Consider the following 61,655-nt stretch of genomic DNA (forward strand, 5'->3'; position numbering starts at 1 on the left):
GTCCGGAGGTCTGGGAGTGGGTCGGGGTATTGGACAGTACGTCCGGAGGTCTGGGGAGTGGGTCGGGGGGATTGGACAGAACGTCCGGAGGTCTGTGTAGTGGGTCGGGGGGATTGGACAGTACGTCCGGAGGTCTGGGGAGTGGGTCGGAGGGATTGGACAGTACGTCTGGAGGTCAGGGGAGTGGGTCGGGGTGTATGGACAGTATGTCCGGAGGTCTGGAGTGTCGGTCAGGGCTTTTGGACAGAACGTCCGGAGGTCTGGGGAGTGGGTCGGGGGGATTGGACAGTACGTGCGGAGTTCTGGGGAGTGGGTCGGGGGGATTGGACTGAACGTCCGGAGGTCTGGGGAGTGGGTCGGCGGGATTGGACAGTACGTCCGGAGGTCTGGGGAATGGGTGGGGGGATTGGACAGTACCTCCGGAGGTCTGGGGAGTGTGTCGGGGGGATTGGGCAATTTATCTGGAGGTCTGGGGAGTGGGTCGGGGGGATTGGACTGTCCGTCCGGAGGTCTCGGGAGTGGGTCGGGGGGATTGGACAGTACCTCCGGAGGTCTGGGGAGTGTTTCTGGGTGATTCGATAGTACGTCCGGACGTCTGGGCAGTGGGTCGGGGGGAGTGGACTTTCCGTCCGGATGTCTCGGGAGTGGGTCGGGCGGATTGGGCAATATATCTGGAGGTCTGGGGAGTGGGTCGGGGGGATTGCACAGTAAGTCAGGAGGTCTGGGGAGTGTGACGGGGGGATTGGACTGTCCGTCCAGAGGTCTGGGGAGTGTGTCGGGGGGATTGGACTGTCAGCCGGAGGTCTGGGGAGTGGGTCGGGGGGATTGGACTGTACGTCAGGAGGTCTGGGGGATTGGACAGTACATCCGGAGATCTAGGGAGTGAGTCGGGGGGATTGGACTGACCGTCCGGAGGTCTGGGGAGTGGGTTGGGGGATTGGACAGTACATCCGGAGGTCTGGGGAGTGGGTCGGGGGGATTGGACAGTACATCAGCTGGTCTGGGGAGTGGGTTGGGGGGATTGGACAGTACATCCGGAGGTCTGGGGAGTGGGTCGGCGGGATTGGACAGTACGTCCGGAGGTGTGGGGAATGGGTCGGGGGGATTGGACAGTACATCCGGAGGTCTGGGGAGTGGGTCGGGGGGATTGGACTGAACATCCGGAGGTCTGGGGAGTGGGTCGGGGGGATTGGACAGTACGTCAGCTGGTCTGGGGAGTGGGTTGGGGGGATTGGACAGTACATCCGGAGGTCTGGGGAGTGGGTCGGCGGGATTGGACAGTACGTCCGGAGGTGTGGGGAATGGGTCGGGGGGATTGGACAGAACATCCGGAGGTCAGGGGAGTGGGTCGGGTTGTATAGACAGTATGTCCGGAGGTCTGGAGTGTCGGTCAGGGCTTTTGGACAGAACGTCCGGAGGTCTGGGGAGTTGGTCGGGGGGATTGGACAGTACGTCCGGAGGTCTGCGGAGTGTGTCAGGGGGATTGGACTGACTGTCCGGAGGTCTGGGGAGTGGGTCGGGGGGATTGGACAGTACGTCAGCAGGTCTGGGGAGTGGGTTGGGGGTATTGGACAGTACATCCGGATGTCTGGGGAGTGGGTCGGGGGGATTGGACAGTACGTCCGGAGGTCTGGAGACTGGGTCAGTGTGTCTGGACAGTATGTCCGGAGGTCTGGAGTGTGGGTCAGGGCTTTTGGAGAGAACGTCCGGAGGTCTGGGGAGTGGTTCGGGGGTATTGGTCAGTACGTCCGGAGGTCTGGGGAGTGGGTCGGGGGGACTGTACAGTGCATGCGGAGGTCTGGGGAGTGTGTCGGGGGGATTGGACTGTCCGTCCAGAGTTCTGGGGAGTGTGTCGGGGGGATTGGACTGTCCATCCAGAGGTCTGGGGAGTGTGTTGGGGGGATTGGACAGTACATCCGGAGGTCTGGGGAGTGGGTCGGGTGGATTGGACAGAACGTCCGGAGGTCTGGTGAGTGGGTCGGGGGGATTGGATGAACGTCCGGAGGTCTGGGGAGTGGGTCGGGGGGATTGGACAGAATGTCCGGATGTCTGGGGAGTTGGTCGGGGGATTGGACTGAACGTCCGGAGGTCTGGGGAGTGGTTCGTGGGGATTGCACAGTACGTCCGGAGGTCTGGCGAGTGGGTCGGGGGGATTGGACTGAACGTCCGGACGTCTGGGGAGTGTGTCGGGGGGATTGGACTGACCGTCCGGAGGTCTGGGGAGTGGGTCGGGGGGATTGGACAGTACATCATCTGGTCTGGGGAGTGGGTTGGGGGGATTGGACAGTACATCCGGAGGTCTGGGGAGTGGGTCGGCGGGATTGGACAGTACGTCCGGAGGTGTGGGGAATGGGTCGGGGGGATTGGACAGTATATCCGGAGGTCTGGGGAGTGGGTCGGTGGGATTGGACTGAACATCCGGAGGTCTGGGGAGTGGGTCGGGGGGATTGGACAGTACGTCAGCTGGTCTGGGGAGTGGGTTGGGGGGATTGGACAGTACATCCGGAGGTCTGGGGAGTGGGTCGGCGGGATTGGACAGTACGTCCGGAGGTGTGGGGAATGGGTCGGGGGGATTGGACAGAACATCCGGAGGTCAGGGGAGTGGGTCGGGTTGTATGGACAGTATGTCCGGAGGTCTGGAGTGTGGGTCAGGGCTTTTGGACAGAACGTCCGGAGGTCTGGGGAGTTGGTCGGGGGGATTGGACAGTACGTCCGGAGGTCTGCGGAGTGTGTCAGGGGGATTGGACTGACTGTCTGGAGGTCTGGGGAGTGGGTCGGGGGGATTGGACAGTACGTCAGCAGGTCTGGGGAGTGGGTTGGGGGTATTGGACAGTACATCCGGATGTCTGGGGAGTGGGTCGGGGGGATTGGACAGTACGTCCGGAGGTCTGGAGACTGGGTCAGTGTGTCTGGACAGTATGTCCGGAGGTCTGGAGTGTGGGTCAGGGCTTTTGGAGAGAACGTCCGGAGGTCTGGGGAGTGGTTCGGGGGTATTGGTCAGTACGTCCGGAGGTCTGGGGAGTGGGTCGGGGGGACTGTACAGTGCATGCGGAGGTCTGGGGAGTGTGTCGGGGGGATTGGACTGTCCGTCCAGAGGTCTGGGGAGTGTGTCGGGGGGATTGGACTGTCCATCCAGAGGTCTGGGGAGTGTGTTGGGGGGATTGGACAGTACATCCGGAGGTCTGGGGAGTGGGTCGGGGGGATTGGACAGAACGTCCGGAGGTCTGGTGAGTGGGTCGGGGGGATTGGATGAACGTCCGGAGGTCTGGGGAGTGGGTCGGGGGGATTGGACAGAATGTCCGGATGTCTGGGGAGTTGGTCGGGGGATTGGACTGAACGTCCGGAGGTCTGGGGAGTGGTTCGTGGGGATTGCACAGTACGTCCGGAGGTCTGGCGAGTGGGTCGGGGGGATTGGACTGAACGTCCGGACGTCTGGGGAGTGGGTCGGGTGGATTGGACTATCCGGCCAGAGGTCTTCGGAGTGTGCCGGGGGGATTGGTCTGTACTTCCGGAGGTCTGGTGAGTGGGTCGGGGGGATTGGTCAATACATCCGGCGGTCTGGGGAGTGTGTCGGGGGGATTGGGCAATTTGTCTGGAGGTCTGGGGAGTGGGTCGGGGGGATTGGACTGTCCGTCCGGAGGTCTCGGGAGTGAGTCGGGGGGATTGGACAGTACCTCCGGAGGTCTGGGGAGTGTTTCTGGGTGATTCGATAGTACGTCCGGACGTCTGGGCAGTGGGTCGGGTGGAGTGGACTTTCCGTCCGGATGTCTCGGGAGTGGGTCGGGCGGATTGGGCAATATATCTGGAGGTCTGGGGAGTGGGTCGGGGGGATTGGACAGAATGTCCAGAGGTCTGGAGTGTGGGTCAGGGCTTTTGTCAGAACGTTCGGAGGTCTGGGGAGTGGGTCGGGGGGATTGCACAGTAAGTCAGGAGGTCTGGGGAGTGTGACGGGGGGATTGGACTGTCCGTACAGAGGTCTGGGGAGTGTGTCGGGGGGATTGGACTGTCAGCCGGAGGTCTGGGGAGTGGGTCGGGGGGATTGGACTGTACGTCAGGAGGTCTGGGGGATTGGACAGTACATCCGGAGATCTAGGGAGTGAGTCGGGGGGTTGGACTGACCGTCCGGAGGTCTGGGGAGTGGGTTGGGGGGATTGGACAGTACATCCGGAGGTCTGGGGAGTGGGTCGGGGGGATTGGACAGTACGTCCGGAGGTCTGGGGAGTGTGTCAGGGGGATTGGACTGTCCGTCCAGATGTCTGGGGAGTGTGTCGGGGGGATTGGACTGACCGTCCGGAGGTCTGGGGAGTGGGTCGGGGGTATTGGACAGTACGTCAGCCGGTCTGGGGAGTGGGTTGGGGGGATTGGACAGTACATCCGGAGGTCTGGGGAGTGGGTCGGCGGGATTGGACAGTATGTCCGGAGGTGTGGGGAATGTGTCGGCGGGATTGGACAGTACGTCCGGAGGTCTGGGGAGTGGGTCGGGGGGATTGGACAGTACATCCGGAGGTCTGGGGAGTGGGTCGGGGGGATTGGACTGAACGTCCGGAGGTCTGGGGTGTGGGTCGGGGGGATTGGACAGAACATCCGGAGGTCAGGGGAGTGGGTCGGGTTGTATGGACAGTATGTCCGGAGGTCTGGAGTGTCGGTCAGGGCTTTTGGACAGAACGTCCGGAGGTCTGGGGAGTTGGTCGGGGGGATTGGACAGTACGTCCGGAGGTCTGCGGAGTGTGTCAGGGGGATTGGACTGACTGTCCGGAGGTCTGGGGAGTGGGTCGGGGGGATTGGACAGTACGTCAGCAGGTCTGGGGAGTGGGTCGGGGGGATTGGACAGTACATCCGGATGTCTGGGGAGTGGGTCGGGGGGATTGGACAGTACGTCTGGAGGTCTGGAGACTGGGTCAGGGTGTCTGGACAGTATGTCCGGAGGTCTGGAGTGTGGGTCAGGGCTTTTGGAGAGAACGTCCGGAGGTCTGGGGAGTGGTTCGGGGGTATTGGACAGTACGTCCGGAGGTCTGGGGAGTGGGTCGGGGGGACTGTACAGTGCGTGCGGAGGTCTGGGGAGTGTGTCGGGGGGATTGGACTGTCCGTCCAGAGGTCTGGGGAGCGGGTCGGGTGGATTGGACAGTACGTCCGGAGGTCTGGGGAGTGGGTTGGGGGGATTGGACAGTACATCCGGAGGTCTGGGGAGTGGGTCGGCGGGATTGGACAGTACGTCCGGAGGTGTGGGGAATGTGTCGGCGGGATTGGACAGTACGTCCGGAGGTCTGGGGAGTGGGTCGGGGGGATTGGACAGTACATCCGGAGGTCTGGGGTGTGGGTCGGGGGGATTGGACAGAACATCCGGAGGTCAGGGGAGTGGGTCGGGGGGATTGGACAGAATGTCCGGATGTCTGGGGAGTTGGTCGGGGGATTAGACTGTACGTCAGGAGGTCTGGGGGATTGGACAGTACATCCGGAGATCTAGGGAGTGAGTCGGGGGGATTGGACTGACCGTCCGGAGGTCTGGGGAGTGGGTTGGGGGGATTGGACAGTACATCCGGAGGTCTGGGGAGTGGGTCGGGGGGATTGGACAGTACGTCCGGAGGTCTGGGGAGTGTGTCAGGGGGATTGGACTGTCCGTCCAGATGTCTGGGGAGTGTGTCGGGGGGATTGGACTGACCGTCCGGAGGTCTGGGGAGTGGGTCGGGGGTATTGGACAGTACGTCAGCCGGTCTGGGGAGTGGGTTGGGGGGATTGGACAGTACATCCGGAGGTCTGGGGAGTGGGTCGGCGGGATTGGACAGTATGTCCGGAGGTGTGGGGAATGTGTCGGCGGGATTGGACAGTACGTCCGGAGGTCTGGGGAGTGGGTCGGGGGGATTGGACAGTACATCCGGAGGTCTGGGGAGTGGGTCGGGGGGATTGGACTGAACGTCCGGAGGTCTGGGGTGTGGGTCGGGGGGATTGGACAGAACATCCGGAGGTCAGGGGAGTGGGTCGGGTTGTATGGACAGTATGTCCGGAGGTCTGGAGTGTCGGTCAGGGCTTTTGGACAGAACGTCCGGAGGTCTGGGGAGTTGGTCGGGGGGATTGGACAGTACGTCCGGAGGTCTGCGGAGTGTGTCAGGGGGATTGGACTGACTGTCCGGAGGTCTGGGGAGTGGGTCGGGGGGATTGGACAGTACGTCAGCAGGTCTGGGGAGTGGGTCGGGGGGATTGGACAGTACATCCGGATGTCTGGGGAGTGGGTCGGGGGGATTGGACAGTACGTCTGGAGGTCTGGAGACTGGGTCAGGGTGTCTGGACAGTATGTCCGGAGGTCTGGAGTGTGGGTCAGGGCTTTTGGAGAGAACGTCCGGAGGTCTGGGGAGTGGTTCGGGGGTATTGGACAGTACGTCCGGAGGTCTGGGGAGTGGGTCGGGGGGACTGTACAGTGCGTGCGGAGGTCTGGGGAGTGTGTCGGGGGGATTGGACTGTCCGTCCAGAGGTCTGGGGAGCGGGTCGGGTGGATTGGACAGTACGTCCGGAGGTCTGGGGAGTGGGTTGGGGGGATTGGACAGTACATCCGGAGGTCTGGGGAGTGGGTCGGCGGGATTGGACAGTACGTCCGGAGGTGTGGGGAATGTGTCGGCGGGATTGGACAGTACGTCCGGAGGTCTGGGGAGTGGGTCGGGGGGATTGGACAGTACATCCGGAGGTCTGGGGTGTGGGTCGGGGGGATTGGACAGAACATCCGGAGGTCAGGGGAGTGGGTCGGGGGGATTGGACAGAATGTCCGGATGTCTGGGGAGTTGGTCGGGGGATTGGACTGAACGTCCGGAGGTCTGGGGAGTGGTTCGTGGGGATTGCACAGTACGTCCGGAGGTCTGGCGAGTGGGTCGGGGGGATTGGACTGAACGTCCGGACGTCTGGGGAGTGGGTCGGGTGGATTGGACTATCCGGCCAGAGGTCTTCGGAGTGTGCCGGGGGGATTGGTCTGTACTTCCGGAGGTCTGGTGAGTGGGTCGGGGGGATTGGTCAATACGTCCGGCGGTCTGGGGAGTGTGTCGGGGGGATTGGGCAATTTGTCTGGAGGTCTGGGGAGTGGGTCGGGGGGATTGGACTGTCCGTCCGGAGGTCTCGGGAGTGAGTCGGGGGGATTGGACAGTACCTCCGGAGGTCTGGGGAGTGTTTCTGGGTGATTCGATAGTACGTCCGGACGTCTGGGCAGTGGGTCGGGTGGAGTGGACTTTCCGTCCGGATGTCTCGGGAGTGGGTCGGGCGGATTGGGCAATATATCTGGAGGTCTGGGGAGTGGGTCGGGGGGATTGGACAGAATGTCCAGAGGTCTGGAGTGTGGGTCAGGGCTTTTGTCAGAACGTTCGGAGGTCTGGGGAGTGGGTCGGGGGGATTGCACAGTAAGTCAGGAGGTCTGGGGAGTGTGACGGGGGGATTGGACTGTCCGTACAGAGGTCTGGGGAGTGTGTCGGGGGGATTGGACTGTCAGCCGGAGGTCTGGGGAGTGGGTCGGGGGGATTGGACTGTACGTCAGGAGGTCTGGGGGATTGGACAGTACATCCGGAGATCTAGGGAGTGAGTCGGGGGGATTGGACTGACCGTCCGGAGGTCTGGGGAGTGGGTTGGGGGGATTGGACAGTACATCCGGAGGTCTGGGGAGTGGGTCGGGGGGATTGGACAGTACGTCCGGAGGTCTGGGGAGTGTGTCAGGGGGATTGGACTGTCCGTCCAGATGTCTGGGGAGTGTGTCGGGGGGATTGGACTGACCGTCCGGAGGTCTGGGGAGTGGGTCGGGGGTATTGGACAGTACGTCAGCCGGTCTGGGGAGTGGGTTGGGGGGATTGGACAGTACATCCGGAGGTCTGGGGAGTGGGTCGGCGGGATTGGACAGTATGTCCGGAGGTGTGGGGAATGTGTCGGCGGGATTGGACAGTACGTCCGGAGGTCTGGGGAGTGGGTCGGGGGGATTGGACAGTACATCCGGAGGTCTGGGGAGTGGGTCGGGGGGATTGGACTGAACGTCCGGAGGTCTGGGGTGTGGGTCGGGGGGATTGGACAGAACATCCGGAGGTCAGGGGAGTGGGTCGGGTTGTATGGACAGTATGTCCGGAGGTCTGGAGTGTCGGTCAGGGCTTTTGGACAGAACGTCCGGAGGTCTGGGGAGTTGGTCGGGGGGATTGGACAGTACGTCCGGAGGTCTGCGGAGTGTGTCAGGGGGATTGGACTGACTGTCCGGAGGTCTGGGGAGTGGGTCGGGGGGATTGGACAGTACGTCAGCAGGTCTGGGGAGTGGGTTGGGGGGATTGGACAGTACATCCGGATGTCTGGGGAGTGGGTCGGGGGGATTGGACAGTACGTCCGGAGGTCTGGAGACTGGGTCAGGGTGTCTGGACAGTATGTCCGGAGGTCTGGAGTGTGGGTCAGGGCTTTTGGAGAGAACGTCCGGAGGTCTGGGGAGTGGTTCGGGGGTATTGGACAGTACGTCCGGAGGTCTGGGGAGTGGGTCGGGGGGACTGTACAGTGCGTGCGGAGGTCTGGGGAGTGTGTCGGGGGGATTGGACTGTCCGTCCAGACTTCTGCGGAGTGTGTCGGGGGGATTGGACTGTCCGTCCAGAGGTCTGGGGAGCGGGTCGGGTGGATTGGACAGTACGTCCGGAGGTCTGGGGAGTGGGTTGGGGGGATTGGACAGTACATCCGGAGGTCTGGGGAGTGGGTCGGCGGGATTGGACAGTACGTCCGGAGGTGTGGGGAATGTGTCGGCGGGATTGGACAGTACGTCCGGAGGTCTGGGGAGTGGGTCGGGGGGATTGGACAGTACATCCGGAGGTCTGGGGTGTGGGTCGGGGGGATTGGACAGAACATCCGGAGGTCAGGGGAGTGGGTCGGGGGGATTGGACAGAATGTCCGGATGTCTGGGGAGTTGGTCGGGGGATTGGACTGAACGTCCGGAGGTCTGGGGAGTGGTTCGTGGGGATTGCACAGTACGTCCGGAGGTCTGGCGAGTGGGTCGGGGGGATTGGACTGAACGTCCGGACGTCTGGGGAGTGGGTCGGGTGGATTGGACTATCCGGCCAGAGGTCTTCGGAGTGTGCCGGGGGGATTGGTCTGTACTTCCGGAGGTCTGGTGAGTGGGTCGGGGGGATTGGTCAATACGTCCGGCGGTCTGGGGAGTGTGTCGGGGGGATTGGGCAATTTGTCTGGAGGTCTGGGGAGTGGGTCGGGGGGATTGGACTGTCCGTCCGGAGGTCTCGGGAGTGAGTCGGGGGGATTGGACAGTACCTCCGGAGGTCTGGGGAGTGTTTCTGGGTGATTCGATAGTACGTCCGGACGTCTGGGCAGTGGGTCGGGTGGAGTGGACTTTCCGTCCGGATGTCTCGGGAGTGGGTCGGGCGGATTGGGCAATATATCTGGAGGTCTGGGGAGTGGGTCGGGGGGATTGGACAGAATGTCCAGAGGTCTGGAGTGTGGGTCAGGGCTTTTGTCAGAACGTTCGGAGGTCTGGGGAGTGGGTCGGGGGGATTGCACAGTAAGTCAGGAGGTCTGGGGAGTGTGACGGGGGGATTGGACTGTCCGTACAGAGGTCTGGGGAGTGTGTCGGGGGGATTGGACTGTCAGCCGGAGGTCTGGGGAGTGGGTCGGGGGGATTGGACTGTACGTCAGGAGGTCTGGGGGATTGGACAGTACATCCGGAGATCTAGGGAGTGAGTCGGGGGGATTGGACTGACCGTCCGGAGGTCTGGGGAGTGGGTTGGGGGGATTGGACAGTACATCCGGAGGTCTGGGGAGTGGGTCGGGGGGATTGGACAGTACGTCCGGAGGTCTGGGGAGTGTGTCAGAGGGATTGGACTGTCCGTCCAGATGTCTGGGGAGTGTGTCGGGGGGATTGGACTGACCGTCCGGAGGTCTGGGGAGTGGGTCGGGGGTATTGGACAGTACGTCAGCCGGTCTGGGGAGTGGGTTGGGGGGATTGGACAGTACATCCGGAGGTCTGGGGAGTGGGTCGGCGGGATTGGACAGTATGTCCGGAGGTGTGGGGAATGTGTCGGCGGGATTGGACAGTACGTCCGGAGGTCTGGAGAGTGGGTCGGGGGGATTGGACAGTACATCCGGAGGTCTGGGGAGTGGGTCGGGGGGATTGGACTGAACGTCCGGAGGTCTGGGGTGTGGGTCGGGGGGATTGGACAGAACATCCGGAGGTCAGGGGAGTGGGTCGGGTTGTATGGACAGTATGTCCGGAGGTCTGGAGTGTCGGTCAGGGCTTTTGGACAGAACGTCCGGAGGTCTGGGGAGTTGGTCGGGGGGATTGGACAGTACGTCCGGAGGTCTGCGGAGTGTGTCAGGGGGATTGGACTGACTGTCCGGAGGTCTGGGGAGTGGGTCGGGGGGATTGGACAGTACGTCAGCAGGTCTGGGGAGTGGGTTGGGGGGATTGGACAGTACATCCGGATGTCTGGGGAGTGGGTCGGGGGGATTGGACAGTACGTCCGGAGGTCTGGAGACTGGGTCAGGGTGTCTGGACAGTATGTCCGGAGGTCTGGAGTGTGGGTCAGGGCTTTTGGAGAGAACGTCCGGAGGTCTGGGGAGTGGTTCGGGGGTATTGGACAGTACGTCCGGAGGTCTGGGGAGTGGGTCGGGGGGACTGTACAGTGCGTGCGGAGGTCTGGGGAGTGTGTCGGGGGGATTGGACTGTCCGTCCAGACTTCTGCGGAGTGTGTCGGGGGGATTGGACTGTCCGTCCAGAGGTCTGGGGAGCGGGTCGGGTGGATTGGACAGTACGTCCGGAGGTCTGGGGAGTGGGTTGGGGGGATTGGACAGTACATCCGGAGGTCTGGGGAGTGGGTCGGCGGGATTGGACAGTACGTCCGGAGGTGTGGGGAATGTGTCGGCGGGATTGGACAGTACGTCCGGAGGTCTGGGGAGTGGGTCGGGGGGATTGGACAGTACATCCGGAGGTCTGGGGTGTGGGTCGGGGGGATTGGACAGAACATCCGGAGGTCAGGGGAGTGGGTCGGGGGGATTGGACAGAATGTCCGGATGTCTGGGGAGTTGGTCGGGGGATTGGACTGAACGTCCGGAGGTCTGGGGAGTGGTTCGTGGGGATTGCACAGTACGTCCGGAGGTCTGGCGAGTGGGTCGGGGGGATTGGACTGAACGTCCGGACGTCTGGGGAGTGGGTCGGGTGGATTGGACTATCCGGCCAGAGGTCTTCGGAGTGTGCCGGGGGGATTGGTCTGTACTTCCGGAGGTCTGGTGAGTGGGTCGGGGGGATTGGTCAATACGTCCGGCGGTCTGGGGAGTGTGTCGGGGGGATTGGGCAATTTGTCTGGAGGTCTGGGGAGTGGGTCGGGGGGATTGGACTGTCCGTCCGGAGGTCTCGGGAGTGAGTCGGGGGGATTGGACAGTACCTCCGGAGGTCTGGGGAGTGTTTCTGGGTGATTCGATAGTACGTCCGGACGTCTGGGCAGTGGGTCGGGTGGAGTGGACTTTCCGTCCGGATGTCTCGGGAGTGGGTCGGGCGGATTGGGCAATATATCTGGAGGTCTGGGGAGTGGGTCGGGGGGATTGGACAGAATGTCCAGAGGTCTGGAGTGTGGGTCAGGGCTTTTGTCAGAACGTTCGGAGGTCTGGGGAGTGGGTCGGGGGAATTGCACAGTAAGTCAGGAGGTCTGGGGAGTGTGACGGGGGGATTGGACTGTCCGTACAGAGGTCTGGGGAGTGTGTCGGGGGGATTGGACTGTCAGCCGGAGGTCTGGGGAGTGGGTCGGGGGGATTAGACTGTACGTCAGGAGGTCTGGGGGATTGGACAGTACATCCGGAGATCTAGGGAGTGAGTCGGGGGGATTGGACTGACCGTCCGGAGGTCTGGGGAGTGGGTTGGGGGGATTGGACAGTACATCCGGAGGTCTGGGGAGTGGGTCGGGGGGATTGGACAGTACGTCCGGAGGTCTGGGGAGTGTGTCAGGGGGATTGGACTGTCCGTCCAGATGTCTGGGGAGTGTGTCGGGGGGATTGGACTGACCGTCCGGAGGTCTGGGGAGTGGGTCGGGGGGATTGGACAGTACGTCAGCCGGTCTGGGGAGTGGGTTGGGGGGATTGGACAGTACATCCGGAGGTCTGGGGAGTGGGTCGGCGGGATTGGACAGTACGTCCGGAGGTGTGGGGAATGTGTCGGCGGGATTGGACAGTACGTCCGGAGGTCTGGGGAGTGGGTCGGGGGGATTGGACAGTACATCCGGAGGTCTGGGGAGTGGGTCGGGGGGATTGGACTGAACGTCCGGAGGTCTGGGGTGTGGGTCGGGGGGATTGGACAGAACATCCGGAGGTCAGGGGAGTGGGTCGGGTTGTATGGACAGTATGTCCGGAGGTCTGGAGTGTCGGTCAGGGCTTTTGGACAGAACGTCCGGAGGTCTGGGGAGTTGGTCGGGGGGATTGGACAGTACGTCCGGAGGTCTGCGGAGTGTGTCAGGGGGATTGGACTGACTGTCCGGAGGTCTGGGGAGTGGGTCGGGGGGATTGGGCAGTACGTCAGCAGGTCTGGGGAGTTGGTTGGGGGGATTGGACAGTACATCCGGATGTCTGGGGAGTGGGTCGGGGGGATTGGACAGTACGTCCGGAGGTCTGGAGACTGGGTCAGGGTGTCTGGACAGTATGTCCGGAGGTCTGGAGTGTGGGTCAGGGCTTTTGGAGAGAACGTCCGGAGGTCTGGGGAGTGGTTCGGGGGTATTGGACAGTACGTCCGGAGGTCTGGGGAGTGGGTCGGGGGGACTGTACAGTGCGTGCGGAGGTCTGGGGAGTGTGTCGGGGGGATTGGACTGTCCGTCCAGACTTCTGCGGAGTGTGTCGGGGGGATTGGACTGTCCGTCCAGAGGTCTGGGGTGTGTGTCGGGGGGATTGGACTGACCGTCCGGGAGTCTGGGGAGTGGGTCGGGAGGATTGGACAGTTCGTCAGCAGGTCTGGGGAGCGGTTCCGGGGTATTGGACAGAACGTCCAGAGTTCTGGGGAGTGGGTCATGGGGATTGGACAGTACGTCAGGAAGTCTGGGGAGCGGGTCGGGTGGATTGGACAGTATGTCCGGAGGTCTGGAGTGTCGGTCAGGGCTTTTGGACAGAACGTCCGGAGATCTGGGGAGTGGGTCGGGGGGATTCGACAGTAGGTCCGGAGGTCTGGGGAGTGCGTTGGGGGGATTGGACAGTACGTCAGGAGGACTGGGGAGTGGGTCGGGGGGATTGGACAGTACATCCGGAGGTCTGGGGAGTGGTTCTGGGTGATTGGATAGTACGTCCGGACGTCTGGGGAGTGGGTCGGGTGGAGTGGACTGTCCGTCCGGAGGTCTTGGGAGTGGGTCGGGCTGATTGGGCAATATATCTGGAGGTCTGGGGAGTGGGTCGGGGGGATTGGACGGAATGTCCAGAGGTCTGGAGAGTGGGTCAGGGCTTTTGTCAGAACGTCCGGTGGTCTGGGGAGTGGGTCGGGGGGCTTGGACTGTCCGTCCAGAGGTCTGGGGAGTGTTTCGGGGGTATTGGACTGTCAGCCGGAGGTCTGGGGAGTGGGTCGGGGGGATTGGACAGTACGTCAGGAGGTCTGGGGTATTGGACAGTACATCCGGAAGTCTGGGGAATGGGTCGGCGGGATTGGACAGCACGTCCGGAGGTCTGGGGAGTGGGTCAGTGGGATTGGACTGAACGTCCGGAGGTCTCGTGAGTGGATCGGGGGGATTGGACAGAACGTCTGGTGGTCTGGGGAGTGGGTCAGGGGGATTGGACAGTACGTCCGGAGGTCTGGGGAGTGGGTCGGGGGGTTTGGACTGAACGTCCGGAGGTCTGGGGAGTGTGTCAGGGGGATTGGACAGTACATCCGGAGGTCTGGGGAGTGGGTCGGTGGGATTGGACAGTACATCAGGAGATCTGGGGGATTGGACAGTACATCCGGACGTCTGGGGAATGGGTCGGCGGGATTGGACAGCACGTCCGGAGGTCTCGTGAGTGGGTCGGGGTAATTGGACAGAACGTCCGGAGGTCTGGGGATTGGGTCGGGGGGATTGGACAGTACGTCCGGAGGTCTGGGGAGTGGGTCTGGGGGATTGGACAGTACATCCGGAGGTCTGGGGAGTGGGTCGGGGGGATTGGACAGTACGTCCGGAGGTCTGGAGACTGCATCAGTGTGTCTGGACTGTATGTCCGGAAGTCTGGAGTGTGGGTCAGGGCTTTTGGTGAGAAAGTCCGGAGGTCTGGGGAGTGGGTCGGGGGGATTGGACTGTCCGTCCAGAGGTCTGGGGAGTGGGTCGGGGGGATTGGACAGTACGTCCGGAGGTCTGGGGAGTGGGTCGGGGTGTATGGACAGTATGTCCGGAGGTCTGGAGTGTCGGTCAGAGCTTTTGGACAGAACGTCCGGAGGTCTGGGGAGTGGGTCGTGGGGATTGGACAGTACGTCCGGAGGTCTGGGGAGTGGGTCGGGGGAATTGGACTATACGTACGGAAGTATGGGCAGTGGGTCGGGTTCTGCCCATGCTGCGAAGTGGGTACGGGGGCCAGGTTACCGAGCTTCTCGCGTAGTCTGCCCAGGACTGCTGCGGGTTCTTCCTCTTGCCTCCTTGGGGCTGTTATGAACTCCCCGGGGATGACCAGGGGTGCGACGTACACCAACTCGGCCGACGAGGCATGCAGATCGTCTTTGGGCGCCGTGTGGATGCCGACTAGGACCCAGGGAAGCTCGTCCGCCCAGTTAGCTCCTCTCAGGCGGGCCATGAGGGCCGACTTCAGGTGACGGTGGAAACGCTCCACCAGGCCGTTCGACTGTGGGTGGTAGGCAGTGGTGTGGTGCAGCTGAGTCCCCATACCCAGTTCGCAGCATGGGCAGAACCCGACCTGCGTACCCAAAGACCTGCAGAACTGTAAGTTTCTGTTTGTACGAAGGGGCCATTTACGGTACTCCGGAACAACGGGTCCACGTTCGTGCTGGACGTTGGGGGGAGAGAGGAGGTTTTCACAGTGGACCAAATCAAACCGGCCAATGTGGACCTGACGCAACCGGTCCAGTTTCCGGTACCGCGGCGCAGAGGCCGACCTCCCAAATAGGGTCCGGCCCAGACTGTGGACATTGGGGGGTGTATCGCTGGTTCTGGGGGGGGTTATGTGGCGACCCACTTCCTAGCGCACTCGAACCGGCTCACAAATAGCCAGCACGCCGGCATAACGGCCAGGTCCGCAACAAAGGGAAAAAGCCTGCGGGGGTTTGTGAGTACGTGTCCCTTGGAGCATCCTATCCTCTCTATTCCACGCAGCAACGCTCACAGAGAATGAGTTTTTTCAGCGACATCCTCAGCTTGCAGAAACAAGAGAAGCAGTCTGCAAGTAGACTTGGTCAAAGCAGAGTCCAAATGTGTAACAACTTCTCCAAAGAGTGCCCAGCCAAGGACAAAAACCTCTTGGAGGTGGCAAGGAAAGGGCAGAAATACAGCCAGTCCGTGGTGGGCCCAAGTGGGCTACTTCCTTTAGTTTGTGAAGTAACATAATTTGGGTAGAATATCTGCTCCAGCAAGAGTAAAAATGAATATTCAATTCTCTCAGTTCTTTATTTATACTGTGTGAAATATGCAGAATGATGAATCATTGAACAGGAAAAAGGGCGCTGGGAAATCTCACTGACTAATGATGAAATGGCTAAGTTTTTGCTGGATTTATATAGGGAAAAAAAGTATCATGTTAGAATTTTTATTTAATAAAATAACTGGTGATCATCTGTTTGCATTTGAATACGGTGTAAATGTTTTTGAAACGCAGTGTGTATATATGGTAACCTATGACCATGTAGGCAATGTCCACCTTTTTGGAAAATTGGAAATGCCTACCCTGCACAATGGAAAGGAGCTTGCCAGCTTTGTAAGATTGAGGGTGATATACAACAAAGAATCCAGCACCAATCCCAACGAGCCACAGAGCTCTGGTCCGAGACACAATCAATCTCTGGCTTCTCCCACAAAGCCAATGTCTAACCCAATTTACTACCACATCCTCAACATCAACAGGTAGAAGCTACAGGAGACTTAGGACTCAGAGAAATAGGTTCCAGAGTAGTAAATCTCCAGACCCCCCAACCCACTCCCAAGGTGTCCTGACCCACTCTCCAGAACTCCAGACCAACTCTACAGACACCCCCCAACCCACTCTCCAGACCCAACCCACTTCACAGAATACCACGACCCACTCCCCAGACCTCTGGACGTTCTGTCCAATTCCCCCGACCCATTCCCCACACCTCCGGACGTACTGTCCAATCCTCCCGACCCACTCCCCAGACCTCCGGACGAACAGTCCAATCCCCACGACCCACTCCCCAGACCTCCTGACGTACTGTCCAATCCCCCCGACCCACTCCCCAGACCTCCGGACGTTCTGTCCAATCCCCACGACCCACTCCCCAGACCTCCGGACGTTCTGTCCAATCCCCACGACCCACTCCCCAGACCTCCTGACGTACTGTCCAATCCCCCCGACCCACTCCCCGGACCTCCGGACGTACTGTCCAATCCCCCCGACACACTCCCCAGACCTCCTGACGTACTGTCCAATCCCCCCGACCCACTCCCCAGACCTCCGGACGTACTGTCCAATCCCCCCGACCCACTCCCCAGACCTCCGGACGTTCTGTCCAATCCCCACGACCCACTCCCCAGACCTCCTGACGTACTGTCCAATCCCCCCGACCCACTCCCCGGACCTCCGGACGTACTGTCCAATCCCCCCGACACACTCCCCAGACCTCCTGACGTACTGTCCAATCCCCCCGACCCACTCCCCAGACCTCCAGACGTACTGTCCAATCCCCCCGACCCACTCCCCAGACCTCCGGAGGTACTGTCCAGTTCTGGGTGGGCGTTATGTGGCAACCCACTTCCTAGCGCACTCGAACCGGCTCACAAATAGCCAGGGGCCTCACCTTCTTCAGGTTTGTAAACGAGGCCTCAGATTTACTTAACAGCTTGAGATAATGTTCTTCACTATGGATATTGTCCATCTCAGGAGTATTGATAATTGCCTCCACAATCCCATACTCTTCATATAATTAGGGTGGCCGTGGTGGGTCTCATCAGCAAGAACGACAAGTCAGCTTACAGAGAGGAGGTGCAGCAGCTAACGGACTGGTGCAGAGCCAACAACGTCTCTGAATGTGAACAAAACAAAAGAGATGGTTGTTTACTTCAGGAGGGCACGGAGTGACCACTCCCCGCTGAACATCAACGGCTCCTCGGTAGAGATCATTAAGAGCACCAAATTTCTTGGTGTTCACCTGACGGAGAATCTCACCTGGTCCCTCAACACCAGCTCCATAACAAAGAAAGCCCAGCAGCGTCTCTACTTTTTGCGAAGGCTGAGGAAAGTCCATCTCCCACCCCCCATCCTCATCACATTCTACAGGGGTTGTATTGAGAGCATCCTGAGCAGCTGCATCACTGCCTGGTTCGGAAATTGCACCGTCTCGGATCGCAAGACCCTGCAGCGGATAGTGAGGCCAGCTGAGAAGATCATCGGGGTCTCTCTTCCCGCCATTACAGACATTTACACTACACCCTCCATCCGCAAAGCAAGCAGCATTATGAAGGACTCCGCGCACCCCTCATACAAGCTCTTCTCCCTCCTGCCGTCTGGGAAAAGGCTCCAAAGCATTCGGGCTCTCACGACCAGACTATGTAACAGTTTCTTCCCCCAAGCTATCAGACTCCTCAATACCCAGAGTCTGGACTGACACCAACTTACTGCCCTCTACTGTGCCTATTGTCTTGTTTATTATTTATTGCAATGCCTGCACGGTTTTGTGCACTTTATACAGCCCTGGGTAGGTCTGTAGTGTAGTGTAGTGTAGTTCTTTTCTGTCTGTGTTGTTCTCAGGTAGTTCAGTGTAGTTTTTGTACTGTTTCATGTAGCACCATGGTCCTGAAAAATGTTGTCTGGTTTTTACTGTGTACTGTACCAGCAGCTATGGTCAAAATGACAACAAAAGGTTGTCATTGACTTGACTTGTTAACTTTGTTTATCTGTGGTAGCGTGTTGTTCAACTGCATTTTTCCTTTAATCTCCACATCACAATGGCATAGTGTACAAAAAACATCAAAGTCTTTTTTGCTTTTAGCAATAAATCCAAATTCATGGTTAAGTATAGTCTTTCTTTCAGCATTTCTTTAGGGTCTTGAAAGAAGGACAATAAAATCAACCACTCTCCACTACGACAGACAGACCCTCTCGGACGTGCTGACATCACTCATACACTGCGTCATCAGCAGTGTTGACAACTACATATAATAAAAATACATTAACAGTTGTTATAGCTTTCATTTCCCACTGTTTTAAGTATATCTGAGGTAATTTATACAAGTTTTTAGTCAGACCCAAAAAACGAGGACAAATTAACGTCCGGCTCGAGGTTTGAAGGTGAAGGACAGTGTGTGAAAAAGCCCGACTGTCCGGCCTGCCTAAGATTGAGGTCGGATCTGACCGGAGTTGGACAACTGACCGTGTCTGGGGTAATGGATAATGCACAATGGGAAATGCCTGCTGTTGCTCCTCCCATCCGCCAGTAGCGCTGGACAATGGGATAATGCCTGCATATGCTACACCTGTCCCCACACCTGCCCCCTTACCACCATTCTGGGCCCCAGACAGTCCTTCCAGGTGAGGCAACACTTCACCTGCGAGTCTGCTGGAGTCGTCTATTTCTCCCGGTGTGGCCTCCTCTATATCGGCGAGACCCGACGCAGATTGGGGGACCGCTTCGTCGAGCACCTACACTCCGTCCGTCACAACAGACAGGATCTCCCGGTTGCCACCCACTTCAACTCTGCCTCTCATTCCCATCTGGATATGTCGATACATGGCCTCCTCTACTGCCATGATGAGGCCAAACTCAGGTTGGAGAAGCAACACCTCATCTACCGTCTGGGTAGCCTCCAGCCTGGTGGTATGAACATTGAATTCTCCAATTTCCGGTAATTCCCTCCCCCTCCCCTCCCCCTATCCCAGGTCCCTCTCTGCCTCTCTCCCCTTTCAACTTTCTGCTCCTTTATCTCTACAGTTCTTTCATGCTTATCCCCTCCCCACTTTATCTTTCCTCTGATAGGTTTTCCACCAGGCGCCTCTAGGCCCTATCCCCTCCCCGTCTTTATTACTGGGCAAACACGAGGAAATCTGCAGATGCTGGAAATTCAAACAACAACACACACAAAATGCTGGTGGAACACAGCAGGCCAGGCAGCATCTGTAGGGAGAAGCGCTGTCGACGTTTCTGGCCGAGACCCTTTGTCAGGACTGGGCTTTGGTCCTCTCTCCCCCCCATTCCTGATGAAGGGTCTCGGCCCGAAATGTTGGCTACTCTTTTCTCACGGATGCTGCCAGACCTGATGAGTTCTTCCAGCGTTGTGTACGTATTCTTGTATTTTTGTGTTGGGATAATGCCTGCTGTTGCTCCTCCCATCCGCCGGTGGCGCTGGACAAGGGGATAATGCCTGCTGTTGCTCCTCCCATCCGCCAGTGGCGCTGGACAAGGGGATAATGCCTGCTGTTGCTCCTCCCATCCGCCGGTGGCGCTGGACAAGGGGATAATGCCTGCTGTTGCTCCTCCCATCCGCCAGTGGCGCTGGACAAGGGGATAATGCCTGCTGTTGCTCCTCCCAGCCGCCGGTGGCGCTGGACAAGGGGATAATGCCTGCTGTTGCTCCTCCCAGCCGCCGGGGGTGCTGGGTCCGTCTCTGCCTTCCGGCCGTTGGTTACTGCGACGTGTCCCGGCCGGGACGAGTCTTGTTCCGGGTCTGGGCCCGGCACCAGGAGAAAATGCCGAAAAGCAGCGGCAAGCAGCCAGCGCCGGGCCTGAGCCTGGGCCTGGGCCTGGGCCCGGGCCTGCGGGACCGGCTGGACGGAAACGAGCTGGACCTGAGCCTCAGCGGCCTGAGCGAGGTGCCGGTCCGAGAGCTGGTGAGAGACTGAATGTGGGTGGCCCCGGTACCCCTGGGGCTCTCGGCTCCTTCGTCCCCTTTCCCCCCGCCGGCCGCGCTGACAGGTCGGTGAGAGAAACTGAGCCGAAGGGCCTTGGGTGATGTCGCTGAAGAGCATGCGGGGGTAGTAAGTGAGAGCGTCAGATTCGTGGGATATTGGCATAGACGGTGGGTTGAAGCTGTTTAGTATTGTAACAAGAAAATGCGCCAGTTCTCCTCCCACGGTCCAAAGACGTACCAGCTGGGTTAATTGATCATTGTAAGTTATCCCGTGATTAGGTTAGGGTTAGTCGGTTTGCTGGGGTAGCATGAAGGGCCAACTCAGTTGTATCATTAAATAAAATACAGTAAAAAGCTTGTCTTGTTTTCTGCTCTTACATATATAATGCATTGGGGTAGAACAAGATAAAACAATAATGCAGAATAAAGTGTAAAAGCAACTGAAAAGTGCAGTGCTGGTAAACAACGCAGTGTAAAATCACAGTGAGGCTGATAACTGCAGGATAGGAGCTGTCCTTGAGCCTGGTGAGACAAGCTTTTGGCCTTTTGTATCTTTTGCTCAATGGAAGAGCGTAGAAGAGAAAATCTCCAGGGTCCTGAGGCAGTAAGAGTAGAGAGAGGCAATGAAAGGGAGGCTGGTTCCTATGATGTGCAAACTGTGTCCTCAACTATGTGGTATCTAGCATTATAGTTGCCCCACCAAGATGTTGTGCATCCAGATAGGAGGTTTTCTATGGTCCATCAATAAAAATTGGTAAAAGGTGTTAGGTACATACTGAATTTCCTCAGCCTCCTGAGGAATTACTGTTACTGGTGAACTTTCTTGGCTGTGGTTGGACCAGAACAGGTTGTTCACACCTAAGAACTTGAAACTCACTATGTCATGTGGACAGGAGCATATGTACTGCCCTGTTTCTGAATTCTGTTATGTTTTGTAGATATTGAGGGAAAGGTTGTTGTCATGGCAACATGTCACTGAGCTCTCTATCTCTTTTCTGTACTCGTGAGTCATCAAACTTGCAAATGCAGTTAGACTGGAATTTGGCCACACACTTGTGAGTGTACAGGAAGTAGTGTAGGTGGCTGCGGACGCTGCCTTTGTGGGTCGACTGAGTATTTACAGCTTAGTTGTGCAGTTAGAAAAGATCCTCTGTTTGTGTTTGTGTTTGCAGGTTGCCTTGCCTAAGGCCACCATCCTGGATTTGTCCTGTAATTGTCTCGTCACATTATCGGTAAGTCTTTAGCGTGTACAGTCGGCCCTCCTCATCTGCTGGTTCTGCATTTGCGGGTCAGGAAAGCTGGAAGTTCTCTCTCCAGCACTCATTGTTTCAGCATGTACAGACTTTTTTTCTCGTCATTATTTACTGAACAATATAATATAACAGCTATTTACATAGCATTTATATTGTATTAGGTATTATAAGTATTCTGGGGATGATTTAAAGTACAGGCAGTCTTTAAGTCGGATTTGTATGTAAGTCGGAACAGGTACATCCGGTATTATTTAGCATCAATTAGTCAAACGTTTGTCTTAGTATATAATATATATTTTACTTTTCTATGCATTTAAAACACTTCAGAAACATGTATTTTAATAATTAAACCACTGCGTACCTTAGTAATAATTGTAGCTTTCATCGGGGCAGGGCCTTTCACATGCTCCATTATTCTCACTTTATCCTTTTAAATTGTCCCGATCGTTGACCGACTATAGCCTAATGCTTTTCCAATGACCAATGGCGTTTCACCTCTTTCCGATCGCTTTATTATTTCCACTTTATTTTCAATTGTGATTGTTTTCCATCAACGGAACAGAAACACTGCAGATTCAGCAGCAGCCGCGGGCGGTGGGTCCGGGGCTCCCCCGGTTCCTAAAGTCTACCCGCAGTGAGACAGATTAAATAAGGGACTTGAGCATCCGTGTTTTTTGGTATCTGCAGTGGGTCCCTGAACCAATTCCCCGTGGATAAGGACAGCCGACTGTGTTGTGGGCCAGTGATTTTATTGTGCATCTGGTGGAGAACAGGCTACCACCAGTTGATGCCTATTGAACACTACAGGGCAAAGAATGACCACAAATGTCTCTTACTGGGGAGAACACATTTGAGTAGAAGGGAGAGCATTGGCATAAAAAAAGATCTTGCTGAGAATTGTGTGTGACAGTCATGGAGAGATTGCACTAGGTGTGAAAACAAGACATCGCCAGAGTATTCACAAAAAACAATCACTTTAAATAAAGAACAAGCTGTGGGATTTATGTTTTCTGGTACATTTGGAGTACTTTTCATAGCTTGTTCTGGGCATGTTACATTCCTGTAGAGCTGTAATGAGTGCAGATGTATGGTTCCTGGTGGATGCAGACACACTGGGCTGGAAGTGCCTTTAGTGTACCATATCTCTCTGACTTTAACACAGGAAATAGAAGTACACAATGTGGCATTATTCCACAAGATTGTGGTAGAATTTAGCCCAGTGCCATTTTCTGAACAAAATTTACATCACTTTGATATCTAAAATCTACCAGTGTCATTTTGAGAAGAGAACTCCGAAGATTCACCAGCCTCTGGGAGAAGAGGTTTCATGGAACATTGAACAGTATAGTACAAGAACAGGCCCCTTCGCACAATAATGAATTGAATTGACTTTATTTCTTACATCCTTTACATACGTGAGCAGTAAAACTCTTCACATTAAATGTGCAATCATAATAATTTCTGATAAATAGAACAGCCAATGTAACATAGATATAATCAGTCTGATGGCCTGGTGGAAGAAGCTGTCCTGGAGCCTGTTGGTCTTGGCTTTTATACTGCGGTAGTACTGCTTCCCAGATGGTAGCAGCTGGAGTAGATTGTGGTTGGGGTGACTCGGGTCCCCAATGATCATTTTTTCACACCTTTCTTTGTAAATGTCCTGAATTATGAGACCGAGTTAGGGAACTGGAGATGCAGCTGGATGACCTTTGCCTAGTCAGGGATAGTGAGGGGTTAATAGAGAGGAGTTACAGACAGGTGGTCACACTGGGGCCATGGGAGACGGACAGGTGACTCACAGTCAGGAAGGGGAAGAGGCAGGTACTAGAGAGTACCCCTGTGGCTGTACCCCTTGACAATAAGTACTCATGTTTGAGTACTGTTGGGGAGGGGGGGGAGACAGCCTACCTGGGGGAAGCAGCAGTGGCCGTGCCTCTGGCACAGAGTCTGGCCCTGTGGCTCAAAAGGGGAGGGAAGGGAAGAGGAAGGCTGTAGTGTTAGGGGACTCTATAGTTAGGGGGTCAGACAGGAGATTCTGAGAACGCAGGAAAGAAACTCAGATGGCTGTTTGCCTTCCAGGTGCCAGGGTCCAGGATGTTTCAGATCACGTCCAAGATATCCTGAAGTGGGAGGGAGAACAGCCAGAGGTCGTGGTACATATTGACATAGGTAGGAAAAGGGAAGAGATCCTGAAAGAAGACTACAGGGAATTAGGAAGGAAATTGAGAAGCAGGACTGCAAAAGTAGTAATCTCAGGATTACTGCCTGTGCCACACGACAGTGAGAATAGGAATAAGATGAGACGGAGGATAAATGTGTGGCTGAGGGGTCAGAGCAGGGGGCAGGGGTTCAGATTTCTGGATCACTGGGACCTCTTCTGGGGCGGGTGTGACCTGTACAAAAAGGACGGGTTGCACTTGAATCCCAGGGGGACCAATATCCTGGCGGGGAGGTTTGCTAAGGCTACTGGGGAGAGTTTAAACTAGAATTGTTGGGGGGTGGGAACCGAACTGAAGAGACTGGGGAAGAGGAGGTTAGCTTACAAATAGAGAAAGCTTGTAGACAGCCGAGAGGGAGGATAGGCAGGTGATAGAGAAGAGATGCACTCAGACTGAGGGTTGAGATGTGTCTATTTTAATGCAAGGAGTGTTGTGAACAAAGCAGATGAGCTTAGATTGTGGATCTGTACTTGGAGCTATGATGTGGTGGCCATTACAGAGACCTGGATGGCTCAGGGACGGGAATGGTTGTGCTGGGTTTTAGATGTTTCAGAAAGGACAGGGAGGGAGGCAAAAGAGGTGGGGGTGTGGCACTGTTGATCAGAGATAGTGTCACGGCTGCAGAAAAGGTGGATGCCATGGAGGGATTGTCTATGGATTCTCTAAGAACGGAGTTAGGAACAGGAAGCAGTCAATAACATTACTGGGGGTTTTTTTAGGCCACCCAGTATCGAGGAGCAGATAGGGAAACAGATCTTGGAGAAGTTTAATAATAACAGAGTTGTCGTGATAGAGGATTTTAATTTCCCAAGTATCAATTGGCATCTCCCTAAGAGCAAAGGGTTTAGATGGGGTGGAGTTTGTTGGGTGTGTTCAGGAAGGTTTCTTGACACAGTATGTAGATAAGCCTTCAAGAGGAGAGGCTGTACTTGATTTGGTATTGGGAAATGAACTTGGTCAGGTGTCAGATCTCTCAGTGGGAGAGCATTTTGGAGAAAGTGATCATAATTCTATCTCCTTTACAATAGCATTAGAGAGAGATAGGAACAGGCACGATAGAAAAATATTCAGTTGGAGTAAGGGGAATTATGAGGCTATCAGGCAGGAAATTGGGAGCTTAAATTGGAAACAAATGTTCTCAGGGAAAGGAAATGTGGCAAATATTCAGGGGATATTTGTGTGGAGTTCTGTATAGGTACGTTCCAATGAGACAGGGAAGTTATGGTCAGGTACAGGAACCGTGTTGTACAAAAGCTGTAATAAATCTAGTCAAGAAGAAAAGAAAAGCTTACAAAAGGTTCAGAGAGCTAAGTAATGTTAGAGCTCTAGAAGATTATAAGGCTACTAGGAAGGAACTTAAGAAGGAAATTTGGAGAGCCAGAAGGGGCCATGAGAAGGCCTTGGCGGGCAGCATTAAGGAAAACCCCAAGGCATTCTGCAAGTATGTGAAGAGCAAGAGGATAAGACATGAGAGAATAGAACCAATCAAGTGTGTCAGTGGAAAAATGTGTATGGAACCAGAGGAAGTAGCAGAGGTACTTAATGAATACTTCAGTATTCACTACGGAAAAGGATCTTAGTGATTGTAGTGATGACTTGCAGCAGACTGAAAAGCTTGAACATGTAGATATTAAGAGAGAGGATGTGCTGGAAAGCATCAAGTTGGATAAGTCGCTGGGACCACACAAAATGTACCCCAGGCTACTGTGGGAAGCGAGGGGGGAGATTGCTGAGCCTCTGGCAATGATCTTTGCATCATCAATGGGGACGGGAGAGGTTCCAGAGGATTGGAGGGTTGCAGATGTTGTTCCTTTATTCAAGAAAGGGAGTAGAGATAGCCCAGGAAATTATAGAGCAGTGAGTCTTACTTCAGTGGTTGGTAAGTTGATGGAGAAGATCCTGAGAGGCAGGATTTATGAACATTTGGAGAGGCATAATATGATTAGGAATAGTCAGCATGGCTTTGTCAAAGGCAGGTTGTGCCTTATGAGCCTGATTGAATTTTTTGAGGATGTGACTAAACACATTGATGAAGGTAGATCAGTGGATATAGTGTATACAGATTTCAGCAAGGCATTTGATAAGGTACCCCATGCAAGGCTCATTGAGAAAGTGTTGTTGTTCGTCCTTCGGAGTGGAAGGCGACCAGTACTTCTGTCAGGTGGAGGGTTTGTGACTGTGGGTCCGGAGGTGACTGGTGAGGCCAATCCAGGCCCTGAAAGCTCGCCCACATGTGGGACACATGAGGGTAGGTGCTGCAGTGGAAGTGGAGGTAGCTCGAGCCTTGCGCGTGGCACGTTTCCTCTGAGCCTCTGTGGTGTGTCTGATTTCTGCTGCATACGCTCCTTTAGTGGTCCTGCTCCACCAGGTTGGGCGGTCCAGAGCAAGCGATTCCCAGTTACTGGAATTGATGTTGAGGTCTTTGAGGGACACTTTGAGACAGTCTTTGAAACGTTTCTTCTGCCCTCCAACTGAGCGCCTGCCCTGGCTCAGCTCGCCATACAGCAGCTGTTTTGGTAGTCGACTGTCAGACATCCTGACGACATGGCCAGCCTATCTGGCTTGGGCTTTCTGTCGGAGGGAGTAGACGCTGTGGGTGCTAGCTCGCTCCAGGACCTCTGTGTCTGGGACTTTGTCCTGCCATCGTACATGGAGAAGTCTGCGGAGGCAGCTCAAGTGGAAGTGGTTGAGCTGTTTAGCGTGTCTGCTGTAGACAGTCCAGGTCTCGCTGGCATAGGGGAGGGTGGTGAGAACCACTGCTCGGTAGACCTTCAGCTTGGTGGTAAGGCTGAGTCCTCTCTGCTCCCATACATTCTCACAGAGTCTCCCAAAGGCGGCACTGGCTTTGGCAATTCTGTTGCTGATCTCTGCATCTATGTTCACTGCTCGTGATAGAGTACTGCCCAAATAAGAAAAGCTGTCAACTGCCAGTAGCTTCTGCCCCTTTACTGTGATGTGTGGTTCCTGGTAGGGCTTTCCGGGTGCGGGCTGGAACATAACTTCGGTCTTTTTGGCGCTGATTGTAAGTCCGAAGTTGTCACAGGCTCGTGAGAAGCAGACGGTTTCTCGCTGCATCTTCTGCTCTGTGCTGGCATTGAGGGCGCAATCATCAGCGAATAAGAGGTCTCTGACGATGGTCTCCTTTACCTTTGTAACAGCCTGTAGATGCCGGAGGTTGAATAGCCCACCGCCAGTCCTGTATCTGACGTGTATACCATCCTGACAATCGCAGAAGGCATCATTCAGCATAGCAGAGAAGACCATGCTAAAGAGTGTAGGGGCGAGAACGCATCCTTGCTTCACACCATTCGTCACTGGGAAGGCTTCTGACTCGTCACCATCATCCAAAACTTTCACCATCATGCCATCGTGGAACTGCCGAACAATCGTGATGAACCTGCTAGGGCAGCCAAACTTCTCCATTATCTTCCATAAGCCATCTCTGCTGACCATATCAAATGCCTTGGTCAGATTGACGAAGGTCATAAAGAGGTCGCTGTGCTGCTCTTGACATTTTTCCTGGAGTTGGCGTGCAGCAAATATCATGTCGACAGTTCCACGCTCTGCACGGAAGCCACACTGGCTTTCTGGGAGGAGACCTTGCTCAAGGTGTTGGAGAAGGCGATTAAGCAGGACGCGAGCCGAGATCTTCTCAGCTATGGACAGGAGGGAGATGCCTCGGTGATTGTCACAAGACTGGCAGTTGCCTTTCCTCTTGTAGATGTGGACTATACTGGCATCTTTCAACTGTTGCGGGACCTTTCCTTCGTTCCACATAGACTGGAAGAGCTCAGTCAGTTTCTGCATCATGAATGGGCCTCCTGCTTTGTAGACTTCAGCAGGGATTGCATCTGATCCTGGTGCTTTGCCACAAGAAAGTTGCCTGATGGCTTTTCTGACTTCTTCTTCTGTGGGGAGGTTGTCAAGGTCCAGGTTGATCTCCACCTGAGGTAGACGAGCAATGGCCTTGCAATGGTCATTGATTTTGGCAGGGCAGTTGAGGACCTGGTTGAAGTGTTCAGCCCATCTCTCCAAAATCTGCTTTTTCTCTGTCAGCAGCCGAGTCCCATCTGCACTGAGGAGGGGGGAGGAGCCAGAGGACTGAGGTCCATACACAGCCTTCAGAGCGTCGTAGAAATGCTTGGTGTCGTGACTGTCTGCGTAGCCCTGGATCTCATCGGCCTTATTGCTGAACCAGACATCTTGCATCTCACGGAGTTTCTTCTGCACTTTCCGTCTTGCACTGGCGAAGGCATCTATCTCTGCTTGTGATGTGGGATCGTTCTGGTGCGCTCTGAACAGTTGGTGTTTCTCTGACAACAGTGCCTGTATCTCCTCGTCGTTCTCATTGAACCAGTCTTGATGTCTACGGATTGCTGGTCCGAGCTGTTCAAGAGCAGTAGAGTAGACTGCATCTCTGAAAGCCGTCCACTGCTTTTCAATGCTGGTGTGGTCATCCTGGGGTGTGTCAAGCAGCCGGCTATCTAGGTCTTCACGAAGTTCTTCTGCAACTACCCTGCTCTTCAGCTTGGAGACATTGAGCCTCTTTGCAGTCTTCTGACCTTGGGGTCTTCTCACAGGCAGGATGCGAAGTTTAAACTTGGACACTATGAGTCGGTGATCTGTCCAGCAGTCGGCACCACACATGGCCTTTGTCACTCTCACGTCTTGCCAGTCCCTCTTTCTGGTGATGACATAGTCAATCAGATGCCAGTGTCTAGAGCGTGGATGCATCCAAGATGTCTTGTTACGGGTAGGGAGGCGGAATAGGGTGTTGGTGATGACAAGGTCATGCGTAGTGCATGTCTTGAGGAGCAGCAGGCCATTGCTGTTACACTTGCCAATACCATGTCTTCCAAGAATCCCTCCCCATGTCTGGTAATCTGTCCCCACTCTGGCGTTAAAGTCCCTGAGGACAATAAGCTTCTCTGACTGTGGGACTGCTGCTATGTTCTTCATAGAACTTATCTTTGATGTCATCTGGGCTGGTCATCATTGGGGCATATGTGCTGATCAGCGTTGCACTCCTCTTATTGTCAAGTGGGAGCCGAAGCATCATCAGGCGATCGTTGATGCCCTCTGGAAGCTGGGCAAGTTTACGAGCGAGGTGGGATCGGATGGCAAATCCAACGCCAGCCTCTCGTCGTTCAGTGCTGCTGTGACCGCTCCAGAAGAAGGTGTACCCACCACCACGTTCTGTAAGCTGGCCCTTGTCCGCTAGGCGTGTTTCGCTGAGTGCTGCAATGTCCACGTTATAGCGGGCTAGTTCTTTGGCGACCAGTGCTGTTCTTCTTTCTGGTCTGACAGCCTTGGTGATGTCAAGCAGAGTTCGCACGTTCCACGTGCCAAGGTTGAGCACCTTCACTTTTGTCGTTTTTGTAGTTCAACCGCTGAGTGGGATCCCTGCCAGCTGCGGTGTGCTGGCCAGGGTAAGATGAAGCAGGCTATGTTTGAGGCACCTTTTCTAGCCCCTTCCTCCATGGAGGTGAGCAGAGCGATTCCTAAAGAGGACTGCTCAGACACCCAGGGGGCTGCCGAGCTCCACTGCTGCTTCATTCCAGCGGAGAACGACCCAATGCCCTGGGCCGCCTGTGTGCAGGTTTGTGACGACAGCTTCCAGTGTATCCACACCTGCTGCTTCACCACTCGCCCATCGCCACAGGACTTGAAGTTTTTTAGCAGAATGGGTTTGGATTACTCACGATTGAGAAAGTAAGGAGGCATGGGATCCAAGGGGACATTGCTTTGTAGATCCAGAACTGGCTTGCCCACTGAAGGCAAAGAGTGGTTGTAGACGGGTCTTATTCTGCATGGAGGTTGGTCACCAATGGAGGGCCTCAGGGATCTGTTCTGGGACCCCTTCTCTTTGTGATTCTTATAAATGACCTGGATGAGGAAGTGGAGGAATGGGTTAGTAAATGATGGCACAGAGGTTGGCGTGTTGTGGATAGTGTGGAGGGCTGTCAGAGGTTACAGCGGGACATCGATAGGATGCAAAACTGGGCTGAGAAGTGGCAGATGGAGTTCAACCCAGATAAGTGTGAGGTGGTTCATTTTCAGAGGTCAAATATGATGGCAGAATATAGTATTAATGGGTAAGACTTTTGGCTGTGTGGAGGATCAGAGGGATCTTGAGGTCCGAGTCAATAGGACACTCAAATCAGCTGCGCAGGTGGACTCTGTGGTTAAGAAGGCATACAGTGTATTGGCCTTCATCAATTGTGTAATTGAATTTAGGAGCCGAGAGGTAATATTGCAGTTTTATAGGAGCCTGGTCAGACCCCACTTGGAGTACTGTGCTCAGTTCTAGTCACCTCACTACAGGAAGGATGTGGAAGCCACAGAAAGGGAGCAGAGGAGATTTACAAGGATGTTGCCTGGATTGGGGAACATGCCTTATGAAAACAGGTTGAGTGAACTTGGCCTTTTCTCCTTGGAGCGACAGAGGATGAGAGGTGACCCGATAGAGGTGTGTAAGATGATGAGAGGCATTGATTGTCAGAGGCTTTTACCCAGGGCTGAAATGGTTGCCACAAGAGGACACGGGTTTAAGGTGCTGAGGAGTAGGTACAGAGGAAGTTTTTTTTTACTGAGAGAGCGATGAATGCATGGAATGGGCTGCCGGTAACGTTTGTGAAGGCGGATACGATAGGGTCTTTTCAGAGACTTGTGGATAGGTACATGGAGCTTAGTAAAATAGAGGGCTATATGTAAGCCTAGTAATTTCTAAGGTAGGGACATGTTCGGCACAGCTTTGTGGGCCAAAGGGCCTGTATTGTGCTGTAGGTTCTCTATGTTTAAATACAGATGGAAAATGTAATTGCGATCTCCCCGACCTCTTGGCTCCGCGCATGGAATCCGAATCAGAATCAGGTTTATTATCACTGGCAGCAGTAGCTCAATGCAATGTATAATCTAGCAGAGAAAAAAATGTATTATAATAATAAATAAAATAAAAATAGTAATAATAAACAAGTAAATCAGTTACATATAAAAACTATCATTAAATTACATATTTAGAAAACATGCTAAAACAGAAATACTGTATATTTTTTTAAAAAGTGAGGTGGTGTCCAAGGGTTCAAAGTCCATTTAGGAATCAGGTGGCAGAGGGCAAGAAGCTGTTCCTGAATCACTGAGTGTGTGCCTTCAGGCTTCTGTACCTCCTACCTAATGGTAACAGTGAGAAAAAGGCCATGCCCTGGGTGCTAGGGGTCCTTAATAATGGACACTGCCTTTCTGAGACACCGCTCCCTGAAGATGTCCTGGGTACTTTGTAGGCCAGTACCCAAGATGGAGCTAATAGATTTACAAACCTCTGCAGCTTCTTTCAGTCCTGTGCATTAGCCCCTCCATACCAGACAGTGATGCAGCCTGTCAGAATGCTCTCCATGGTACAACTATAGAAGTTTTTGAGTGTATTCGTTGACATGCCAAATCTCTTCGAACTCCTAATGAAGTACAGCTGCTGTCTTGCTTTCTTTATAACTATATCAACATGTTGGGACCAGGTTAGATCCTCAGAGATCTTGACACCCAGGAACTTGAAGCTGCTCGCTCTCTCCACTTCTGATGCCTCTATGAGGATTGGTATGTGTTCCTTCATCTTACCCTTCCTGAAGTCCACAATCAGCTCTTTCGTCTTACTGATGTTGAGTACCAGGTTGTTACTGCGGCACCATTCCACTAGTTGGCATATCTCACTCATGTATGCCCTCTCGTCACCACCTGAGATTCTACCAACAATGGTTGTATCATCAGCAAATTTATAGATGATATTTGAGCTATGCCTATCCACACAGTCGTGTGTATATAGAGTAGAGCAGTGGGCTAAGCACACATCCCTGAGGTGTGCAAGTGTTGATCGTCAGCGAGGAGGAGGTGTTATCACCCATCTGCACAGATTGTGGTCTTCCGGTTAGGAAGTTGAGGATCCAATTGAAGAGGGAGGGACAGAGGCCCAGGTTCTGCAACTTCTTAATCAGGACTGTGGGAATGATGGTATTAAATGCTGAGCTGCAGTATAGTCAATGAACAGCATCCTGACATAGGTGTTTGTGTTGTCCAGGTGGTCTACAGGTGTGTGAAGAGCCATTGAGATTGCATCTGCCATTGACCTATTGTGGCGATAGGCAAATTGCAGTGGGTCCAGGTCCTTGCTGAGGCAGGAGTTCAGTCTAGTCATGACCAACCTCTCAAAGCATTTTATCACTGTTGATGTGAGTGCTACTGGGTGATAGTCATTAAGGCAGCCCACATTATTCTTCTTGGGTATTGGTATAATTGTTGCCTTTTTGAAGCAGGTGGGAACTTCCACCCATAGCAGTGAGAGATTGAAAATGTCCTTGAATACTTCCACTAGTTGATCGACACAGGTTTTCAGAGCCTTACCAGGTATTCCATCGTGAGGGTTCACTCTCTTTAAAGACAGCCTAACATCGGCCTCTGAGACAGAGATCACAGGGTCATCAGGTGCAGCAGGGATCTTCACAGCTGTAGTTGTGTTCTCCCTTTCAAAGTGTTCATAGAAAGTGCTGAGTTCATCTGGTAGTGAAACATCGCTGCCATTCATGCTATTGGGTTTTGCTTTGTAGGAAGTAATGTCTTGCAGACCCTGTCAGAGTTGCCATTCGTCCAGTGTTGCCTCCAACCTCATTCAAAATTGTCTCTTCACCCTTGAAATATCTCTCCGCAAATCATACCTGGTTTTCTGGTACAGGCCGGGGTCACCAGACTTGAATGCCACAGATCTAGCCTTCAGACGACGTACCTCCTGGTTCATCCACGGCTTTTGGTTTGGGAATGTACAGTAAGTCTTTGTGGGCACAGAATTATCCACACAGGTTTTAATGAAGTCGATAACAACTGCAGCATACTCGTCCGGTTTGAAGATGAATCCCTGAATACAGTCCAGTCCACTGACTCAAAGCAGTTCTGTAGGTGCTCCTGTGCTTCCCTTGTCCGTACCTACTTGGTCCTCACTACTGGTGCTGCAGTCTTCAGTCTCTGCCTTTACTCAGGGAGTATAAGTACAGCCAGGTGATCAGACTTCCCGAAGTGAGGGCGTGGAATAGCACGGTAGGCATTCTTGATGGTGGTGTAGCAATGGTCCAGTGTGTTGTTTCCGCTGGTATTGAAAGTGATTTGTTGATGGTAGTTGTTTAGTGATTTTCTTTTCCACACTGGCCTGGTTAAAATCTCCCAAAACGTTGGTGAAGGCATTAGGATGCGCTGTTTCGTGCATGTTGATCCCATTGCTCAGATCATCTAAAGCCTGCTTGACATTGGCTGAGGTAGAATGTAAAGTGCTACCAAAATGACCCCAGAGAACTCTCGTGGTAGGTATAAGGACGGCACTTTACTGCTAGATATTCCAGGTCTGGTGGGCAGAATTGGGACAGCACTCTGATCTAGATTACCATCCTGATCTAGAGGACCATTTTTGTCCCTTGTAATCCTTTTGCTCTTAGTATATCTGTAGAATCCCTTGGGATTCTCCTTCACCTTGTCTGGTAATGCAACCTCATGTCTTTCAGCCCTCCTGGTGTTCTCTTGCATTTTGAATACTACATAAGTACCTCATTTGTTCCTACCTGCCTGTTCCTGTAATTCACCATTTTTTTTCTTAACTAGAGCCTCAATAGCTCTTGAAAACCAAGGTTCTCTATCTTTTATTCTGACAGGCATATATAGCCTTTGTACTCTGAAAATTTCACTTTTGAAATTTCCCCCTCACTTATCAAGTACACCTTTGCCAAAAAACAGCCTGTCGTCCCAGTCTACACTTGACAGATTCTTTATGAAAATTGGCCTTTCTACAAATTAGAATCTCAACCCATAGACCAGACCTGTCTTTTCGAGCATTTACTTTGAAAGTAATGGCATTGAGATCACTAGATACATAGTGTTTCCCTGAACAAACTTCTGTCACGTGCTCTAACGTCCTTAATCAAGTATTGCACACTCTCGTTGGGAATTCTATGTAAGAAAATCTTCCAGAATACATTTGACAAGCTCTATCCCATCTAGTCCTTTTACAAAATAGGAGCCCCAGTCAATATGTGGAAAGTTAATATAATCTACTATAACAACCTTATGTTTCTTGCAATTGTCTGTGATCTCTTTACAATGTTGTTCCTTCAGACTGTTAGGACATATCTTTCTTATTCCTCAGTTCCGTCCATCTGTCATGCTGTTCTTGAATGGTCGTAAGCTCTAAAACCCCCACCAGAGACTTAGACGAAATGAAAGCTGAATAAAAGGTGTGTGGTGAGGGAGTAGCTAGGTGTCTGTGGTGTGATCTTTCCCTTGCCTATCCTTTTTGGTGAACATAATCACATGACACTGTTGAAAGGAAACTGGAAGTTTTCAGATTGTTGGCTGTTATTTAATCTTTATGTTGATTGTGGGGGTTGTCTGTATTTTGGGATTTTATTTTCTCTCGTGTTTTACTACTTTATGAAATACAGCCGGAGTTTTGCAGCTTGACACATCTCGTCAGACTGGATCTCAGCAAGAACCAGCTACAGGAGCTTCCCTCAGAGTTTGGGCGACTCCTGAACCTGCAGCATCTGGACCTGTACAACAACAAGTTGATCAGCTTGCCTGTCAGCTTTGCTCAGCTCAAGGTAAGGAGCCTGCTCTGACAGCCCATAGGAAAGAAATGTTTTATGTCATCTTACCTGGTGCTCTAACTTGTGCTTACGTGAGACTACAATATTCCTTTCCTTCTGCAATTGGAATGTTACTTAAAATTCCAATTGGATATGATAACTGGATATATTTCTACCCAGAAATTAATATCCATTAGTCACAGTTCTCAATGTGGACCACGCTCTCCTCCCTTGGATTTCCCTTCTGGTGGATCATATTCCCAGCTCCATCCAGTGCTGTCTCCTGCACACTTTTGAAATGGTAATTCCGAGTTCAGTGCAACTTTTAACTTTGAGGCCATATCATCAGTTTTGGAGCATTCTCTTAGATCGCTCTGCTCTACTGCATTCTTCAATGCCCTACCATTTACCATGCTGTCCTATTTAAATTATTCCTACCAAAATGTAGAACCGCACACTTACCAGCATTAAACTCCGTCTGCCATCGTTCAGCCCATTCTTCTAACTGGCCTAAATCTCTCTGCAAACTTTGAAAACCTACTTCATTATCCATAATGTCACCTACCTTAGTATCATCTGCATACTTACTAATCCAATTTACCACCCCATCATTCAGATCATTAATGTATATGACAAACAACATTGGACCCAGTACAGATCCCTGAGGCACACCACTAGTCACCGGCCTCCAACCTGACAAACAGTTATCCACCACTACTCTCTGGCATCTCCCATCCAGCCACTGTTGAATCCATTTTACTACTTAAATATTAATACCTAACTACTGAACCTTCCTAACTAACCTTCCGTGCGAAACCTTGTCAAAGGCCTTACTGAAATCCGTATAGACAACATCCACTGCTTTCCCCTCGTCAACTTTCCACGTAACCTCTTCAAAAAATTCAATAAGATTTGTCAAACATGAACTTACACACACAAATCCATGTTGACTGTTCCTAATCAGACCCTGTCTATCCAGATAATTATATATACCATCTCTAAGAATACTTTCCATTAATTTACCCACCACTGACGTCAAATGGACAGGCCTATAATTGCTAGGTTTACTCTTAGAACCCTTTTTAAACAATGGAACCACATGAGCAATACACCAATCCTCCAGCACCATCCCCGTTTCTAATGACATTTGAAATATTTCTGTCAGAGCCTCTGCTATTTCTACACTAACTTCCCTCAAGGTCCTAGGGAATATCCTGTCAGGACCCGGAGATTTATCCACTTTCATATTCCTTAAAAGCGCCAGTACTTCCTCCTCTTTAATCGCCATAGTTTCCATAACTTCCCTACTTGTTTCCCTTACATTACACAATTCAATATCCTTCTCCTTAGTGAATACCGAAGATAAGAAATTGTTCAAAATCTCCCCCATGTCTTTCGGCTCCACACATAGCTGTCCACTCTGATTCTCTAAAGGACCAATATTATCCCTCACTATCCTTTTGCTATTAATGTAACTGTAGAAACCCTTTACTCTCTCCACGGTCTCCACGTGCCTCTCCAAGGCATGGCCACTGTCGTTTCCCCCAGGTAGGCTGTACCCCCCCTAACAGTACTCAAACAGGAGTACTTGTTGTCAAGGGGTACAGCCACTGGGGTACTCTCTAGTACCTGACTCTTCCCCTTCCCTCTCCTGACTGTGACCCACTTGTCTGTCTCCCATGGCCCCGGTGTGACCACTTTACTGTAACTCCTCTCTATCAACTCCTTACTCTCCCTGACCAGACAAAGGTCATCGAGCTGCAGCTCAAGCTCCCTAACATGGTCCCTTAGGAGCTGCAGCTCAGCACACCTGGTGCAGATGTGGACATCCAGGAGGCTCGGAGACTCCAGGACCTCCCACATCCGACACTGAGAACAACAAGCTGCCCTCACACTCATAATTCCCTCTTTCCTCAAATAACAGGAAAAACTGAAACCTAAGCCTACCTTGCCTCGCCCGCTTCCACCTAATCCCGTTGAGCCAAAGCCCTTAAGCCTTCACTCTGCTCCCGGCTCACTCCACTGCCCGCTGTTTAAGGCTGTGTTCCTTTTTAAACCTTCCCTGCTTCACTGCCGGATGTCACACGCTTGTGCAGTCCTGCCTCTCTTAACTCCGATGAGAATAAGGAAAAATCAAAATGGCTCCCGCCGTGCTCCCGTTCTGATCCTCCGACTTCCTTCTCCAAAACCTTTCGAACGTTGAAAGGCCTAGACAGAGTAGAGGTGGAAAGGATGTTTCCTGTGGTGGGAGAGGCCAGGAGGAGAAGAGGGCACAGCCTCAGGATAGAGGGTTACCCTTTCAAATCAGAGATGCAGAGAAACTTCTTTAGCCAAGGGTGGTGAATTTGTGGAATTTGTTGCCAGGTGTAGCTGTGGAGGCCAGGTTGTTGGGTGTATTTAAGGCAGAGATTGATAGGTTCTTGATTGGACATGGCATCAAAGGTTATAGGGAGAAAGCCAGGAACTGGGGTTGAGGAGGAGGGGAAAAAAAAGGATTAGTCATGATTGAATGGCGGAGCAGACTCGATGGGCCAGATGGCCTAATTCTGCTCCTATGTCTTAGGGTCTTATAATAAGTTAGCTTGGGATCACCATCATTTCCGACTTTGCGGTACGTAGTCATCGTCTTACACTTGTTCATCACACTAATGCACTGTTGCAGCCACTCAGCATGTTAGATTTTCATCAGCGATGATCTTGGCAAGCTCGTCAGTGAATTTCTCTGCTGTTTGGTGATCAGACATTTTATCACCTCAAATCTTTAAAAATATAATGCTGTGCCTTAATTTTCTGCATCCAGCCTGCTTGAATATTCACAATTGCCTGCAATTTAGAAACGTAGAAAAACCTACAGCAGAAACCTACACAAAGCTGTGCCAAACAGGTCCTTACCTGCGAAATTACTAGGGTTACCCATAGCCCTCTTTTCTGAGCTCCATTTACCTGTCCAGGAGACTCTTAAAAGACCCTATCGTATCTGCCTCCACCACCGTCGCCAGCAGCCCATTCCACGCACTCACCACTCTGTGTGAAAAACTTACCCCTGACCTCTCCTCTGTACATACTTCCAAACACCTTAAACCTGCCCTCTCATGTTAGCCATTTCAGCCCTGGGAAAAAGCCTCTGACTATCCACACGATCAATGCCTCTCATCATCTTACACACCACTATCAGGTCACCTCTCATCCTCTGTTACTCCAAGGAAAAAAGGCCGATTTCACTCAACCTGTTTTCATAAGGCATGCTCCCCAATCCAGGCAACATCCTTGTAAATCTCTGCACCCTTTCTATGGCTTCCACATCCTTCCTGTAGTGAGGCAACCAGAACTGAGCACAGTACTCCAAGTGGGGTCTGACCAGGGTCCTATAGAGCTGCAACATTACCTCTCGGCTCCTAAACACAATCCCACAATCGATGAAGGCCAATGTATCGTATGCTTTCTTAACCACAGAGTCAACCTACGCAGCAGCCTTGAGTGTCCTATGGATCCCTCTGATCCTCCACACTCTTACCATTAATACTATTGTAATCCTCAGGCTCAGCCAGCACGTGTTCATCTAGGGGATGACAACTTCTGGCCCCGCCAAACTGAGGAACCTCGTTTGTATGGATGCTGCGTGATGTGTTGCCCAGTTACAAATCTGCACCGTAAAATATCAGACAGTACATCATATGCTATTAACTTATTGAACTTTATAAATCTTAATCTGAATATAGGGTTAGTAAAGAAAATAAAAAGAAAAAGGGCCCATTTTAAGAGAAAAGTCAAAAGTGCACATTGGAGCTCATTAATACGACCATTCATCAACCACCGACCTTCAGGCCCTCGTTCCTGGTCCACTCTGTCTGATGGTCTACCAGCTCTCTCCACTTGCGTCTTCCTTCTCCTCTCACCGGCCAAAGACCGCAAAAATCTCTCTTCCAGACTTATAAGAAAGAACAACAGCATTCCAAACCCCGTTATCTCTCGTCATAACCCAAACATTGCTGCTACAGAGAAACCATTACATTATCAGTGAAACCTTGCAGCACGTTACACTATATTCTGTCATCATATTTGACCTACCAAAATGAACCACCTCACACTGGGTTAAACTCCATCTGCCACTTCTCAGCCCAGTTTTGCATCCTATCAATGTCGTGCTGTAACCTCTGACAGCCCTCCACACTATCCACAACACCTCCAACCTTTGTGTTATCAGTAAATTTACTAACCCAAGCCTCCACTCCCTCATCCAGGTCATTTATAAAACTCACAGAGTAAGGGTCCCAGAACAGATCCCTGAGGCACACCACTGGTCACCGACCTGCATGCAGAATATGACCCATCTACAACTACTCTTTTCCCTCTGTGGGCAAGCCAGTTCTTGATCCACAAAGCAAATTACCCTTGGATCCCATGCCTCCTTACTTTCTCAATGAGCCTTGCATGGGGTACCTTATCAAATGCCTTGCTGAAATCCATATACACTATATCTACTGCTCTACCTTCATCAATGTGTTTGGTCACATCCTCAAAAAAGTTTCCAGTTCATTGTGATAGATCTTTGCTTGTTTCGTGATTAGCATACTGTTAGGACAGAAAATATTCACTCTGCTGACAAATCCACTCTTTCAATACATAATTGAGATTTTCATTTTACATTTTATGCAAATTTTTGTCCTATTTTTCATTAACTTCTGTTTATTACATATATGAGCTCACTTCTCAGAACTGTCTATGGTGCACAGAGACGTCTGCATTGCCTGGGAACCTTCCCAGTACCTTGTGGAATTTTCTACTTGTAACCTCGTGTCAGTGCTCAAACAAACTCTGGATGTGATGATTCTGTTAAGTGGTACTCAATTTGCAATTCTGTAGATTTGTTATACAGTCAAATGGTAAAATTGAACCTGCATCCAACACTTAGGCTGTCATGCACACCACCCTCTGACTGAAGAAGTTGCCCTTAAACATTACATCGTTCACTCTTAACCCATGATCTCTAACTTTAGTCTCACCCAGCATTAGTGGAAAAGTCTGCTTGCATTAATCCTATCTTTACTCTTCATAATTTTGTAAACCTCTATCAAATCTTCCTTCATTTCTCCTACACTTCAGGAAATAAAGTCCTGACCTATTCAACCTTTCCCTATAACTCAGGTCCTTAGTCCCGGCTCCGTGCTTGCAAATTTTCTCTGTACTCTCAGTCTTATTGATATCTTTCCTTTAGGTAGATGATCAAATTGCACCATAATACTCCACAAATTGGCCTCACCAATATCTTGTACAACTTCAACATAACATTCCATCTCCTGTACTCAATACATTGATTTTTGAAAGCTGATGTGTCAAAACTCTCTTTATGACCCTGTCTACCTGTGACACCGCTTTTGTGGAATTATGGATGTGTGTTCCCAGATCCCTCTACTCCTCAGTGCCCTGCTGTTCACTGTGTAAGTCATGCCCTGGTTTGTCCTTCAAAGTGCCACGCCTTACATTTGTTTGCGTTAAATTACATCTGCCATTTTTCAGCTAATTTTTTTTATCTGGTCCAGATTCTACTGCAAACCATGATGGCTTATTAGAGAAATGATAAAACTAAGCTGAAAGTACTCATTGGAATCCTGGGGCTCATGTTAGAAATGCATTAAATTCATGCACAGTACAATTCCTTTCCTCCTGCAGTGTAATGTAACCTTGATTCGGTTTATGAATACAGTTTAAGATTAGTTTTCGTTACTCCTTGTTAGGATATTCAACAAGACAATGTTACTCAGATTTAACAATTGTCACTGCATAACAGGAGTAAAATAAAACTGAGAAAGAAGAAATGGCGGTGAGTTAATGTGGCACCTTTTGCTTGCCCAGGAGGCCAAGTGTAAGTTGTTCCTGTAAATTGTAAGAAGCAAGTTATTTTGTGTTTAAATAGGTCTCACAGTGATGATAATAGATTTTCTTTTTTTAAACAGAACTTGAAATGGTTGGATTTAAAAGGAAACCCACTCGATTCAGCACTGAAGAAGGTGGCAGGGGATTGCCTGGATGAGAAGCAGTGCAAACAAAGTGCAGCTAATGTTAGTTTCAACTTAAGTACATCTGTTGATATGGTATTCCAAAACTGAACAGAGTTCAGGGGTCGTCTGCCTACTTTAGGAAGTGACCACCTGATAATTCTATACTCAATCTATGAACACAATAAAATGGTGCTTAATTTTTGGTGATTTCACCAATTACAGTGCTACTTAGGATAACTCACCTGGTTCTCAACTTTTGCATTGTATCACCTGCAAACTTACTAAACTATGTTCACATCAGATGCAAAGTACAGGTTGCCAGGGTTCCAGAGCTAATCCTGGTGACTGATGTCCAGTTACAGGCTCATTCCTCGACCAGCATCCTATCACTACTACTGTCAAACCAACTTCAGATCCACTTTGCCGAATTGCTCAAGGCTCTAACAGTCTCCCATGTGGAGCCTAAAGACTTATCTGAAGTCCATATAGACTATACAAAATGCAGTATTGCTCATTTTTTTCCTATAGATTACCCACCACTGATGTTACCAAGCTAATCCCAAAGCAAAACACATTTGTTCTCAGGTTCGAGAAGATTTGATAATTTCTATTAGAGCCCCATTAATGTCTCCCATAGCAATGGGTGAATCATCTCATTGGTCCCTGGGGATTTAACCGGCTTTAACCACGCAAACTTGTGTTGCAGTAATCTTGGTGAAAGAGGACAGAATATTTGGAAAAACTTACACCAGTATCCCATTGTAAAAGAAAGTCTTTCTGTAACTTTGTTTGACAACCATTGTATGGTGTTCCTTACTGAGTTCAGAGAAAGCTTGTAAACTTTGTTTTTTACCTTTGGGTACTTAGGTGTTGCGATACATGAAAACCATTCAGTCCGAACAAGATCGTGAGAAGCAGCGACAGTTGCAGGTTGAGAGAGGTGAGAGACTACAAAGCAAGGTTCTGTGCAAGTGGTAGGCAGTCAATTCCAGTATTGCCCGTATGTTTCCTGTCAATAAATCAGTGGCACATCCAGCCCTACAGTATCTACCTCCATTTGTGATTTTAGTTAAAATGTTGAATCTGAGGCTTCCAGTCAAACCTAATCTCATTGTTGGTAACCCAGTACTAGAAGGGAAATAAAACTGAAGAGGCTGTTTATTCATTTTCTTAACCAGGAAGACAAAGTCTATTATTGTGCTCCCAAGTCAAATTAAAAATAGACTTATTTGGGATCTTATTGACCATTCTGCTCAGTTATGTATTTGATCTGGGGGCAGAGAAATATTGAATCTCTCACAATTGTGTGAGCACAGAAGCCTGAAAGCATGCTTCATCAGGCTGAAGGACAGCTTTGATCCCATTGTGATCATCTTGAACAGACCTGGACTCTGGACCTCGCAAGCTGCCTCGTGCATATTACCATTTTCCCGCACTGCTCCTTCAGCAGCAGTTACATTATATTCTGCATTGTTATTTCCCTTATTCTAGCTGAATGTGCAGTCTAATAATTTGATCTGCATAAACAGTATGGTGTTGGCGCGTGGCCTAGTGGGCAAGGCATCAGACTAGTAACCCGAAGGTCACTGGTTCGAGCCTCAGCTGAGGCAGAGTGTTTGTGTCCTTGAGCAAGGCACTTAACAACACATTGCTCTGTGACGTCACCGGTGCCAAGCTGCATGGGTCCTAGTTTCCTTCCCTTGGACAACATCGGTGGCGTGGAGAGGGGAAGGCCTGCAGCTTGGGCAGCTGCCGGTCTCCCTTACAACCCTGCCCAGGCCTGCGCCCTGGAAACCTTCCAAGGCGCAAATCCATGGTCTCATAAGACTGACGGGTGCCTATTTTTAAAAAAAAACCCAGTATGATCCTGGTGGTAGAGTGATTATCAATACCACTCTCAGTTGCAAGATCTTGGTTTTATAAAGACTTCCTCCTTGTAACAGATTATTGCCTTGTTGAACCTGTTGTTGCAGTAATAATCAAATAATGCATGGGTCACTTCTGGATTCTTCTGGTCTAATTAATGTTACTTTGTTATTTGATGTAAGCTTTTAAGAGAGTTGTTTTTTACTGACTCTCCTTCTAGGTTGATATAGGCTGTTGCCTGAAGTTTTAGTGAGGGTTAAGGCCTCCTTGTTCCTAAACAATGCATTGTTACCTGGGTGTTGTGACTGAAAGGTGCCATGTGCACAGGTGTATTAAGAAATTAATTTCTGGGCAACGAGAAGCTTTCTAGTGCTCATTTTGAAGTTCAAACAATACTGCCAATTGCTTTGGGTATAATCAATGTAAAGACATACAGTTGCAGGAAAAAGTTAGTGAACCTCTATTTCTGCATTATTTACTCATAAAATGTGGTCTGATCTTCACAGCAATAGGCAAGCACCATCTGCCTAAACTAATAATACACAAACAATTGTACTTTGCATCAATGTTGAGTACATCATTTAAGCATTCACAGTCTAGGCTCAAAAAAGTTTGTGAACCTCTGGGTTCTACAAAAGCTATTTGGAGTTAGGTGTTCATGAATGAGGAATTGGAGGTGTCAGCTATAGAGGTGCCCTGCCTATAAAAAAGACACATTAAGTCAGATTATTGACAGAGCCTGCTCTTTTCAAGAAAGATCTGTTTATGTGCACCATGCCTCGATCAAAAAAACTTTCAGAGGACGTTACAAGAAGAATTGTAGAGATGCGTGAAGCTGGAAAAGGCTACAAAAGCATTTCTAAAGACCTGAGTGTTCATCTGTCCACAGTGAGAGAAATTGTCTACAAACTAGAGGAAACTCAGTACTGTTGTTACTCTCCCTGGGAGTGGGCATCCTGCAAAGATCACACTAAGAGCACAACATGCAATGCTGAAGGAGGTGAAAGAGAACCCATGGTTAACAGCAAAAGACCTGCAGAAATCTCTAGAACTTACTAAAGTCTCTGTTCATGTGTCCTCGAGTAGAAAAACACTGAAGAAGAATGGTATTCATGGAAGGACATCACAGAGGAAACCACTGTTCTCCAAAAAAAAACATTGCTGCACATCTCAAGTTTGCAAAAGACCACCTGAATGTTTCGCAATGTTCTGTGGATAAATGACAAAAATCAAACTGTTTGGCAGAAATGCACATTGCTGTGTTTGAAGGGAAAAGGGCACAGCACACCAACACCAAAACCTCATCCCAACTGTGAAGTACGATGGAAGGAGCATCATGGTTTGAGACTGCTTTGCTGCCTCAGGGCCTGGACAACTTGCAATTGTTGGGGGAACAATGAATTCAAAATTGTATCAATACCTTTTAGAACATAAAACATAGACTAGTACAGCACAGTACAGGCCCTTCGGCCCACAATGTTGTACCGACCCTCAAACCCTGCTTCCCATATAACCCCCCCACCTTACATTCCTCCATATACCTGTCTAGTAGTCTCTTAAATTTCACTAGTGTATCTGCCTCCACCACTGACTCAGGCAGTGCATTCCACGCACCAACCACTCTCTAAGTGAAAAACCTTCCTCTAATATCCCCCTTGAACTTCCCTCCCCTCACCTTAAAGCCATGTCCTCTTGTACTGAGCAGTGGTACCCTGGGGAAGAGGTGCTGGCTGTCCACTCTATTCCTCTTAATATCTTGTACACCCCTATCATGTCTCCTCTCATTCTCCTTCTCTCCAGAGAGTAAAACCCTAGCTCCCTTAATCTCTGATCATGATCCACACTCTCTAAACCAGGCAGCATCCTGGTAAATCTCCTCTGTACCCTTTCCAATGCTTCCACATCCTTCCTATAGTGAGGCGACCAGAACTGGACACAGTACTCCAAGTGTGGCCTAACCAGAGTTTTATAGAGCTGCATCATTACATCGCGTCTCTTAAACTCTATCCCTCTACTTATGAAAGCTAACACCCCATAAGCTTTCTTAACTACCCTTTCTACCTGTGAGGCAACTTTCAGGGATCTGTGGACATGTACCCCCAGATCCCTCTGCTCCTCCACACTACCAAGTATCCTGCCATCTACTTTGTACTCCATTTTACTTTTTACTTTGTTTTACAGGAGAATATCAGGTTAGCGATCCATCACCTGAAGTTTAATAGAAGTTGGATGATGCAACAGGATAATGATCTGAAACACAAGAGTAAACCAACAACAGAATGGTTTAAAAAGAAAAAAAAAATAATGTTTTGGAATGGCCTAGTCAGAGTCCGGACCTTAACCCAATTGCGATGTTTTGGCATGACCTGAAGAGGGTAGTTCATACAAGGTATCCCAGAAATATTGATGACCCAAAACAGTTTTGTATGGAGGAATGGTCTAAAATTCCTCTTAATATTATGCAAATCTGATCAGCAGCTACAGGAAACATTTGGTGGAGGTTATTGCTGCTGAAGGAGGTTCTACCAGTTATTAAATACAAGTGTTAACATACTTTTTCCAGCTTGGACTGTGAATGATTAAACAATGTGTGCAGTAAAGACATGAAAAGTACAATTATTTGAATGCTGTTAGTTTAGGCAGATTGTGATTGTCTATTATTGTGACTTAGATGAAGATCAGACTACATTTTATGAGTAATTAATGCAGAAAACCAGATAATTGCAAAGGGTTCACAAACTTTTACTTGCGACTGTTCAAATTGCGACTTTCAATTGCGACTGGCCATTTTCTACTTCAATCAGTTAATGACCTCTTTCTTCCCAGTGTCACTTGCCTGCACTAGTTCCATGTCCCTTGATTTGCTGAATACCTGCAATACCTGGGAGCTAATTCAGTAACAGCAAGCTCCCTGCAACAGCAAACCAAGTAAGTCACTGGTTTTTATAGTGAGTGGCCCTTTCGCAGGGTACAAGGAGAAGTTTGTGTTTTTATCTAATGGTCGTGGGTCCTTTCCAAACACGTGCAAGGCCAAAGTTTAACATCTCATGTTCCAGTGGATTGCCTCTCTCCAGTATCACACTGGAATCAAAATCTGATTTTGGGGGTTGAGATTGATGGGAAAACGATATGGAAAAAGCAATAGCTGAAAAGCAAAGGCTTTACCTGCCAGTTTGACAGGCGGCTGTCTCGTTGCAGAGATGGAGAGACGACGGGAAGCGGAGTTGCGGGCTAAGGAAGCAAGGGAGCGAGAGTTGCGTAAACGTGAGAAAATGGAGGAGAAGGAGAGGCGCCGGAAGGAGTACGATGCACAGAAGCTACAACGATTGAATGAGACAAAGGAGCACAATCGTAGTGTGTTGGAAAGTAAGTGGAAAATGGAAGGAAGGTAGCCTGCAATTCAGGTGCAACTGTAAAATGACATTTGTCACAAATTGCACCTGCTGTGTATAAATATAGTTTTAATTAGATGGGGAATAAGCAGGGTTAATGAGCATAGAAACAGCAGAAAGCACTTGTTTTGACAATGGTTAACTGCATCCAAACTTGTTGTTTTTTTAGAAACAAAAAATCCTACACTTGGCTTTAACATGAACAACTAATTTATCATCAGTCGTTGAATGCGGAACAATTTTGTCCATCTGTCACTGTGTGTGATAGATGGAAGAAATTTTCATTTCCGCTATAAATTGAGAAGATGTAGTCTTGGAGGAAATGCCTCATCTGTTGATGGCTGCATTGGTGTGTGTAGAAGACGATGGTACGTCTAGATTGGTCATCCACAGCCCTGGCTGATTGCAGAGATACACTCCCTACTAAAAGCCCAGGATCCCAGCACTTTATTGCACCTCCACCTATCACCTTTCTCTCTCTCCCCTCCCCCCACCTTTTATCTCTACTCTTCTCCAGTCCTGCTGAGGGGTCTCGGCCCCCTAGATGCTGCCCGGCCTGCTGAGGGGTCTCAGCCCCCGTAGACGCCGCCCGGCCTGCTGAGGGGTCTCGGCCCCCGTAGACGCTGCCCGGCCTGCTGAGGGGTCTCGGCCCCTGTAGACGCTGCCTGGCCTACTGAGATCCTCCAGCATTTTATCTGTGTTGCTTGGATTTTCAGCATCTGCAGACTTACTCTTGTTTGTTACAGAACAGCTCAGCTCAGGGCAGTCAGCATCTTGGGCATTAAGATGGCGAAGACTGCCTACACACAAAAATATTCAGTAACACCTGTCTGAGTGATCCCCACTGTGTGTGACTGGTCAGCAAGGTCATTGTAAGGAAAAACATCATCGACTGTATTAGTGACACTTCCTAAGCAACAGGCCCTCCTCCCCTATTATCCGCAACATGGTTGCCCCCGAGGGCTGTATGCTGTTTGCATGTTGACCATTGCTGTAGATGTGACTGCGCAGTCAAACACTGATGACATGACAATGGTGGGGCTCATCAATGAGAGAGGAGGTGGAAGAGCTCGAGGCCTGCTGTCTTGCAAAGAACTTCTTCCTCGGTGTCAGCAAGACTAAAGAAATGGTTATCGGCTTCAGGAGAATTCACACCCTTCATTACATTGATGGCACAGTAATGGAAACTGTGAGCAGTTTCAAACTGCTGGGAGTGCACATCTCTCATGGTCCTAAAACACATTTTACACGGTAAGGAAAGCTCACCAAAGCCTCTCCTTTCTGAGGAGGAGCTGGAGTGTGTACATCTATACTCCAAAACGATGCACAGGAGAGAGCATCCTAGCATGCTGCATCACTGCATGGTACAGAAACTGCACCACGACTGGCAGGAAGGCTGTACAACAGCCCGACGCACTTGACACCAGCCTATCTGCCAGAACTCATTTGTCCATTCTGTGCCATGTCACATGATGTGGGCAATCATGGTCTTTCCATGACCATGATCAATCTTGCCAAATTTTTCAACAGGAGTGGTTTCCCTTTACCCTGCCTTCTGGCAGTGTCTTTACAAGATAGATGACCCCAGTCATTATCAGTACTCTTCAGAGATTGACTGCCTGTTGTCAGTGGTTGCATAATCAGGACTTGTGTTCTGCACCATCTGCTCACATGGCCTCATGTAATCCTGATCGGGGGCTAAGCAGGTGCTACACAGCACGAGGGTGACCTGTAGGCTCGCGGACAGATGGAGTGTCATATGCCTCCTTTGGTAGAGACGTATCTATACCCCACCACCCAAGTCACACCAGGACAGTGTCAAAAACAGTTCCTTTCCCCAAGCAGTAACACCTCTACCCGTAAACACACATCTCTGCAACTCCACCACCACTACCTTATCTCCTATCACTCTGTCTACTCATTTGGTCATACAGTCAATATATGTATGTAAGCTATTTTATGTACTTGTATTCATTGTGGTTTTTAAATTATTATTGCGTTCTTTAACTTATTTTTTTGGTGCTGCATCGGATGCAGAGTAATAATTTATTTCATTCTCCTTTACACTTGTGTATTGGAAATGACGTTAAACCATCTTGAAAGGGTCTGGGTAAATTCGTAAATTCATCCAGGATTTCCCAACCAGCAAACATAGATGGTTATGGGTGATTTGACAGGTAGAGAGAAACTTAAGTTTTATGGAATACATTTATGTATGTTTATAATGTACAGTTATTTTCAAAACCTATGCCACATTGCCTCCACTGCCTCTGTATCCCCTGAGGGACTAGTCCCTAGAAATACTCATTGTACACAGTGCTCTGTATAAAATTCTGCCTGAACTCTACCCCCTATTTTCAATGTCAACCTGCCACCAAATTTCGATTACATTCTCTTCTACCAGCTCAGGACGTTTTATTAAATGTTAAGCCTAGGGTCTATCGGACCATTGTTTATAGCTTTTCAGCACTTAGAAATTATGTATTATGAATCAGGACAAAGCATGACCTGGCTGACGGTGTTCTTAATGATGGATGCTACCTTTTTGAGGATCTCCTTCAAGAAGTTAGTATCCATGATGGCGCAGCTTATTTTGGTCCTGTGCAGTAGCCCCCCCCGCCCCATACCAGACAATCATATAGCCAGTAAGAATGTTCTCCACAGTACAGCTGTAAAACTTCGCAAGTGTCTTTGGTGACATATCAAACTCCAAATAAAGTATAGCCACTGGTGGGATTTCTTTGTAGCTGCATCGATGTTGTGGGCCCAGGATAGATCCTTAGACATATTGACACCCAAGAACTTGAAATTGCTCACTCTTTCCACTTCTGGTCCGTCCAATTGGTGTGTGCTCCCTCATCTTACCCTTTATGAAATCTACAATCTTTGGTCTTAATGATGTTGAGTGCAAGGTTGTTGCTGCATACCACTCAACTAACTGGTATATCTCGCTCCTGTACGTCCTCGCACCATCTGAAATTCTCCCAACAATAGTTGTATGCCTAGCTGCACAGTCATGGGTGTAGAGAGAGTAGAGCAGTGGGCTGAACACACATCCCTGAGGTGCATCAGTGCCTGTCATCAGCGAGGTGGAGATGCTGTTTCCAATGTGCACAGATTGTGGTTTTCTGCTTAGGAAGTCAAGGATCCAGTTGCAAAGGGAGGTACAGAGGCCCATGTACTGGAGCTTCTCGATTAGGACTGTAGGAATGATGCTGTTAAACACTGAGCTATAGTTAATAAACAGCGCCCTGACATGGGTATTTGTTTTGTCCAGGTGATCCAAGGCCACGTGAAGACCCAGTGAGATCACATCTGCCAATTGTGGCTGTGGCAATAGGCAAATTGCAGTGAGTCCAGGTCTTTGCTGAGACAAGTTAATTCTAGTCAAACCAACCTCTCAAAACACTTCACCGGAGATGTGAGAACTACTGGGTTGACAGTTGTTAAGGCAGCTAACCCCGCTCTTCTTGGGTATAATTGTTGTCCTTTTGAAGCAGGTGGAATCTACCGACTGTAGCAATGAGAGATTGAAAATGTCTTTGAACACCCCCGCCAGATAATTGTCAATATGTTTATTGACATTATAATTGCTTTGCTAAAACTACCAGTACTTGTCCCCTAATGGTTCCACTTTCTGTCATTGGCAGTCTTGATTGTGTGTCTTTTGTGCAATGATTAATCACAGCCCCACCACATCCCACAGAACAACAGTGAACACAGCCTATTGGAGCACTATTCTTTACACATACTGCCCCCTCTGTGTGTCCACTGGGATAGTGTCTGCATGTCCAGGTACATACTGAGTCCACATCTGAAACGGCTGGGAGCTGAAGACAGACTGACTCTTGGCTTTATAGGACTGTGTAAGTGTGTAAGGAGGAAGGAATGTGGCTTGTTCTATTCTGTTGTGTTCTGAGCATTTTGGGCATGCTGTGTTTATGCTGGGGTGTGTGCCAATACTTAGGGTTGGCCCCAAAACATCCCTAGTGAGTCGCTTAGAGGAAAAGCTCTACTATCTCAATAAATGAATGTGCATTTATTAGGTGAAAGCTATATTCAGGCATACACGTTAAGATGTTTACAGTAATTAGCAAGTTAAGCAGCATCTATGAAGAAAGAGAGAAATAGTTTCATGTCGGTTACACTTCATCTGTTGAAATGTTTATCACCTTGATTGAGGAGTTACAATTCTCCCTTCACAGATGCTGACTGACCTAAGTAACTCCAGCATTTTCTGCTTTTATTTTAGATGTTTACATCTTCATTACGTTGCTTTTTTTAAAAAATGTTGCTTTTTCTTTTAGAACCAGTTTCATCCAGAAATCTCTCAACTCAGAAGAGGAACTCATTCTGCCAGGTGCTTTTGAAGATTCTGCTCTTCCTTCTGCTCTGCACAGTTGCCACGGTGGTAATGTGCAGGAGAACAGGGCTGCCACACAAACAACTGTGCACTACAGTTAATCATTTGTATGAAGATGCACTTTACGCCCTACAGCGAAATGAGGCTCTCCGGAGGATGCTACAGTTTCCATGATTAACCAGATGAAGAGTTGCTGAAATTCCTATGGAATTGATGATTGATTAATGTGTTCTATAGCACATAGACCCTTCAAAGGGTACCCAGTTGCCCTGCAAAATAAATTTGTTTTTGCATTCAATTGTGGTATTCGGGTATTTTCTATAGTCTTTACTTTTCAAATATTCTCTATAAGCAGACAGAGTCATTGACAAAGTCAGGAATCAAAAGGTTTGTTCTGAGGTAATGGGTGACTGTAGTTGTGCCACCATTTACTTCTGTGGCTTGGCTTGTGGAGAAAGGTCAGGTTGGAGAATGGAAGCAAATGAAGCACAAGATTGGTAAAGACAAGGGTGGTGGACATTCTACACGTGGACTTGGGCAATCCTTTAGAAGGTGAGATCACATGGGATCCAGGGTGAGCTGGCTAATGGGAAACAAAAATAGCTTAGTTGAAGGAGTCAGAGGGGATAATGGAGGATTGTTTTTCAGACTGGAGGCCTCTGACTGCAGGGATTAGTATTGTGTGCACTGCTGTTTGTCATCTATATTAGTGATTTGGATGAGATAGAAGGGGGTTAAGGAGCCAGTGCAGAGTACCCCGTGGCTATCCCTCTCAACAACAGGTATCTCACTTTGCATACTGATGGGGGAAAGCCACAGTGCTCTGTTACTCAGGAGGGAAGAGGCACGCTGTGGTGAAAAGGGATTTGTTAGGGGAGCAAACAGGTTCCGTGGGCAAGAACAACATTCCCGGATGGTATGTTGCCTCCCAGGTGGTAGGGTCTGGGATATCTTAGATCGAGCCCTCAGCATTCTTAAATGGGAGGGTAGACAGCCAGAAGTAATGGTCCATGTAGATACCAATGACATGGGTAGGATGAGTAATGAGGGAGCATTGGGAGTTCAAGAGCAGAAGCTGCAGGGCTGTGATCTCAGGATTGCTACAAGTGCCCTGTGCTCTTGTGGAAGTTCTAGAAAAACTATACAGTTTAATCTGTGACTAAGGAGTTGGTGCAGGAGGGAGGGCATCAGATTTTTGGATCAGTGGGCTCTCTTCCAGGGAAGGTGGGACCTGTACAGAAGGGACAGTTTGCACTGAACTGTAGGGAGACTCATATCCTAGCAGGAAGGTTTGTTAATGCTGTGCGATGAGGTTTAAACTAGAGTGGTAAGGAGATGGGAACCAGAGCGTCAGAACAGCTCAGGGAGAGGTTATGGAGGCAGATGTTGGTAAGACCACAGACAAAGTCAGGAATCAAAAGGTTGAACATGGTGCGACTGGTGTCATAAGCTGCGTATATTTCAATGCAAGAAGTGTGGTAGGAAAGGTGAAAGATTGTGCTGAAGGTGAGGTAGATGGTTTACAAATAGGTAATGTGTGGTGAGGAGAGGCTGTTGATAGAGCAAAATTGTACTCAACAGGATGAGTTGTAAAGTTTTTAAAACAGGTGGAGGGCCAGGTAGCTTTGAGGACGTAAAGAGTACAGAAGGACTTAGACAGATTAGGAGAATGGGCAGAGTGGCAGATGGAATACAGAGTCGGGGACTGTACGGTCATGCACTTTGGTAGGTGAAATGAAAGGGTTGGCTGTTTTCTAAATGGAGAGAAAATTCAAAAAAAACTGAGACACAAAAGGATTTGAGAATCCTTGTGCAGGATTCCCTAAAGGTTAATTTGCAGGTTGAGTCGGTGGTGAGGAGGGCATATTCAATGTTAGCATTCATTCAGGAGGACTAGAACATAAAAGCAAGGATGAGACTTTATAAAGCACTCCGAGGCCTCACTTGGAGCAGTTTTAGGGCTCCTTATCTAAGAAAGGATGTCCTGAGACTGGAGAGGGTTCAAAGGAAATTATTCCAGGGTTGAATGGCTTGTCACATGAAGAGCTTTTACTGGCTCAGATCCTGTATTCACTGGAATTCAGAAGAAGCTTCATTGAAACCTATCAAATAGTGAAAGGCCTTGAGAGAGTGGATGTTTCATGTGGTGAGAGAGTCTAAGACCAGAGGGGATGGCCTCAGAATAGAGGGGGATCCTTTTAGAATAGAGATAGAGGAATTTATTTTGCCAGAGAATGGTGAATCTGTGCAATTTGTTACCACAGGCAGCTGTGGAGGCCAAGTCTTTAGTGTATATTTAAGGCAGAGATTGATTCTTTATTGGTCAGGGCATGATGGGATACGGGGAGAAGACAGGAGATGGGGCTGAGAGAAGAATTGGATCCACCATGAGGAGACTGGGACAAATGGCCTAATCCTGCTCCTACTGTCTCATGAAGAATGAAGTTTGCAAGTGATGGACAGTGAAGAATAAAACAGGTTCATTTGGGAAAGTGGGCAAAGGAATTTAACTTGTAAGGTGTTGCGTCTAGGCAGTTAAACCAAACGACACAAGAAAAGGACATACAGGGAGGGCTCTTGGGGAGTGTCATAGATAAAGAATCTATGATTCCCAGAAGGTGTTGACTCAGGTAGACAGGATGGTGAATAAGGCAATATGGCATGTTTTGCTTCATCAGATAGTACAAGAGTTTGATATCATGTTACAAGTGTACAGGATGTTGATGAGTATGACATGCAGCTTTGGTTGGACAATAGTGATTAAACTGGAGAGGGGGACAAAAACGATTCATGATAAAGTAGTCAGGACTAGAGGGCTTGAGTCATAAAAAGACACTGGATGGGCTAGAACTGGAATGAAGGAAGCTGAGGGGTGAACTGATTACTTATAAAATCTTACACATGAGATTCTGCAGATGCTGGAAATCCAGAGCAACACACACACAAAATGCTGGAGGAACTCAGCAGGTCAGGCAGCATCTATGGAAATGAATAAACAGTCAACATTTTGGGCCAAGACCTTTCTTCAAAAGCATAAATAAGGTTGGTCTTTATAGTGGTAGGGAAGGATGTAGGTTTTTAAATGAGAGGGGAAATATGGGCAAGCTTTTCGTAGAAGGTTTTGGGGTACATAGGATTATCTGCTAGAGTGAGTGGCATAGGAGGGTATAATCAATGTTCAAATGACATTTGGGCAGGTTCATGGATAGGAAAGGTTGAGGAATGTGGGTCAAATGCAGGCAAATTACACTGGTTTAGGAAGGCACTGTTATCAATATGGACGAGATGGGCTGAAAGGCTTATTTCTGAACTGTAGTCAAAAAAGTAATGATCCTCAAAATCCTTTTCTTGTAGATGAACTTCCTCTAAACCATTTTGTTAAAGATTAAGGATTGCAGTTTACTAATTGTGCTATGAACCCATTTAAACTATGCTTGAATGAGTTTGGTAATTTTGTAATGAAAATATTCTCTTCAATAGTTTAATTTTATGCTTTGTAAATCCTTCACAAATGTAAACTATTAATTTTGAACATTGTCAGTTAGCTTTACGTGGTTATATTTCTAACAATGTCTAGCTAGAGACCAGTTGATGTTTTTACGAAAGTCTTCATTGCCAGTAATACATTGCAAACGCTCAAGTGAGCAAGATTTATTTCAAATGTGGGCTCTAATACTGGACGGTTGCAACATACCCTAAGTAGTACATGATCAATTAACAGCAAAAAAACCTTAAAATACCTTGGCAAAATAGTCAAAAGCTATCCAGATATTTTGCATGTAAGAAACTGAAATATGAAGAATTTTGTTATTTTCTGTTGGAGAGTAGGGTGTTTCAGCAGGTTGAACACAGTGTTTTGGCTCCGTTTTTCATTCTCTTGTTAAGCATCATAACAAAGTAGCCATTGTGGGTTGGGCAGATTTATTCACAGGATGAAGGCATTGCAGGCAAGGTCAGCAATCAATATTCAAGATTGTTTATTGTCATTCATCAGTGTACAAGTGTAAAGGAGAACAAGATTATTTTTATTCTAGATCCGATGCAGCCTACAAAAACACGATCAACATAAAGAAAACGGTAAAATGTATTGCCAGTCTCAAACAGACTGATCTGTTTATGTCTAGGAAGCTCAGGAGAAATTCACATGACCCTTCTGCTTGAATAGAACAAGTGTTTTTGGTACTCACGCTGGGCAGTAGATCAGTGAGGATGCTCCTGGGACTTACTTTAGAGGACTTCACAGCACCACCAATTCAGTCCTTAAAACATTGTGTGTGGAGTCCCCTTCAAAATTGTGCAATCTGAATGGTTTAGTAACCACTTCAGTGGTTGCATCTGGAGGTTGGTAAGATTGTGGGGAAAATTAAATTACAGGTAAAATTAGTGGAGATATTGGATTTGTCTATGAGCCACTGTGGACTTGAATAGTTCTTTACATTGTAAGAAAATATGGAAATTGTTCATGACCAATCACAGCTATGTGTACAATCTTTGATCTGATTGGTTACCTTACCATAGTAGGCCAACCTATCAAGTAGTGACAAGACAGTGTACAGAAGGGAAACAGCCCAATAACGTGGTGTCAAGGCAACAGCCTTTCCTTCAATATCAGCAAAATGAAAGAGCTGATAATTAACTTCAGGAAGTAGGGTGAAGTACAACATATGTATCAATTGGGCTGAGAATGAGAAGATTCGGATCTTACAGTACTTAATACTTAAGGTGAGAAGAAGTTAACTTTAGGTTAATATGATTGAGACTTTGCCTCCAATATTTCTGCTCTGGTCACCACTATGAATACTATTACTGGGTTATAAAGCAATTGATGGCTCTGGGCCTGTACCTACTGGTGTTTACAAGGATGGGGGTGGGGGGGTTCCCATTGAAACCTTTTGAAAGCCTGATAGAATGGTTGTGAAGAGGAGGGTTCTTGTGTGGAATCTAGGACCAGGGGCACAGCCTCAGAATAGGACACTGATTTAGAATAGAAATGAAGAGAAATCTCATTGCCACAGATGGTTGTGGTGGTCAAGTCATTATATTTAAAGCTGAGATTGATAGATTCTTAATCCCATCAAGGATTGGGGGGTGGTGAACACAGGAGAATGGGGTTGAGAGGATTAATAAATCAGTCGTGGAATGATAGAGCAGAATTGATGAGCAGAATTGATGGACAGAATGGACTAACTCTGCTCCTAGGTCTTACAGTTTTAATGCATGATTCGTGGACAGCTCCTACATATTTAAGTTCTCGGGTGTACATACAGTATCATCAACATCTTGGTCCAGTCATGAGGACACTGCTGCAAGTCAACAACACCTCTACCTCCTCAGAAGATTAAGGAGCTGGGCACATCCCTGATCACCCTCACCAATTCTACAGGTGCACCGTAGCATTTTATCTGAATGCAGCATAGCTTGGCATATAAACTCATCTGATCAAGAAATAGTGAATACAGCCCAGTCTATCCCAGTAACCAGCCTCCCCTCCATTTCCTGCTGCATTGGGGAAGCAGTCAACGTAATCAAAGACCCCTTCCACTACTCCTTCAGTGGGTCGAAGATACAAAAGCCTGAAATCACACAACTGGGCTCAAGGACAGCTTCTGCTACACTGTTATAAAGAAACCTGAATGAATCTCTGGTAGGATAGAAATGGACTGATCTCTCAATCTGCCGTGTCAAGGCCCTTGCACCTTAGTGTACTGCACTTTATAATTAACAGCATTTTTCAAAGACTCATTTATTATCTAAGTATATAACTTGAGATTCTTCTTCTCCAGATAGCCACAAAATCAAAAAGAACAGCAACACAATCATCAACCCCCAAATTCTCCCTGCACCAAAAAAAAACAAAATCAGAACATGAACATAGACCTCCACCGCACCCCCCCCCACACACACACACATGAAAGCAGGTGAGAAAACACAATATAAAAACTGTAAAGCTGAAAATGAAAGCCCACAGTCCAAATCCACACGCATAAACACAGAAAATCTCGGTAACACTCTTCAGGCACAGTGGCAGTCTCCCCCGTCTGGCACCAGAGTGATCTGGTGCTCATCTTCCACGTTTACCTTGAGGTTTCAATGTCCCTCCTTGCTTTAGTTGGTGAAATGGCTCCCGCCCTCTGCAGCCTCCTCATCTCAAGGCAAAGCTCTGGATCACACAAACAATCCCCAAACTGCAATTCATGGGCTCCAACAGTTCCAGAAAGACATTCAAGATGAAAAGTAGGTGTAAGAGACATAAAAGAAATGAAATGAATAGTTTTGTGGTCTATCCAGAAGATGTTGACTGTAGGTCCATTGTACAAAGGTACAATCTCGACTGGAGCTTCTCTCGTCGTACAGGCCTTGTGTTCAAATACACTGGTAATTGGAATGGTCTGTACGGATTGATGGGAGAAATACAGCACACAAGCAGGCCTTGTGTTCAAATATACTGGTAATTGGAATGGTCTGTACGGATTGATGGGAGAAATACAGCACACAAGCAGGCCTTGTGTTCAAATATACTGGTAATTGGAATGGTCTGTACGGATTGATGGGAGAAATACAGCACACAAGCAGGCCTTGTGTTCAAATACACTGGTAATTGGAATGGTCTGTACGGATTGATGGGAGAAATACAGCACACAAGCAGGCCTTGTGTTCAAATATACTGGTAATTGGAATGGTCTGTACGGATTGATGGGAGAAATACAGCACACAAGCAGGCCTTGTGTTCAAATATACTGGTAATTGGAATGGTCTGTACGGATTGATGGGAGAAATACAGCACACAAGCAGGCCTTGTGTTCAAATATACTGGTAATTGGAATGGTCTGTACGGATTGATGGGAGAAATACAGCACACAAGCAGGCCTTGTGTTCAAATACACTGGTAATTGGAATGGTCTGTACGGATTGATGGGAGAAATACAGCACACAAGCAGGCCTTGTGTTCAAATATACTGGTAATTGGAATGGTCTGTACGGATTGATGGGAGAAATACAGCACACAAGCAGGCCTTGTGTTCAAATATACTGGTAATTGGAATGGTCTGTACGGATTGATGGGAGAAATACAGCACACAAGCAGGCCTTGTGTTCAAATATACTGGTAATTGGAATGGTCTGTACGGATTGATGGGAGAAATACAGCACACAAGCAGGCCTTGTGTTCAAATATACTGGTAATTGGAATGGTCTGTACGGATTGATGGGAGAAATACAGCACACAAGCAGGCCTTGTGTTCAAATATACTGGTAATTGGAATGGTCTGTACGGATTGATGGGAGAAATACAGCACACAAGCAGGCCTTGTGTTCAAATATACTGGTAATTGGAATGGTCTGTACGGATTGATGGGAGAAATACAGCACACAAGCAGGCCTTGTGTTCAAATATACTGGTAATTGGAATGGTCTGTACGGATTGATGGGAGAAATACAGCACACAAGCAGGCCTTGTGTTCAAATATACTGGTAATTGGAATGGTCTGTACGGATTGATGGGAGAAATACAGCACACAAGCAGGCCTTGTGTTCAAATATACTGGTAATTGGAATGGTCTGTACGGATTGATGGGAGAAATACAGCACACAAGCAGGCCTTGTGTTCAAATATACTGGTAATTGGAATGGTCTGTACGGATTGATGGGAGAAATACAGCACACAAGCAGGCCTTGTGTTCAAATATACTGGTAATTGGAATGGTCTGTACGGATTGATGGGAGAAATACAGCACACAAGCAGGCCTTGTGTTCAAATATACTGGTAATTGGAATGGTCTGTACGGATTGATGGGAGAAATACAGCACACAAGCAGGCCTTGTGTTCAAATATACTGGTAATTGGAATGGTCTGTACGGATTGATGGGAGAAATACAGCACACAAGCAGGCCTTGTGTTCAAATATACTGGTAATTGGAATGGTCTGTACGGATTGATGGGAGAAATACAGCACACAAGCAGGCCTTGTGTTCAAATATACTGGTAATTGGAATGGTCTGTACGGATTGATGGGAGAAATACAGCACACAAGCAGGCCTTGTGTTCAAATATACTGGTAATTGGAATGGTCTGTACGGATTGATGGGAGAAATACAGCACACAAGCAGGCCTTGTGTTCAAATATACTGGTAATTGGAATGGTCTGTACGGATTGATGGGAGAAATACAGCACACAAGCAGGCCTTGTGTTCAAATATACTGGTAATTGGAATGGTCTGTACGGATTGATGGGAGAAATACAGCACACAAGCAGGCCTTGCGTTCAAATATACTGGTAATTGGAATGGTCTGTACGGATTGATGGGAGAAATGCAGCACACAAGCAGGCCTTGCGTTCAAATATACTGGTAATTGGAATGGTCTGTACGGATTGATGGGAGAAATGCAGCACACAAGCAGGCCTTGCGTTCAAATATACTGGTAATTGGAATGGTCTGTACGGATTGATGGGAGAAATACAGCACACAAGCAGGCCTTGCGTTCAAATATACTGGTAATTGGAATGGTCTGTACGGATTGATGGGAGAAATACAGCACACAAGCAGGCTTGTGTTCAAATATACTGGTAATTGGAATGGTCTGTACGGATTGATGGGAGAAATACAGCACACAAGCAGGCCTTGTGTTCAAATATACTGGTAATTGGAATGGTCTGTACGGATTGATGGGAGAAATACAGCACACAAGCAGGCCTTGTGTTCAAATATACTGGTAATTGGAATGGTCTGTACGGATTGATGGGAGAAATACAGCACACAAGCAGGCCTTGTGTTCAAATATACTGGTAATTGGAATGGTCTGTACGGATTGATGGGAGAAATACAGCACACAAGCAGGCCTTGTGTTCAAATATACTGGTAATTGGAATGGTCTGTACGGATTGATGGGAGAAATACAGCACACAAGCAGGCCTTGTGTTCAAATATACTGGTAATTGGAATGGTCTGTACGGATTGATGGGAGAAATACAGCACACAAGCAGGCCTTGTGTTCAAATATACTGGTAATTGGAATGGTCTGTACGGATTGATGGGAGAAATACAGCACACAAGCAGGCCTTGCGTTCAAATATACTGGTAATTGGAATGGTCTGTACGGATTGATGGGAGAAATACAGCACACAAGCAGGCCTTGCGTTCAAATATACTGGTAATTGGAATGGTCTGTACGGATTGATGGGAGAAATACAGCACATAAGCAGGCCTTGTGTTCAAATATACTGGTAATTGGAATGGTCTGTACGGATTGATGGGAGAAATACAGCACACAAGCAGGCCTTGTGTTCAAATATACTGGTAATTGGAATGGTCTGTACGGATTGATGGGAGAAATACAGCACACAAGCAGGCCTTGCGTTCAAATATACTGGTAATTGGAATGGTCTGTACGGATTGATGGGAGAAATACAGCACACAAGCAGGCCTTGCGTTCAAATATACTGGTAATTGGAATGGTCTGTACGGATTGATGGGAGAAATACAGCACACAAGCAGGCCTTGCGTTCAAATATACTGGTAATTGGAATGGTCTGTACGGATTGATGGGAGAAATACAGCACACAAGCAGGCCTTGTGTTCAAATATACTGGTAATTGGAATGGTCTGTACGGATTGATGGGAGAAATACAGCACACAAGCAGGCCTTGTGTTCAAATATACTGGTAATTGGAATGGTCTGTACGGATTGATGGGAGAAATACAGCACACAAGCAGGCCTTGTGTTCAAATATACTGGTAATTGGAATGGTCTGTACGGATTGATGGGAGAAATACAGCACACAAGCAGGCCTTGTGTTCAAATATACTGGTAATTGGAATGGTCTGTACGGATTGATGGGAGAAATACAGCACACAAGCAGGCCTTGTGTTCAAATATACTGGTAATTGGAATGGTCTGTACGGATTGATGGGAGAAATACAGCACACAAGCAGGCCTTGTGTTCAAATATACTGGTAATTGGAATGGTCTGTACGGATTGATGGCAGAAATACAGCACACAAGCAGGCCTTGTGTTCAAATATACTGGTAATTGGAATGGTCTGTACGGATTGATGGCAGAAATACAGCACACAAGCAGGCCTTGTGTTCAAATATACTGGTAATTGGAATGGTCTGTACGGATTGATGGCAGAAATACAGCACACAAGCAGGCCTTGTGTTCAAATATACTGGTAATTGGAATGGTCTGTACGGATTGATGGCAGAAATACAGCACACAAGCAGGCCTTGTGTTCAAATATACTGGTAATTGGAATGGTCTGTACGGATTGATGGCAGAAATACAGCACACAAGCAGGCCTTGTGTTCAAATATACTGGTAATTGGAATGGTCTGTACGGATTGATGGCAGAAATACAGCACACAAGCAGGCCTTGTGTTCAAATATACTGGTAATTGGAATGGTCTGTACGGATTGATGGCAGAAATACAGCACACAAGCAGGCCTTGTGTTCAAATATACTGGTAATTGGAATGGTCTGTACGGATTGATGGCAGAAATACAGCACACAAGCAGGCCTTGTGTTCAAATATACTGGTAATTGGAATGGTCTGTACGGATTGATGGGAGAAATACAGCACACAAGCAGGCCTTGTGTTCAAATATACTGGTAATTGGAATGGTCTGTACGGATTGATGGGAGAAATACAGCACACAAGCAGGCCTTGTGTTCAAATATACTGGTAATTGGAATGGTCTGTACGGATTGATGGGAGAAATACAGCACACAAGCAGGCCTTGTGTTCAAATATACTGGTAATTGGAATGGTCTGTACGGATTGATGGGAGAAATACAGCACACAAGCAGGCCTTGTGTTCAAATATACTGGTAATTGGAATGGTCTGTACGGATTGATGGGAGAAATACAGCACACAAGCAGGCCTTGTGTTCAAATATACTGGTAATTGGAATGGTCTGTACGGATTGATGGGAGAAATACAGCACACAAGCAGGCCTTGTGTTCAAATATACTGGTAATTGGAATGGTCTGTACGGATTGATGGGAGAAATACAGCACACAAGCAGGCCTTGTGTTCAAATATACTGGTAATTGGAATGGTCTGTACGGATTGATGGGAGAAATACAGCACACAAGCAGGCCTTGTGTTCAAATATACTGGTAATTGGAATGGTCTGTACGGATTGATGGGAGAAATACAGCACACAAGCAGGCCTTGCGTTCAAATATACTGGTAATTGGAATGGTCTGTACGGATTGATGGGAGAAATACAGCACACAAGCAGGCCTTGCGTTCAAATATACTGGTAATTGGAATGGTCTGTACGGATTGATGGGAGAAATGCAGCACACAAGCAGGCCTTGCGTTCAAATATACTGGTAATTGGAATGGTCTGTACGGATTGATGGGAGAAATACAGCACACAAGCAGGCCTTGTGTTCAAATATACTGGTAATTGGAATGGTCTGTACGGATTGATGGGAGAAATACAGCACACAAGCAGGCTTGTGTTAAAATATACTGGTAATTGGAATGGTCTGTACGGATTGATGGGAGAAATACAGCACACAAGCAGGCCTTGTGTTCAAATATACTGGTAATTGGAATGGTCTGTACGGATTGATGGGAGAAATACAGCACACAAGCAGGCCTTGTGTTCAAATATACTGGTAATTGGAATGGTCTGTACGGATTGATGGGAGAAATACAGCACACAAGCAGGCCTTGTGTTCAAATATACTGGTAATTGGAATGGTCTGTACGGATTGATGGGAGAAATACAGCACACAAGCAGGCCTTGTGTTCAAATATACTGGTAATTGGAATGGTCTGTACGGATTGATGGGAGAAATACAGCACACAAGCAGGCCTTGTGTTCAAATATACTGGTAATTGGAATGGTCTGTACGGATTGATGGGAGAAATACAGCACACAAGCAGGCCTTGCGTTCAAATATACTGGTAATTGGAATGGTCTGTACGGATTGATGGGAGAAATACAGCACACAAGCAGGCCTTGCGTTCAAATATAC

At 49.2% G+C, this 61,655-nt stretch overlaps 1 protein-coding gene across 1 annotated transcript; it reads left to right on the forward strand.

Annotated features, from left to right (window-relative positions):
* The first annotated feature begins 19,721 nt into the window (after nt 1-19,721).
* lrrc59 (leucine rich repeat containing 59) lies at nt 19,722-49,961 on the forward strand. Its single transcript, XM_059949002.1, has 7 exons — nt 19,722-19,938; nt 21,131-21,190; nt 33,900-34,058; nt 39,998-40,102; nt 40,910-40,982; nt 45,107-45,274; nt 49,608-49,961. The coding sequence occupies exons 1-7, from the start codon at nt 19,798-19,800 to the stop codon at nt 49,835-49,837; spliced, it is 936 nt and encodes a 311-aa protein (XP_059804985.1). The 5' UTR covers nt 19,722-19,797; the 3' UTR covers nt 49,838-49,961.
* Nucleotides 49,962-61,655: the final 11,694 nt, after the last annotated feature.

The sequence above is a fragment of the Hypanus sabinus genome, chromosome 23 (assembly GCF_030144855.1).
Source record: "Hypanus sabinus isolate sHypSab1 chromosome 23, sHypSab1.hap1, whole genome shotgun sequence".
In the NCBI taxonomy this organism is placed as follows: Eukaryota; Metazoa; Chordata; class Chondrichthyes; order Myliobatiformes; family Dasyatidae; genus Hypanus; species Hypanus sabinus.

Bases quoted from the DNA above. Each gene is read 5' to 3' on its own strand.
- lrrc59 (XM_059949002.1), top strand. From the start codon at position 19,798: ATGCCGAAAAGCAGCGGCAAGCAGCCAGCGCCGGGCCTGAGCCTGGGC. The intron at 19,939-21,130 runs GTGAGAGACTGA...TTGTGTTTGCAG, and splicing joins AGGTGCCGGTCCGAGAGCTG to GTTGCCTTGCCTAAGGCCAC. The intron at 34,059-39,997 runs GTAAGGAGCCTG...TTTTTTAAACAG, and splicing joins TCAGCTTTGCTCAGCTCAAG to AACTTGAAATGGTTGGATTT.